The sequence below is a fragment of the Pinus tabuliformis genome, chromosome 4_2, assembly GCF_031772625.1.
Source record: "Pinus tabuliformis cultivar Carrire ecotype Pingquan chromosome 4_2, CPIR1, whole genome shotgun sequence".
In the NCBI taxonomy this organism is placed as follows: domain Eukaryota; kingdom Viridiplantae; phylum Streptophyta; class Pinopsida; order Pinales; family Pinaceae; genus Pinus; species Pinus tabuliformis.
In genome coordinates, this window is record NC_142304.1 from 202,591,326 (window position 1) to 202,663,414 (window position 72,089).

Genomic DNA, 72,089 nt, shown 5'->3' on the forward strand with positions numbered 1-72,089 from the left:
ATGTTGAAAGCACACTGTCAACTAGCGAAAGTGAAGCCCCAGGACAAAAAGGGAAAGCTAGATTTCCTTGTAAACTGTGCGAAGGCAGTCATGCCGTCCACCGTTGTCCCTTCTTAGACGAAGCTAAAAGAGTTTTGGATGATCGTCCAGTTTCACCGTTACGACTTCCTCCTGGATATAAAAAACTCTTACCGAGTCCGTCGCTAGTTGAGAATCCGGCTGGCCCGCTCAAGTGGTTGGCTGAAGCGCCTATCATTGAAGATAAACCATCTGGATCCATACCAGACGAAAGTCAAAAGGTCGAGGCAGCAGTTGACCCGGTCTTGCCTTCAGAGGTTTTATCTTCAGATGATACAATCACTGAAGAGAACAAGGATGACACCGTCCAAATTCTCTTCATAAACACAGACTCCGATGAACATGGGGGCAATTTACCCGTTCCTTTACCGCAGGAAGGAAGTTCGCCAGAGCCATACTCGGCCGTCTATTTGGTCCCACCTCCAAGCAACCTAGTTGTTTCCTTCGACTGGAACCAACTAGGCAGACCTTCTTTACCAGAAAGTGTACCATTCCGAATTATCGTTCAAATATATAGAATGGTTATGGCTGGTGCCATCATAGATGAGGGGGCTTCTGTGAGTATCCTTTCCTCGACTGCTTGGAAAGCGCTTGGTTCGCCATCGCTTTTGCCTGAAATGAGAAATCTGACAGGCTTTGATAAAGGAACCAGTCGACCTTTAGGGATCCTTCCCGATGTGCCCATAACATTGAGAAGGAAGACAGTTCGCATGAACGTAATGGTAGTTCAAGGACCCTTGGATTATAACCTACTCCTTGGACGAGACTATATTTATTGCATGGGAGCCATTGTCTCCTCACTCTTTAGAGTAATGTGTTTTCCGCACGAAGGAAGAGTGGTCAAGCTCGTGGACCAGCTTTCATTTCCCAGATCACGCATAGCAAATAGTCATATACCGTCCCTAAATGGTCTTTTCACGCAAGAAATGTCTCAATCTACAGTCCATCCTCCCGATGAGCGCGAGTAATTCGGAGGGATATGACTGAAACCAAGGGGGCATGCATCCTGGTCTGCTTCGGCAGGAAAACTTCGGGTATAGGGTAGGTTTCCGCGGGAGAATATGACTAGTCTGTACCCCGTCCGTGATTGGAAGAGGGGTTATTCTAGAACAAGATTCTCTTGTCAAAGTTATGTAAGTGGGCGAGCACCGCCACTCACCTTTGTTTATCTCGGTAGACATCGCCGAAGAAATGTTTTGTTTGCGCTGTGAATAGAACAATCTTTGGGTAGCCTGTAAGAGGTAGTACCCTTCCTGATAAAACGAATGTTTTGTCAGCTCGAATAGAGGGTGACCTTGAAACTCTGTTTTATACCTGGGGGCATGCAAACCTTTTGGAGTGCAAGCGATGGGCGACTATTTATTTTTAAAATTTTTAGGACTTCTAACCCTTTAAACTCGTAGGATTAGTCGTCACCTAACTTGCATAAAGAAAGGATGTGGGGCGAAAATCTAAAAATTGCCATTTTTATATGAGACATTCTTATCATATGACTGGATTAATCGAGCAGTGTTACTGCAAGGTTCAAGCTCGTTAAAAAATAAACCTGCACCGAGAAAACGTTTCCACCCGCATTTAAGCTCGTTAAAAAATGAACTATTCCCTGGTAAATAACCACCGTGAATGTAGCACTTCAGCCATTAAAGCCTTGGTCGTGTTTGCACCGTCACCTCCACTTTTCCATTGGCCGATCATTCACCTCCACTTGATTGTTTACCCATTTTGAGGAACAGCTGCGAAGAGTGATTTCACTAGCCATCCTTGTGACACTGCCGTGACTGGAAAATTCCAAACCGTACTTGGAATCAGCTGCTACCCATTTTATCACTCGTTCCTCAAAAGACGAGTCTTCCTTAAGCTCTTTTCAACTGACTCGTAAAATATGAAAAGATTGCCGAGTCCTTGGCCTTCCAGCTCGTTAAAGGGACAGGAAGTGCTATCCCTCCTCTAGATTTTAATCTTTTTGGACCTGAGGGATTATTGCACAAAAAGATCGAGCGCTTGTTTTGTTCGGCTCGTTAAAGCGATCGAAAGTTCATCCCTTCTGTATTGTTTTATACTTTTTTGGACTTAAGGGATTAGATGACGAAAAAGGAATTTTGGAGTTACCTTTACGTACCTTTTCAGACTCTCTAAAAATGAAAAGGACCGAGTTATCTTTGTCGTTAAACTCGTTAAAAAGATTAATAGCGACAAACTTGTCTTTAGACGAGAACGAGTTTCACTATCGCTAGGCTCGTTAAAACATAGCGATGGGTTTGCCCGAAGGGCAAATTATAGAACAAGCATATGTTATCCTCCTCAAGCTTGACAAAAATAAAGAGGTACTGGTCAGCAATGACTAGGGAAAAATTGGGAAGAAAACTCAAAGAATCTTTATTGGTAGCAAGTCGCTCTTGAACATGACACTTCCACTCCGTGTCCGAGTCGGGTTGGGTTGTTTCATTCACCGGTCACATCACCATGGTCACGTCATACCATCCACATTTGGGGTAAATGATACCAATCCATCACATAAGTGTCGCTCACATGTTCAAGAGAAGTCATCCAGAGAAGTCACCTGTGTCCCATCCACTACCATACATTATACTTCATTCTTTCATGACCGCCATCCTGAACCATATATCATCAGATTGTTTTCACCTCCATCAAAATCGTTTGCTCCGTTCCATTTCATTGATGTGGGATTCATTAAGGCCCTCCTTTGATGGATCACTTCTTGTCGACATCAGCTCATTATCCAAGAAGTTGATCTAGGAACACCCCATTCAGTACTTTGAAGCTTGCATGCCTTAATGGCAAGTTTCTCACTTCCGGCGACAGGTATACATCAATGACCTTCGACCGAAAGATTTTGCGTGGTGTTCGACGCCAAGTCCTTTATTCACACCACGTGAATTGTACTGCAGTACCTTGAGGGTCATCATCATTATCGGTGATTCCTCTCATGCTTTTTAACAGTTTACATCATTGACTGGTAATCAAGCGATGTCTTTCCATGTTCGACTTCAAAACATTTCTCACATGGATCGACTTGTACTTCGAGTGAAGATCGGACGAGATTGAAGACCTCGGATCTAGTTTCATCCATCTGGGCTGCGATATATATTCAGGAAAATAAATACATTGAAATGTACAGCATTGCAGCACAGATAATCATCCTACCAAAAGGATGATGGTTGTATCAGAATTGTCAGTCTACCATCAGACGATTGTCTGTCCTATGTACATGAAAATGAATTTATAAAGTTGAGCATGGGAATGCCCGCCTCAGCTAGATCATGAAAACAACATGAAGATAATGTATTGTATTGTATCTTATTACAGGTCTCCTCCCAGCGTTGAAAGGACTTCGGATCCTCCTAATAAAGCATTTCACCCGATAAACGGCCTCATACTTTAGGGGGCAACTGTTATAGACATTTTTGTGCCTTACAGCTCTAAGCATGAAATGTCCATAAACCAAGGGCTCCTAAGTCCCTAAAAGTGTTGTTCTAACTCCTAAAGGAACAAGGTCAACAAATTACAGCTTCTCCCAGAAGTTCTCCACCAGAAAATGCTCAGAATCAGTCAAATCAGGATCATTTCAGCTGCTCCACTGGCTAGCTGCGTTGCATAGCACCCAAATACACTAGCTAGGTGCGTTGCAACACACCTAAATGCACTATCAGGGTGCGTTGAGTGGGAAATGACAAATGGCAGTGCCATTCCGCGAGGTGGAAAGACAATGGAAGCTTCCAGAATCTTCCCCAATGACACTTGCCTCACTGAATTCGACCAAGGATGAGTAAGAGGCTCTCAGTCTCCAAGTGGAAGCAAGAACTGACAGAGAGAAGACACTAGTCAAATCATAAGCTGACTCATCCTCCTTGCATACATCTATATATGGATCCCTCATCCCAGAGATCCAGAGGCTGGAATTTTGTACATTGCAAAGAATTACTGTTGGTTTTGAGATAGATATCAGAGTATTGGGTGATTTATGCTTTGTTGGAGGTGAAGAGGGGCTTCTTTGCTAGGAGGTTGATGCTGGATCAGGAATCATCGGTTGTAACTCCTCCTGGATCTTCTTGTTATATCAATAAAACTATTTGAGTTTCTCCTACATGCTTGTGTATCATTGATGCTTGTTACATTTGTATGTTTAGCTTAAATCTGATCCTAAGCTTTTTATGAATATAGATCCATGTCTTTGTGCAGTTTTCTTCTTCTGTGATCTTACAGGAACTTGGTGAAGCTGGGCAAGTAAGGAAGCAGGTAGCTGGAAGCTGTCAAAGAAGAGAGGGGTTGGATCAAAGGATTAGCGCAAGACACAGGTCGGTTCTTTCTATCCCCCTCTATCTTAATTCATAAAGGAAATACAAAAGTAGTTTTCTCTGTTTGTTTCTATGGTAACTGTCACACCTTAGTGGGATAGGGTCGTTCTGAATAGACACTTTTCCCATTAACAGATGGGGTGATTCTTGGGAGGATATTCTTAGCCAGGAGCTTAACACAGTTGGAGCCATGGGGCATGGGTGATGATGATTGGACATGGTGGCATTGGGATCTAGTTGTGTCTATTGGCGGTAAGTTGAGCCTAAGGTTTGTTTGGGATCGGGGTATTGAAGGTTCCAATTACGATTGGATAACACAGTGGAATGACGTAGCACAATGGTTTGTATGGGATCCCTGTATCGGTGTATAGATGCCTCTATAGTTAATAGATGCAGAGTTATTGAGGGAAAGAAATCTTGAGGTGGGAGGATTTATATTTTCCCATTTTTCAATTTCCCTTATGATGCGGTTAGGATGGACTTCCAAGGTTGGTGGCAACCAATTTACAAGAGCAAGATTATGCCATCAAAGCACTTGGAAGGTTTTGGAGGAATTGTATTAGGTCCAATGGAGTTTTCTTTATATACTTGACCATCAATGGTAGTTCCACATAGTTCATTCTTGTTTCCATTGCATTCTAATGAATCCTATAAAACAGGGTTATTATTAGCATAATTTAATTGAAAATGATAAAGGTGTTGTTTGGAGGGGACTATTTGGAGAAACACCTTAGTATAATAGCTCATTGGAACCAGAATGAGGAGATCTATAGGATGGGATGGTGAAAGGAGACTTCCAATGGCCATAGAAAGTATGGTGGTTGAATAATCATTTCACAAGGTTAAAAAGTGATTTTAATTAGTCACTTTATTAAATTAAAAGGGGAAGAGTGCTTAATTGAGAAAAAGGCCAAAAAGGGGAAAAGTGGCTTAAAAATAAAATAAAATAAAGTCATTTAAATAAAGTAAAATGGGAGAAGCCTCTAGAAGGGAAATAAAATAATAAAATAAAGTGCTTCTAGAAGGTTGGAGATCCATCCATCAATTCTTTAAAAGGAGGGGAGCAAATCATTTGAGACATCTTGGTTTGGTGATATTCTTTGATTGGTGAGGTTTGGATAACCTATTTCTTAGCTTTATTAATCCCAAGACAAAAATCCTTGGATGATTTGATGAGAGTGGATGAAAACCCATCTCATCCCTTGGTGAATTCTTTCAAAATTCATAGGTGCATTTATCAGCTGCAATTCCAAATTAACAACTAGATCCAATGTTGTAGCAGATATATTTAGAGGTCGGATCCAATTTCCAACAATTCAGGGTTCTATCTCAATTATTCTCCAGCTATTGATATAGCCATGTAATATCACTTTTCTATATTAATATAATAAAGTTGGGATTTGTTGTATTTGTTTCATGTTGAATTTGTTGTATATTTTATCTTTGTTGTATTATGGGTTTTATTTGTTGGCAATCTTTGTGGTGTCTGGATAAAAATTAACGACATAAAATTTTATGAAGAAAAATCCCTAATAATTCCACGAAATACCCAAATGGGATACTACAAAATTCCTTGTATATATGGCTTATGGGCCATTGGATATACCCTTGGTGTTATATTGGTAGTCGCTAGGTTTGACCTTGGGCTTCACCTATATTAATCCAACAAGTTATCATTTCACCATGGTAAAATAATAACAATAATAATAAAATAATTTGGTCTCCTCATGGGACGACCAAGTGGTTGGCATAATGGGTTGTTATCCCCTCCATCAGGAGATCCCCCACCCTTGTGGAGCCTCCACTTTTTGTAAGTCACAAATTCATAGTATAGATATATTACGAGTTGTTGGATATACTCTTAGTGTTATAGTGTCACCCACTAGGTTTGATCTTGGGCCTTGCCCAGATTATTCCAAGGAATTATGATTCACCATGGTAATAAATAAATAGAAATATAAAATAATTTGTCTCCTCGTGGGATGACTGAGTGGTTGGCACAATGGGATGTTATTCCCTCCACTTGGTTTCAATCCCATGAGGGGACATCTTTGTCTTATTGTGATAGGGCTCAAGGAGTAAGGTCCCCCACTCTCACCCTCCAAGGAGTAGGATCCTCCACCCTCACCCACGTGGAGTCTTTTCTCTTGCTAAGTCATAAATTACTGGTTCTAGTTCTAGTTCTTAGCTCTTATACCCATTAAGATTATAGTTCTAGTTCTTAGCTCCCTAAAAGTCATGTAGTGGAAATAAAAAATCAAGGTGTTATATCGTAAATCAAGTTGTCAAAATAAAATCAGAACTAAAACTATTTCTTGAGGTGAACTAGTTTTTTCTTTAGTAATGATTCTAATGTAGCCTTCTAACTAGTCTAGATAAACTCAAAATAAGGAGCATGAGCAGCATACATACATCATGAGAAACTACTAAGTTTAATAAAAATCAATCAAACTTCGACATTAAATCCATAAACACACCAATATCTATATATTTACTGAGTTGGAAACGATATATACATATATAATATAGGAAAATTGTATGAAAATGATTCAAACCCTAGTTATCACAATGAGAGTTATATTGTTGTTCAAATAATTAATCATTCTTGATTGTATTCATAAACTATGAATCAAATTTCAAATCGATATGTGTAAGCACAGTCTGTGTGTTTATGCAAATTGAAATCTATATTTATATATTGATTGGCCAGTCTTTGGAATTATAAGCTAAGGATGTTGAATCAGTCCCCATAACTTGGATCAACCTTTTAAATACTAAGTATGAGAGATAATCATCATTTATAAACTCAAAAAATTCATATCAAGTTGAGGTTGCTTGTCACAGAGTGTGATAGAACATGCTTCCCCATATATCAATATCATATGAATGTTGAATGAACGAGGAAACAGTCAAGTTAAAATGGGAGAAAATGAGATTACCAATCTCGATACCTTGATGCAACTCTGTTATAGACATTTTTGTGCCTTGCAGCATTGAGCATGAAATGTCCATAATCTAAGGGATCCAAAGTCCCTAAACATGTTGTTCCTACCCCTAGAGGAACAAGGCTAACTAACCACAGCAATTCACAGAAGTTCTCCACCTGAAACCACTCAAAAACAAGTCAATCCAGGATCATGTCAACTGCTCCACTTAACATCTGCGCTGAATGTCAACTACTCCACTGTCTACCTGCGTTGAATGTCAACTCCAACAAAGGCTACCTGCGCTGAGCGAGATTGGACAAGTGGCAGGCTCATTCCTCAATGTGTCAATGCTCAGGAAGCTTCCAAAATGACACTTGCCTCAAGGAATTCGACTAGTGATGAGTAAGAGGTTCCAAATCTCCAAGTGGAAGCAAGAACCTCCAAGTGGACTCAAGAACTGAGAGAGGGAGAGGACACTAGTCAGATCTCAAGCTGACTCATCCTCTCTCCAAACATCTATATATGGATCTCACCTCCATGAGATCTAGAGGCTGGAATTTTGTTATTGCAAAGAATTGTTGTTGGTTTGAGACTGGAAACATTGGGTGCTTAATGCTTTGAAGGGAGTTGAAGAAGGAATTCCATTCTGCTGGGAAGGAGATGCTGGATTGGAGCCCTCTGGGTTGTATCTCTTCCTGAACCTTGTTATCAGTCAATAAAGCTATCTTGGTTTTCTCCTATATACTGGTGTATTTGTATGATTGCATTAGTGTATTTGATTTACTTCTAATCCTGAATCATTTATGAATATGTATATTTTCCTTTGTGTTGTGTTCTTCTCTTGTCGCAAGTAGCTGTTCTCTTGTCACAGGTAGCTGTTTTCTTGTGATCTCGTGGGAATCAAGTAGCTGTTCTCTTGAGCAAGCGAGGAGGCAAGTAGCTATGAACACCCAAAGAGAAGAGGATCTAGATCGAGGGACAAACGAAAGACAACGGTAAGTCTATCGATCTCCCCTCTTTCACATTTCATAAAGGAAGAAACCAGAATAGCTGTATCTGTTTGTTGCTAAGGCACTGTCACACCTTAGGTGGATAGGATCATCCTGCATAGGCATTTTTCCCCACAACAAATTGGCGACTCCGCTGGGGAGATTGCTTTAGTCATTTTATTTGTGTTTACATCATTGTTTGCTTCATAGACTCAACAACAACAATCGAACTGCTTCTGCAAAGTAGACTGTTGCTGCTTTGATCCTTCACTGGGTTTTTGTCTATGATCTGAACAATGGACTCACAAATGACTTGATGATCCTTTGTGATAGTCTTTAGTACCCTCTCAAAGCATCCCTCTGATTATACCTTGCTTGTGTTTCTGATTTGGCCTGAAACAGTTGATTTTTGAGCATTTTGTGACCCAGAACCCAGGAGAAACGAGAGTTTCTCCTTCAGCGCAACTGCTGTGAAGGCAGTCTGCATTTCAACGCAGGTCCCGTGAGGGCTACCTGCGCTGAATGTCAAGTCCTCAGTGTTGAGGTTGCGCTGAACCAGTTTGGCCTTGTGCAGCTGGGGTTCTCTGCTCTCTGTTGCCCTGTTTTGATCTCTGTTTTTTGCAGCCTTTAACCAGCATAGGTACCAGTCTGATAACTCCATTTCTTTGCTTAGATTCCGCCTCCTTTTGTACAAAAAGATTGTGAGTGTTTTTATGTGTTTGTGGCATCATTTATAGTTTTCCTTTGCATGAGTAAAGTAGTCATACTGTAGCCTTTGATTCAGATCTGATTGATTGTGATCTTAGAAGAGAGTTCATTGGCTGTTTGCAGATTGATTATCATTTGCTTTTGCTTATTGGTTTGAGTTTGTCTCTTTTAAGTGTCAAAACAAGTATTCATTTCGAAAGTCGCAAAGTGATTGTAATCTCTTCTACCCTTGTTGTTTTCGAAAAAGTAAACTTGTTTGTATCTGTCATTTAAAAGCAAATTCAAAGTTGTACAAAAAGCTTTCTTTGTAGGCATTAATACTAAGAAAGTGGAAAACAAACACCTGCATTGTGCATTTGCATTTTGATAAGTTTGCATGATTGATTTAGGAAAGAGTGCATTAGAGTGTGCTGATTTCTCTTTGAGAAAAGATAGTGTCTTTCTTTTCCCTTAGTAGCTAGGATTTTCAAAGTTGAAAAGATTATAAAGCTTGCTTATCATCTTTAGACTGCATTTAGGAATTTGTATCATACATCTCGTGGTGAACCTTGAAAGGCAAACTTTAAAAAGATCAACCTAAAATAAACTGAATGAACCTAACAACGCTTTGTAACATAACGCACAAAATAGAGGTCTAGGCTAGAGACGTGTTCCGGCGTCGTTAAGCCTAGTGACTGTCAATCTCGTGGAAGGTGGGTGATTCCTCCTAAGGGACGATAGCGCTAGTACGGATTGTGCTCCCACGTACCGTCGCGTATATATTGGGAGACCCCTATAGGCATAAATCCTTTATCCTTAGGAAGCCGTGTCGGCCGCCCTACTGATCGCAATGCAGTGAACACAGCATTCACGAAGATCGACCGCCCGTACCTTAAAAAGTATTCTGCGGTTTTGCGAAAAGTTTGGCACACCCTCTGCCTAGAACTCCAGAGCAGTTCCTTTTGGCCTTTTTCAGACTCTATAACAGAAAAAGTCCATCCGAGCATTTGTCACTTCGGGCTCGTTAAAACATTGAAGGAGACTAGAGTCATCTTTAGCTTTTTCTCGACTCTTTAAAAGTGAAAAAGCAAGTTGTGTCTAAAGCGTCGTTAACAATTTATTTTAAACGGAGGAATCACCCTTTATTCCCGCGTTGATCTTTAGGTTGAAAAGATGGAGCACACCAACCAAGGAATTCCCCTTGGTGGAAATCCTAGTCCCTTCTCCTCTTGGGGAGATGTTGGTGCGCCCCATATGGCCACATTGTCGCTTCCAGGACTGACAATTGGCCTACCAGGCTGGCTCTTTTCAACCAATGTCATTCAGAACACCACCATTCCTGAACAGTCGAGTCAACAGTTAGATCAGACAAGAGTTGCCTCCCAACCTTCTACTTCATCTCCCTCTCCTCCTTCCTCTTCGCTTGACGGAACTGGTAAATCAAAAAACTGAGTTCCTAAGGAGAAGAAGGAGAAGAAGAAGAAAGAGAAGAAGAAGAAGGAGCCTAAGGCGACTGGGGGCAAACAAGTGTCATCTGACAAAAATCCACACACAGCACTCGCAAGGCCTAAATCGCCATGCGTCATATGCAAGGGAGACCACTTCCATAGAGATTGTCCCTGTATCCCCCGGATACTAAGAGACTGGTCCCCCCGTTTGCACAATTCGGTAGCATCGACCTCTGATAGCCATGTCGACTGCTCACCGTCAACTAGTGGGAGTGAAGCCCCAGGACAGAGTGGGAAAGCTAAATTTCCCTGCAAACTGTGTGAAGGCGATCACGCCATCCACCGTTGTCCCTTCTTAGATGAGGCAAAAAGAGTTCTGGAAGATCGCCCGATTTTACGAGCGCATCTCCCTCCTGGATATCAAAGACTCCTGCCAAGTCCCTCACTAGTTGAGAACCTGGCTGACCCGCCCAGGTGGTCAGCCGAAGCACCTGTCATTGAAGATGAACCATCTGAATCCATACCTGACGAAAGTCTAAAGGTTGAAACGGCAGTTGACCCGGTTTTTCCTTCAGAGGATCTATCTTCGAATGACACCATCACAGAGGAGAATCAAGACAACACCGTCCAGATTCTCTTCATAAGCACTGACTCTGATGATCAAGGGGGCAATGCCACCATTCCTTTATCGCAGGAAGGAAGTTCATCAGAGTGCTATCCGGCCGTATACTCGGTCCCACCACCAAGCAACCTGGTTGTGTCCTTTGACTGGAACCAACTGGGCAGACCCCGTTTGCCAGCTAGCATACCATTCAGAATTATCGTTCAAATATACAGAATGGTAATGGCTGGCACTATCATTGTTGAGGGGGCATCTGTGAGTATCCTTTCCTCTATTGCTTGGAAAGCGCTTGGTTCGCCTGCTCTTTTGCCTGAAATGAGAAATCTATCAGGCTTTGATAAAGGAACCAGTCGACCTTTAGGGATCCTCCCCAATGTGCCTATAACATTGAAAGGGAAGACCGTTCAAATGAACGTGATGGTCATTCAAGGACCCTTGGATTATAACCTACTCCTTGGACGGGACTATATATATTGCATGGGAGCTATAGTCTCCTCACTCTTTAGAGTAATGTGTTTTCCGCATGAAGGAAGAGTGGTCAAGCTCGTAGACCAACTTTCGTTCCCCGGATCACGCATCGCAAATAGTCATATACCATCCCTAAATGGTCTATTCACGCAAGAAGTGTCTCAACCCACGGTCCGTCCTCCTGATGAGCGCGAGTAATCCGGGAGGATATGATTGGAACCCAGGGGGCATGCGTCCTGGTCTGCTTCGGCAGGAAAACTTTGGGTATAGGGTAGGTTTCCGCGGGAGAATATGACTAGTCCGTACCCCGTCCGTGGTTGGAAGAGGGGTTGTTCTAGAATAGGATTCTTTTGTCAAAGTTATGTGAGAGGGCGGGGCTCGTCACTCACCTTTGTTTATTTCGGTAGACATTGCTGAGGAAGTGTTTTGTTTGAAAGATTAACGAGACAATCTTTGGGTAACCTGAAAGAGGTAAGCCTCTCTCTTTAAAACAATTGTTTTGAAGGAAAAGAAGTAGAAGTAACCTTGAAATCGTACTTTATACCTGGGGGCATGCAAACCTTTTGGAGTGCAAGCAAAGAGAGGTTATTTATCTGTTTTTTGGGTTAGCTGTTTCCTAACTTGCATAAAGAAAGGATGCGGAGCAAATCTTAGTGAGATGAAGCTCCATAAAAAATAGAATCTTGATGAGACACTCTTATCATATGACTGGGTAAACGAGCAGTTTTAGCATAAAGTTCATGCTCGTTAAAAAATAAACGCAAGATCCGAGCAGTTTTAGCACATAGTTCATGCTTGTTAAAAAATAAACATAAGATCGAGCAAATGTTTCCACCCGCGTTTAAGCTCGTTAAAAAATGAACTACCCAGTAAATAACCACTGTGAATGTAATATCATCAGCCATTAAAGCCTTGGTCGTGTTTGCACCTGTCACCTCCACTTTTCATTTGGCCGATCGTTCACCTCCATATGATTGTTTACCCATTTTGAGGAACAACTGCGAAGAGTGATTTCACCTAGCCATCCTTGTGACACTGCCGTGATTGGAAAATTCCAACCTGTACCTGGAATCAACTGCTATCCCTGTTTATCACTCGTTCCTCAAAAGACGAGTCTTCTTTAAGCTCTTTTCAACTGACTCGTAAAATATGAAAAGATTGCCGAGTTTTGGCCTTCCAGCTCGTTAAAGCGACCGGAAGAGCTATCCCTCCTCTAGATTTTTATCTTTTTGGACCTGAGGGATTATTGCACAAAAAGATCGAGCGCTTGTTTTGTTCGGCTCGTTAAAACTATCGAAAACTCATCCCTTCTATATTGTTTTATACTTTTTCGGACTTAAGGGATTAGATGACGAAAAAGGAATTTTGGAGTTGACTTTATGTACCTTTTCATACTCTCTAAAAATGAAAAGGACCGAGTTATCCTTGTCGTTAGACTCGTTAAAATCATTAAATAGCGACAAACTTGTCTTTAGACGAGAACGAGTTTCACTATCGCTAGGCTCGTTAAAACATAGCGATGGGCTTGCCCGAAGGGCAGGTTATAGAACAAGCATATGTTATCCTCCTCAAGCTTGACAAAAATAAAGAGGTACTGGTCAGCAATGACTGGGGAAAAATTGGGAGAAACTAAAGAAAACTTTGATGGTAGCAAGTCGCTCTTGAACATGACACTTTTCCTCCGTACCGCAATCGGGTTGGGTTGTTTCATTCACCGGTCACATCACCATGGTCTCGCCATACCATCCATATTTGGGGTAATGCTACTGATCCAACGCATCAGTGTCACCATATGTTCAAGAGAAGTCGTTCAGAAAGAGTCAACTGGGTCCCATCCACTGCCATACATTATCCTTCATCCATTCATGACCGCCACCCTGAATCATATGTCTCAGATCGTTTTCACCTCCACTAAAATCATTAGCTCCGTTCCGTGTCACTGATGTGGGATTCATCAAGGCCCTCCTTTGACGGATCGCTTCTTGTCGACATCAGCTAATTATCCAAGAAGTCGATCTAGGAACAACCCCTTCAGTACTTTGAAGCTTGCATGCCTCAATGGCAAGTTTCTCACTTCCGGCGACAGGTTTACATCAATGACCTTCGACTAGAAGATTTTGCGTGGTGTTTGACGCCAAGTCCTTTATTCACACCACGTGAATTGTACTGCATTACCTTGAGGGTCATTATCATTATCGGTGATTCCTCTCGCGCTTGTTAACGGTTTACATCATTGACCGGTAATCAAGCGATGTCTTTCCATGTTCGACTTCAGCGCAGTTCTCACATGGATCGACTTGTACTTAGAGTGAAGATCGAACGAGTTTGAAGACCCCGGATCTAGTTTCATCCATCCGGGCTGCGATATATATTCAGGAAAAATAAAAACATTTGACATGTACATCATTGCAGCAGATGATCATCCTACTCAAAGGATGATAATTTTGCCAAAATTATCAGTCTACCATCAGACGATCATCTGTTCTATGTACAAAAATGAATTTATAAAGCTGAGCATGGGAATGCCTGCCTCAGCTAGATCATGAAAGCAGAATGAATCATAATGTATTGTATTTTATCTTATTACAGGTCTCCTCCCAGCAAATGGATGAACTTCGGACCCTCCTGGATAAAGCATTTCACCCGATAAACGGCCTCATACTTTAGGGGGCAACTGTTATAGACATTTTTGTGCCTTACAGCATTGAGCATGAAATGTCCATAATCTAAGGGATCCAAAGTCCCTAAACATGTTGTTCCTACCGCTAGAGGAACAAGGCTAACTAACCACAGCAATTCACAGAAGTTCTCCACCTGAAACCACTCAAAAACAAGTCAATTCAGGATCATGTCAACTACTCCACTAAACATCTGCGTTGAATTTCAACTGCTCCACTGTCTACCTGCGTTGAATGTCAACTCCAACAAAGGCTACCTGCGCTGAGCGATATTGGACAAGTGGCAGGCTCATTCCTCAATGTGTCAATGCTCAGGAAGCTTCCAAAATGACACTTGCCTCAAGGAATTCGACTGGTGATGAGTAAGAGGTTCCAACTCTCCAAGTGGAAGCAAGAACCTCCAAGTGGACTCAAGAACTGAGAGAGGGAGAGGACACTAGTCAGATCTCAAGCTGACTCATCCTCTCTCCAAACATCTATATATGGATCTCACCTCCATGAGATCTAGAGGCTGGAATTTTGTTATTGCAAAGAATTGTTGTTGGTTTGAGACTGGAAACATTGGGTGCTTAATGCTTTGAAGGGAGCTAAAGAAGGAATTCCATTCTGCTGGGAAGGAGATGCTGGATTGGAGCCCTCTGGGTTGTATCTCTTCCTGAACCTTGTTATCAATCAATAAAGCTATCTTGGTTTTCTCCTATATACTGGTGTATTTGTATGATTGCATTAGTGTATTTGATTTACTTCTAATCCTGAATCATTTATGAATATGTATATTTGCCTTTGTGTTGTGTTCTTCTCTTGTCGCAAGTAGTTGTTCTCTTGTCACAGGTAGCTGTTCTCTTGTGATCTCGTGGGAATCAAGTAGCTATTCTCTTGAGCAAGCGAGGAGGCAAGTAGCTGTGAACACCCAAAGAGAAGAGGATCTAGATCGAGGGACAAACGAAAGACAACGGTAAGTCTATCGATCTCCCCTCTTTCACATTTCATAAAGGAAGAAACCAGAATAGCTGTATCTGTTTGTTGCTAAGGCACTGTCACACCTTAGGTGGATAGGATCGTCCTGCATAGGCATTTTTCCCCACAACAAACTCTCAACAATTTTCAAAGGAAAATTGACTTATTCAAAATTTTAAATATAAATAAAATATCAGATCAAACATAGAGGTATATGATACTACATATCACAATTATTAACACAAAGAAAGTTAAAACGATATCTAGGATGAGGTAGTTATCTTTGTTCACACATTGTTACTTTGTACACAATCTACATAGCAGTAGTCACAATAGTTATCAATGCATAAACCATTAAAACAATTTAAGAAAGAATACATGCCAGAAAGGAACTGTAGATTATATGTGCATAAATAAAAGAAATACATTACAAATCAGGTACACAACTATGAGGGTCCCTACCATAGATAGTGCCTAGCTAGATTACTATCAAGAAAGATGAGAAACCATAGTAAAATAATTGATCAAACTAGTCTTCTATTAATCACAATCAGATTACAATAAGTCTGCTAGTGCATGACTTATATACACGGATTCTAGAAAGTCTGAGAAAGAAGATCAAAATTTGAGTATTGACTAGCTAAATTAGCATTACAATGTTTGGTTCTATTTATAAGAATTACATCCAGATTTTTCCTACAAGAGGCCATAATATAAAAATATGATCTAATCCTTTGTTCTAGGAGTAGGGCTCCTCATCATAGCTGAAATACTCAATAATAGATCTTCTTCAACCCTTGTAATCTTCACCAAGATCATCACTAGTGAGGTGAGATCGACAAAATCCTAGATGTGCACTTATTAACAACAAAAATAGGGTTTCATTGTGGTTTCACTACTAGTCGTGCACTATGGAACCATTAGTGGTTCGATTTGACTTTAGGGTTGCTTAAACGCACGCTAGGAGGAAGGGTACCACATTTCCATGTACTCATCCAATATTTTGAGTCATATCCTTACGTGGATGCCCACAAATGTGATGGAAAATGGTCTCATGGTTCCCTTAGTACCGAAATCCTTGTGTTGGTACTGGAAGTGAAATGCATTTCCATCATTAGCAACATAACCTCAAAAATGCACTTAAATCTAGTCAAAAACATAGGATTTCAATAAGTTATGTAAGGAGAACCTTATCATATTGATTATAGGTGTTTGGGGTCAATATTATGGGATTTTAAAACAAAAGAGGCATAATAAGAAAAGGGATAGTATAGAAAAACAATGGTTGAAGATGGAAATGTTGAGGACCAACATCTCCCCTATGTCAATCCTCTCACATTCCTCATGCAAGACATACACAAAATTTGCAAAATCATACTGTGTCAAAATTTCTTATCAACTTGCAATCTACTTATGAGAGCCCTGTAACATTGTTTAGTATGTTGAGGCCTCCTTCATTCATAATCACTCTCTCTTTCTTCCTCCCTTGGGATGTGGATGGAATGGAATCCAAAAGCCTTTCTGTAATCTTTTTTTCTCAAGTTGTAACTCCTCAATATTTTCCTAAAATTTTTGACTCTGGGCTCTTAGTTGATCGTTTTATTTCTTCATGTATCGATCAAGCACCATGAGTTACATGATCTCCTATTTCAAATTCTTGACCTTTTTATTCCTTCTCTTTAGCTTCTCATTGATCTAGATCTTTTAACTTCAAGGATGCATACAAAATTGCATTTAAAAGAGCACATTAACCGAGTAACTTAACACATGAAAGAGAAGCAGAAATCATAAAACTACCATGAGATCAAAGGCACACAAATGATTTGATTACGAAGTTCACCTAATGTGGGCTATGTCTTTGAGCCCTGCTCAAAGTGGGGAGGCCTTCTTTCATTAAGTGGCATCAAAGAAATCAGTTACAAGCAACGTTAAAAAAATAACCCTTATACCTCCAATTCGGATGATGGCCTGAAAATGGAGACCTTGGCTGGAGAAACAGACTGCACGGATGGATTCCTAGCATGAAAATGTGAAAAATTTACTATAAACTTGTCAAATTCTGACATTGGCACCTTTGTTCCTCTAAAAGAATCTTTTCAGCATCTGGGAAATTCCCTCGCTCATGGTTCCACTGCCTCTGCTACTCCAGGTTTCGCACACGTCCTCTCTACATCGGTGGTCAAATGAGAAATTGAATAGTTTAAATATACATTGGTGGTGGACCTACCAATGTAGCTGCGTGGATCATTGGTAATGAGGCGCATTGGTTTGGTGGAGGTTCCAGTTCGAATCCCCCACATTCCATATAAATTTTTTAAAATACACGACTTTGGATTCCTTTAACAGTTGGCGGTTATATGCAGTTTGACTTTGGTATACATTTGGAACAACCCGGGTGGCGGGTCGGCCCACCGGGCCAAGCGAGTTTAAGCCCCACCAGTTCTACTACCTTGTACATATAACATATGGTAATCATTGTAATGATTTGGTAGCAACGGTTTGGATAACCGTTTAAACATATATATATATATATATATATATATATGTGTTGTTGTTGACCAGTGGTCGGGGGTGGCCCGCCCACCACACATTTTTTTAATATAACACAGTAATGTTGCTGGGGTGGTGGTGGGGTTGATGGCCCACCACCCCAATCTATATATATATATATATATATATATATATATATATATATATATAACGGTTCAAATTTATCCCACCAGTTTTTAAGGGATATTAGACAAATTAAGTAGGCAAAAAAATTCTTGTTCCAACCACTGTTTTTCGTGCACCGAGACTCTGCAAAAATTTTTCTTCATTAAAGATTGCCACTTGGCCCAGTTTGACCAGAACATTGACTAGCTACATCTTGAGCATACGAACTTGGATTTGGGTGTCGTTCGCATCGTTCGAATCATGGCAATGAGCACTATGACTTGGTCACGGATTCACTTCCATCTGAGGATTTTGGTTTTTGAGCTAGTTTCAAGGCCACTTCTATTTTTGTATCCACGTGGATCATTCCTCCTCACTGAGGAGATTTTGGTCCTCCAAAAGCATGACCATATCTTGCACACTACCTATGTCCTCGTCACGACATGCTTTCAACATTTGCATTGCATGCAAATCTGGTACATTCTTTGCAATCACATACAAAACCACACATGACTCAAACAACCCCATACTTGCCAAGAGTTTATAACACACACTCTTTGGTCAAGTTTTACATAATAGAAAGAAATAACCCATCTACCAAAAAAAGACTGAAAACATCATCCTTTCTTTAATAAGCAATGGAAAACACATCATCACTTTTACAATTATCCATAATGCATGATTTACAAACTGTGGCCATGATAAGCAACTATACCTAGTAAAACCATCTATTACTTATCAAAGTGAATGGGTAATCTACTTGTGGTAGATTTTTTTGTTGAATTCACCAACTAGTTTCTTCATAGGTTCTTTTTGGGCTTGGAGTGTCTCATATGCGGCTTTCTGGTGTCCATCCTCGTTGCAATAACTACAATGATTCTTTCTACTCCAAACTTTTCGGATTGTCTAGGAGCGTTTTTTCTTGGTGCGCCTTTGATAAGTGCCCATGTAATCCTCATTATCACTGGAATGCAATGAGGTTCTTTCATCATTTGTCATTGGTTGGTCACTGGTTGTCTTGGAGCATTCCCTAACTTCCTTTCTGACATATCCAAGTCCTACATAATGAGGAAATTCCTCCACTTTGATGGGATTCACAATGCCTTTGCCATTAATGTCAAGGTCCTTTCCTTGATACCCCATTTATTTCAATATTTTTTATCCAATTCTTGTACTATGTTTCTGAAAACCAGCGAAATCATCATCATAAAAAGTACATGAAATTTACAAATCACTTTTTACCTCAGGCTTGTCATGCTGCAAATTTTCCAAGGCTTCCTCCTTGGCTTGTAACTGATGCTGCAACCTTTGTTTCTCCTTCTCTACTTTGTGTAGTAGTTTCCTTAGTTCAACATTCTTTGCTTGAATGATTTGGTTGATTTCTTCAAGTTCTTGGATCCATGCCGCATTTGGTGCCCTTTTCATTTTTAGCACAACATCTGCTGAAATATTTGTCTCATCACCCAAATTAGAACCCAAGTCGATGGGTCCATCCACTGCAATCCCAAGAACTGAAATATTCATTTTGAAACCTGAGTTTGGTCCCGGATCACTTGGTCCACCGCCTGAAAATCCTGTATTTGTAATCTTCTCATCATCCTATGATTCAGATTCTTAGTCTTGTTACACAGTTGCAACTGTCTTCTGTTTCTCCTTTCTGTTGTTCCTCTGATTTAGATTCTTAGTCTTGTTACACAGTTGCAACTGTCTTCTATTTCTCTTTTCTGTTGTTCCTCTAAGGTCTCAATTCTGGATGAAGTTTCTAGCAATTCTCCTCATCATGCCCTTCTTTATGACAATGAGTATAAGAGGGCCTTTCTTATCTTCTCTTGGCTGTTGCTTCCCTCTTCGGGCGGTCATTTTTCTCATGCTTCTACCTACTTTCAAGATGTACAACCTTCACACTAGCTTCATCAAGAGATTTAGGTTCAAATAATAACATTGAATGATGCAAATGACTATGAAAATATCCATTATATTTCATCAACGTCTCAGAAGTGTCTAGTGGAACATTTAATGCTAATGCTTGTTTTCTATACTCCTTTGTAAAATTCTAAACAGTTTTACCTTTGATTTTTTTCAAATGTTTCCATTCCATCATGGCCTTCTATATTTAACCCAATGGGTAAAATTGTCTTCTTAAAGAAGGAATGAACTCAGACCAAGATGAAAGAATTTTAAGACTACTCTTACCACTTTGGTGCAACTTTCCTTCCCACCAGACGAGAGTGGTGCCACTCAATTGAAGGGATGCAAGATGGATCTTGGCTTCATCCTCTTTGATTCATAGTATGCGGCAATATACTTCAACCTGTCTTATCCAATTATCTAACTTTTTTGCATTAGATTCTCCACTAAATATAGGTAAATCGAACTTGATATCTAGCTTGAAAAAATGATTTTTAGATCCATTCCTTTGGTTCCTGTTAGAATGATGAGAAGAGGAAGAGGAAGAACTTTCACTGGAGGATGGAGAGGGAGGAGGTTCTTCTCCTCCACCTTCACGATTTACCGAGGTATGATCATCTCGTTCTTTCTTCTCATGCTTGATTGTCTTCTCATATTTTTCAAACAATTTGTCAATTTTCTTTTCCATGGTGAAGAATTTCTTGCGATAATTTTGCTCTTCCTCCAATCAAGCTTCCTCATCTTTCACGTTTCGTCTTCATGGTGCACGCCCCACTTTAATATCAAAGGATTTAATTTTTCCTTCACCTCTTTGGATCTTTTTCCTAGTTAGCATTCACTCATGCAACTCACATCAAGAAGACCTGCTCTGATACCAAACTTAATCCAGATCTTTTAACTTTAAGGATGCATACATAATTCCATATAAAAGAGTACATTAACCAAGTAAATTAACACATGAAAATGAAGCGGAAATCATAAAACAAACATGAGTCAAAGACACACAAATGATTTGATTAGGGAGTTCACCCAATATGGGTTACGTCTTCGAGTTCTGCTCAAAGTGGGGAGGCCTTCTTCCATTAAGTGGCATTGAAGAAATCAATTACAAGCAACATTACAAAAATGGCCCTTATACCTCCAATTCGGATGATGTCCTGAAAATGGAGACCTCATATGGAGAAACAGACCGCACGGTGAGATTCCTAACACAAAAACATGCAAAATCGACTATAAACTTGTCAAATTCTGACGTTGGCACCTCTGGCCCTCTAAAGGAATCTTTACAGTGTCTCAGAGATTCCTTCACTCATGGTTCCACTGCCTCTGCTGCTCAAGGTTATGCACCTGTTTACCCTCTATCGGTGGTCGAATGGTTTAAATGTACCTTGGTGGTGGAGCTACCAACGTAGGTCATGTGGGTCATTGGTAATGGGGCACATTGGTTTCGCGGAGGTTCCAATTCAAATCCCCCACATTCCATATAAAGTTTTTAAAATATGCGGCTTTGGATTCTTTTAGGAGTTGGCGGTTATATGTGGTTTGAATTTTGTATACATTTGGAACTTCCTAGGTGGTGATCCAGCCCATCGATCCAGGTGGGTTCAAGTCCTGTCGGTTCCAATACCCTCTATGTATAACATATGGTAATCGTTGTAACGGTTTGGTAGCGGTGGTTTGGATAACTGTTTAAACATATATATGTGTTGTTGTTGACCATTTGTCAGGCGGGTCTGCTGGGGGTGCCCGGCCCACCATGTATTTTTTTAATATAACACAGTAATGTTGTTGAGGGGGTGGCGGGGTTGGTCGCCCCCCACCCCAAAATAACTTTTTTATTTTTTAATATAACAATTCAAAATTTTCTACCAATTTTTAAGGTATATTAGACAAACTAAGTAAATGAAAAAATTTCCTATTCCGACCATCGTTTTCCATGCGTCGAGACCCTGTTGAATTGTTGCCTCATTAGTGACTACCACTTGGCCCAGTTTGACCAGAAATTTGACCAGCTATAACTTGAGCACACGAACTCGGATTTGAGTGTCGTTTGCACCGTTGGAATCAGGGTGATGAGCACTACGATATTTTCTTGGTTTCACTTCCATCTAAGGAATTTTATTTTTGAGCTATTTTCAAGGCTACTTCTATTTATGTATCCACTTTGATCACTCATCCAATGGGTCAATTAGAGTGTACTAAAATATGGAATTATCCAATAGAGGATCAAGCTCGATATGATAAACATATTCACTATGAAAATATTGAGAAGGGTAATCATGCTCAGATCCTCTCTTAGTAGACCCTTTAATAGGTGGTTCAAGAGAAATCCTCTTTGGTGAACTTGAGGGTTGATTTTCCTGCTTCTTCTTCGCTCTAAAGATCTTCCAAAGTGTGTCCATAGTTTTCAAAATTTATAAGAATCATTTTTTTCATAAGCTAGAGAGAGGCTTTTGTATTAACTGAAAAAATTAAAAAGTACATAGGCTATGCTACTAGTCTACCACTAGGGAAACTGAAATAGTACCAGAAAAAAGTCGTCAAGCCCATATTGTTTAAGTAACATTACTAGTCCAAAAAGTATAATTGGAAGTTTCAAATATGAGGATATTTACTTTGCAAAACGAAAGTTTTGATAGCCTATTCCTAGTTATAGGAGAAGAAATGCATCTCCCATAGAAAGAGAACCAAAAAATAGACTAAATATGGTGTGCATATCAAAGTATAAACTAGAGGAAAATTTTCATCATAGTCGGTGACATGGAAAAATGTAGGCTTGGATGTCTGAGGTCTAGTGTCCATCTCTGTTGGTACTTAAGTAGAGACCTTGTGATTTATTTCCTTGACTTGCAATTGGAGCTCATCTAGTTGAAGAAGAATGTTCTAGTATTCCTTGATTCTTTCAAATATGAGCTTACCAATTATAGTTTAAACATGCCAATGCAAGTGCAAAGTCTTGAAATACTTGATATCATAGGTTCTGAAGGTTTTAGTCTCTAGATCCCACTATGTAACTTGATTAGAAACTTCCTCATCACGGAGAAAACTTCATTCTAGTCAAGCTTCTTCCTCACTGGACTTAATGGATTATGTCATTGCAGGAAGGGTGTGCCTATTCAATATAATAGCCTTAGAGGATTTGACCTCATCTTGGGTATGGATGAGAGGTTGGCAGTGAGGACCTCATTGATTGTAGTTTTATTTCCCTCATGCCATTGAAACCACACAAAAAAATTTCCACCATGGAATTTATATATTAGAAACTCATAATTAAAATGCATCTGGAATCAAAGCAGAGAATCCAAGTAGAGATTCAATGATATAAAGAGTTATAAGGTCATTTTCACGCATGAAGGATGTCAACATATGATAAAATCCAAATTGGGAGCCCTCGAAATGCAGGAAACTATCAAGAAAAAGGCTCAACATGATCCCTAACATTCATGGAAAAGCATGGCCATCGAATTCTCAGGAAGATGGACAAAGTTAAACATGTAATGATGATGTAAAGTACCATAATGTTAAAAAATACCCAAATGTGAATGCTCATTTCCATGTGGAGTGCGAGTTATAGAGCTAAAGAACTTACATTGTGTGCCCCCTTGTAGAGTAGGGGATGAGAGAGTGGAAATTTCTCCTTGTCACTTGATATGGGGTAATTTATAACAATCATTTTATTAAGATGATTCTTATATGAATTTTCTATATTATGTTGAAAATTTTAGCAAGAAATTCTCAATTTGATTTTGCCTTGATTAAATTGAGAAAATTCGAATTTCCACATTAGCAGACAACTTGGATGATGTTAACTTGTGTGACATGTCTTTTGTCACCCAGTTTATTCAGTAAATTCAAGTTGGAGGAGTTAGAGTTCAGTTATGCATGTGTGATTGCTAATTTGTAGCAATCAAGGTCAGTTATCTCAGGTTGTTTTCAGTTAAACTAGTTCCAACTTTTGGAGGAACTAGTGGAAGGTCAATTAAGCAGTGGGACTTTAGTCAAACTTAGTGATCATCTAGTTAACTGATGAATTAGCCAAAAATAGCTAGTGCATGTATATAATTTGAGTTACCCAGTTGAAGTGGAGATTCCAAGGCAGTGTAACATCTGTTGTAGAGTAGTCTTGAGTGTACATGTGTTGCATGCAGTCATATGATCAGCCTAAGGAATTGCACAATTAAATTATAGGAATTTTCTAAATAATAAGGGCTAATTCCTCAAGGAAAAACGTAAGGAAATGGGAGCTCAAGCCGAGGCAAAATTGGACTAAGTCTGGGTCAAAGGCCTTCAGTGAGCAGAGACATAGGTTGTGCACTTGCAAGGTGAGCTAAATTGAGCAAAGAAATCGTAATACATCTCTATTCATTTGATTAATGCATGCAAGCATCAGGGTTTTCAACTAATTGTTTTCCCCAGATAAAAATACTTGTTGCATGTGTGTTATTTCTTCTTGTATGTCTGAGATTTTTGTTCTAAATTGTGAATTAATGTCCACAAAGCAGTAGAGTAGGTTTGTGTCTTGTGATTTTGATTAAAAATTCATGAGTAGTTGCAAATCTACAACCTAATTTCTACATATTAACCTTGGGAAACATAATATTAAGAATCTTGCTAATTATTGCTAGAACATAAGCATATTTAACTTTTTCCCATACATTCCACGCACTCTTTCTTGTTAACACCTCTTGATCACATGATAAAATGATTGGAGCCACACAATTCTATAGTGGTTATGATTCATTTTGTAGCATTATGCAAAATTCCATAATACCTTCATATAGTTCACAACAATTGGGTTGAGGAATATGGAGTAGTGCATTCTTTTCTACTAGTATTGTCCCCACAACAACTTGTAATGTCATGCAATTGGTTGGATTTTTTAAGAAAAAACTATAACACGTTCAACAGTAGGATATGTCATGTTGCAACAGGCTATAGCAGTCTACAACAAACTCAACAGTAGGATATGTCATGTTGCAACAGGCTATAGCAGTCTACAACAAACTATGTGCTCTATGGAAGGGTGTAGCATTCTATAGCAACACTCCTACAACCAACTTTAGTATTCAAAACTTTAAACAAAAAAAAACTCAAATAACATGTTATTTCTCATCTTATATGATTATAAATCCATGAAAGTAATAAATCGTAGTTGACTTGTAACATCACCTTTTAGTCTTGTTATGGAAGTAATTTATCATATAATCATCAAATAGTATTTTCAAGAAGGGTAACAAAAATGTTACACTATGAATAGAAATTGTTCAAAATGGAAGTCCAACAAAATCATTGGCACATTAACTATTTTGAAAAAACTACAACTAAAACACCAATTTCAAAGATATTTGGGAGTAGTTTTTATCATATCACTTCCAAAATCATAACTAAGGATGACTTTCATCTAACTACATTCCTTTAAAGTTGGAGTTTTAGATGGAATTTTTATAAAACTACCCCAAAAATCCCTAAACTTAAGTTTGTATAGCAATTTGTACAAAAATATCATGAAAGGAAAATTTGATTTTTCATTTATTATTGATGATGATTTGACAAACTATTATTAATGATATTTTAATAATAATTTTAATAATTTTCTCCTGGAAAATATTTAATAACAATATAAAAAAATTAACATTAAATATAACTATTACCGAAAAAGTAATTTGTTGTAATGAAACAAACACCTTATACTAAATATCTTTCATAAAATTTTATAAACAAAAAAGTAACCGAAAAAACAGACAAAGGAAAATTTGTTCCTTCTCATACTCATAACAAATTTCTCAAAGTCCTCTTATTTTAATAGAAACAATACACCTTCCAAACTTTGAATGTATCTATAAATTTAGTCACTTTCGAAAATATAGATGATAAAAGAGTTAAGCAAACCAATTAAATAATAATATACATTATGGTGTTCCCTTGACACAATTTCCTAACTATCTAGGAACAATGCCAAAACATCATCTTGACCCAAACTTTATACCTATGTTGGCCCTTAAGTTAGAGGGAGGTCCCTCAATGAATCAGTTGTCCCAAGTAGCCACAACAATTGATCATAGATTAAATTTAATGGCCAGATCCAACATTATTTAAGGTAAGGTAGGGGGTTAAGAATAGAAATGGAAAGAGACGAGAATAGGAACAATACTCTTTTTAATCGGAGGTCTAGTCTATTGGGCATGGAGTCTTAACAAATAGAGCACAATAGCTAAATAGATGAAAAAAAAAACCAACAAACAAACAGTGAATAAGGAAACCCCGTAGGGCTATCGAGTTTTAACCAAGGGTTGACCACGTACTAAAAACGATTTTTTATATTTTTATTTTTTTGCATCATATTAAAGATCATATTTATTTGACGTATATTACAGTGTTTTCTTATTCTGCCACATATATATCGGCACCATCCATATACCATTCTTTTAATTAAAATTAGGCTATCAACGATTCTTATTATTCCTTACACTCCCTTGGTACCATATGAATACAATCCTCTTAAGGAGAAACAAGTTATTGAATTATATAACAAATTATTTATTTTAATAAATTATAAATAAATATATATATAAATGAGTTTAAATTTCATAATTTTTTATATAAGTATGTCCATGTTTATCCACATAGATTTTTTAGTTGATTTGTTAATTTTTGTATGTGAAATAATTTCTCACAACAAATTTGATAAAATATATGAAATTTACATCATAAAGGTTAATTTTCATTTAAATTTTGTATTATTAAATTTTTATTAAATAAATATAAAAATAAATAAAATGTAAGAATTAGAAAATATAATGAAAAACACACATACACATCTGCTATAAACACAAGTTTTTCCATGGGAAATTTTTATGGGAGAAACACACCTAGGAAGTAAAGATGTTTTACTCTATTTTCTGTGATATGGAAAGTATGCACTAAGAAGTAATTTCTATGGAGTTAGTTAAGAGTTGTGGCATCTAAGGCCCCACAAAAACATAAATTCATGTGTTTTTCTCTCTAATTTCTCACTCCTAATTGTCTACTCAACGATGGAACAAAATACAATAACACAAAATGGAGCCTCTACTCCTCTTATAGGTCCAATATTAACATAGCCTAATAGCCAATTAAGTGTAAGATTGGACTCCCTCAACCTTCAAATGAGATTCCGGTTTTGGACCTTCTAAAGTCTTCTTAAAATCCCACACGTGACTAGCTTGCTATACATGAGTAACATATCTAACATAACATCCTTTCATACCATCCTTTCATACCATGATGATCAACATGATAAACCAACTTGTTAAATGCATAATTTTTTAATAAAAACTCCATATTTGATGCATTTCTTGCACCATTAGAAAAGCTTTTGAATATAAAACAATGCCTCAAGTTTAGAACCAACAAAAAAAATTTACCCAAAAAAATATATTATTTAATTCCACAAAATGACTCGATTTTTGGCAACTTTAATTACTCTACGAGCGAATTTTCTGGTGCACGACCTCTCTCCCCGTAGGAAAACTGGATCCAGGCAAGGTTTTCAGACGTCAAATCATGGTGGAACCCTTGACCTTCTGAGCCAGCCAGCACCTGTACATACTTTCCTCGGCTGCCACCAAATCAGGGGGCCAAGAAACCGTCTTCAGCATTTCTTTAGTGTGGCAAGCTTAGGCCAGGTGGAACTCTGTTGGTCTTGAATCAAATGAAATGGAAAAAAGATTCCAACTTACTTGGTCTCAAATCTGATTAATTGCATTTTGCACCATTTGTCACCGTGACAACATTTTCTTAAAAATACAAACTGAAATTAATAATATCACACTACAAATAAATTAATTAGCAATTTAAATTACAAACACTTAAAAGTACGATTAAATTTCATAATTTTGAAAAATATTAATATTATAATAGGAATGAAATATTATTATTAATTTTTTAAATAAAAAATAGTAAAATATAATCTAATATTAGATATTATTGTCGATATCACAATAAAATATAAATAACTAAAATTATTAAATATAATTATTATTTTTTAAAATAAAAACAAGTAAAATATAATCATACATATTAGGTATTATTATTAGTTTTTCTAAAGAGACGAATTTTTTTTAAAAAGCTAAACATTAAGATAGAGTGTAATTAATTTTTTTTTTAAGCTAAACATTATGAATGATTTGTATTTTGTTGTTTTTAAAAGCTAAGCATTAGGATAGAGTTTAGCTAAATTTTTTTTAAGCTCAGCATTATGAAGGAGTGAAATTTTTATTTGTTGGTTTATGTTTAAAGGAAGTCACGAATAATAATAAGGAAGTGATTTTTCTTAATTATGTAATTTTAATATTATTTTATATGTAAAATTTTATAATGTAAAATTATTTTTATATTATTTAGGTATAAAATTATTTTATAATATAAAATTTTAGAATTTTTTTTTTTTTAATAAATATAGATTTTTTTTAAATTTATTTTATAATTTTATATTTAAAATTATAAATATATTTAATAATTAGGTATATTTAATATTGTAATTTTTTATTTTTTTATATTATAAAATTTAAAATACATGTTTTTCAATTTAAAAATTATTTTATTGATCTCTTTGCAAACAATTGCTAATAATAAATTTATTTAAAGAAACAATTGCTAATAATAAATTTATTTAAAATTTATAATGACGTGGTATTTAAAATTGGTTGAATTTCATCCTTCGGGTGACGAAGGAAACGGAGTGACGGATACTAACGGAGATGGGTTGCCAACTTGCCGGATCGGCAATTATTTTCCGACGGGCAACAATTTCTGGGTGAGATCGTGATGTGGGTTTCCAAAATGACCTGAGAATATTAAACTCTTGTGCTTGTTGACACGTTACAGCAACCCACTTGGAGAACTAAACTCAAATTTATAAACATGCATTGAGCATTCCAAATGATCCTTTGACCTTTTGTGAAGTGGTGGAGCCCAGAGATATGACGATAAAGATATGGAGTTCATTTGACCATCGATAATATTTGTTTCTGGTCATCCCAAGCATTTGAAGATGTTCCTTGAAAAACGCCTTTTTCCAAACAAAGTCCAATGTTCTCGATTCTTCCGTATTTAGTTATACATTTTATTTTTATTTTTCTTAATTCCATGAGAAAAACACGATCGACATCGACTACATGGTTAGGGACATTTTTCAAGAGGCACTCTCTAGCCTTATATAGAAGACAGGTTATAATGGCATATTCAGTTACTTATATATAAGAGAGGTTATAATGGCATATTGAGTTACTTATATATAGTAAACATATATATATCTTGTTAGTGATGTGAATTATTTTGGGATCATAGAAATTTAAAAATAAAAGAAAGAAAATTAATTGAATGGAAAAAATATAAATAAAATTATTAATATAATATCGTAATAGTATATAAAAATATAGAAATAAAATAATAAATAGAGTAATAATTTTAAATAATAAATTATTGAAAATGATAGAAAGAAATATAATATTGTAATAGTATATAAAAATATAGAAAGAAAATAATAAATGGAATAATAATCTTAAATCGTAAACTATTGAAAATTACAATAAGAAATGTTGAAAATAGCATCAAGAAAGATTCTAATTTAATTTTGTTTTAATTAGGAAAAAAATTGTAATTCCATATTTCATGACAATTTGTATTCGTTAATTAAGTTAATTTGACTTAGTTGACTCAGTAATTGGAGTTGAGAGTCTCACTAGAGTCATGTAGAGTGTCTCCTACATTATAGGAGCCCTCGTTGAGTTTATTTTGAGTTGTAATTAATTAATTCAGTAAAGTCAGTAAAACTAGTTCCCACTGATAGAGGAATTAGTGGGAGATCCAGTAGTGGGGTGTAACTTGCAGTAGAGGGGTGTAACCAACGATGATCAAACAGTAAATTGAAGATTCACTCATAATTAACTCATGGATGTCAAATCAAAGAAAGACCCAGTTGATATTGGACTTCAGGGATAGTGTACTATGAGTTGTATAATCATCTGAATTGTATAGGTGGTGCATGCAATCAGAGGAAGACTTGTGAGGATTGCACAATTCATAATTGTGGAATTTCCCAATTAAATATGGGCTAATTCCCAAGGAAATAGGAGCTTGGAAGGAAGCATAATTGGCTAAGTATTGGCTTGAGTTTGTTTGGAAAGCACTGAGATAGATAGAGATTCTCATTAATGCAATATACAAATAACATGGGTTCTTAGTTGTGGCTTTCCCCATAAAATTATTGTGTTATGTGTGATTGAATTCTTTCTCTTTTATGCTTCATTGATCAATGGTTGTTTCTGCTAATGGATAGAGTATATTCAAATCAAATGTTTTAGCATATTACAATTTTCAGTTTGAATCTACAAGGAATTTCTATCTTAACATAGGATACATCGATATGTATAAGTAAAATTATTATAAGTAAAAGTCAAATAATAAATAATAATAAAAATAGGGAATTAAATATTTAAATAATAATTAATGTAAGAAAAAGGCCTAAAATAAGATTATAATATAAGTATAGATATGTATATATAAATAATATAACGATGAAAATATAATATTGTAATATTCAAGCTCTATATATATATATATATATATATATATATATATATATATATATATATATATATACATATTAAAGAACATAGATCTATCTTAACTTCATATCTATCAAGTGCCAAGAGGGATAAAATCTCTGAAGATGTAAACATTTTCTCACATTTTTCACTCAAAAAAGAGATTTGCACCTGGAGAGAATTGATCCCTCTTAGTGTTTGATAGATCCAAACTTAATATGGATCTACGCTAATGATTAGTATACTTGTCACAACCTGATTGAGTTATAAAATTATAGAAAGCTAGCAGCTTTTGTGCAAATAAAATAAGAAGACAAAAATTTTGACGAGGTCATGTAACAACTCTCTAGATGAAGACCAAAATTAACATGACAAAATTTGAAAACTATGTTGTAAGGAAACAATTTCTATAAATTTCTTTTAAGATAAAACTAAACCATTAATTAGATTATACATTTTCTTTCTTTAATCACATACATATATTCCAAATTTGCATGTCCTAATGGAAATTTCTTTTATTCTATGTTATGGTCTCTTGCTTAGCCTACATTTAGTTGGTTATTAACTTTTACTTTCTCTTCTCTATCGTTATCGTGTTGCATGTAAATGGTCCTTATCTAAGTAAGGTTCTAAGGGAATTACCCCTTTTGATAAACCAAGATATACTTAAGGAGGATAAGCGTAGATGATTATGCATAGCTATCTTTGCTTATGGCGCATACATGTATTATTTAAAAATGTTGGGAACTAGGTGTTTAATTTGGTTGCATGGGGACTGAGTATGACACGTATTGATACCATTTGAAATATTTATGTATACATAGGTTCCAGTGATATTGAGACCCTTCGATCTAAATATTTTTGATTAATTCTTTATTGCTGATATACATGTATGAAGGTGAAGTCTTTGTCATATGTTATATGATTTGTTGAATTACATTAATGCTAAAAAACCATAGTCACACTATGGTTCACCCTTGTGCAAATATAATGCTCAACTGTCAACTGTATCACCATCAATCCATGGGACAATAGTCTACGATCAAGATTTGAGGTGAGAGATGGACGATGGGATGAAGGATCCTTGTGCAAATATAATGCTCAACTGTCAACTGTATCACCATTAATCCATGGGACAATAGTCTACGATCAAGATTTGAGGTGAGAGATGGACGATGGGATGAATCCTTCAGTGGTTAAGGTAACCACCTACCCCCGTCCTGATAGCGCACCCTCATTCTCATCAATGATTCCAAATGAAATGGCTCTACCACCTAGTTATCCTGGATACCTTACGGTGTAGAAAAACCTATAGATTCACAAGCTCATGTAATATACTAAAACGAGAGACAAGAATCTACTTCTACTCTTTACAGCAGAAGCCCATAAAAATCGAGCAAACAATAATCAATAGAGGAAGAGAACCAAAGGCACATAACATAATAAATATCCAGGGAAAGCCACAGTCAAAACCCCACTATTTGTTTTGTATTAATCTAGAAAATCATGATGAAATTACAATGCTTGTTCTCTCTAGAACATCCCAACACTCAACAAATTCAATCTCCGACTCATAAGCAAGCTCAAGGCCAAAGCTTAGCCTCATCACAAGCTCTCCAAGTCTCTATTCCAATGCGTACTTCCTATGAAGGATAACTTGTATTTAAAGGGAAATAAATCCTCTAAAAATAGCGCAATCCCTCAAGGATTAGTTCCTGATTCCATGCACTGTCAGTGCAACTCAGAAAAATCTAAAACAAATAGTACACTATCCTTGCACTCTAGTCTCAACTCGGTCTTTCTCAGAATCAACATGCATGAGTTTCTGATGATGGAATCTCCAGTTAACTAGAGTAGCACTAATTAGGTTGCCAGTGTCCCGACTGACTATTTACTCACTATTAGTTCCTAGAACTGATTGGAACTAATTTAACTTGACTTAACTCAATAAACTGAGCTAACTAATTACAACTCATTCATAACTTATCCTTAACTCCTATAAGTTAGGGAGAACATATACATGTCTTCTAAAAGACTTCCAATTCGAATTTCCTAAATTAATTAAGTTAATTAAACTTAATTAATTATTTTCAAATTCCTTTGAGAAAAGATTTCTATTTTAATTCACAGTTTAATTCAAGGATAAATTAAACTGGAATTTCTTGTTTCCATTTCCCAACACCCCCTCTCAACAAGAAAGGGATTATCCACTACCCCGATCTTGTCTCTTTGAAACTCGAATTTATATCTTAGTAACGCCTTTGTCAAGATGTCAACATCTTGCTCCTCCGTGGGAATGTAATCTAACAACATGATTCGCCTCAATACACAATCTCTGAGATGATGATACTAGATATCTATATGCTTGGACCGATCATGAAAAACTGGATTTTTAGAGAGTTTGATACAACTCTGATTATCACAATAAATCACTATTGGATCCATCTGCTGACAAAACAAACCAACCAGGATCTTCCTCATCCAGATAGCCTCACATGCTACTTAACTTGCAGCCATGTACTCTACCTCTGCCAAATTGAGTGCAACTAATCTTTGTTTCCTGATGTACCAAAAATTGCAACCGACCCAATACTAAAGATCCCTCCTGATGTGCTCTTCCTGTTAGATGGACTCCTCGCCCAATCTACATCGGTGAGGCCTTGAAGCTTCACTCCCTCTATCTATATGTACCACAACCCAAACTAAGTAGTGCCTCTAAGTTATCTCAATACATGCTTTGTCGCCTTCCAATACAGCTTGGTAAGCCTAACCATCACTTGACTAAGCTGGTTAACTTCATAACACATATATGGTCATGTGTTCACCAAATACATGAGTGAACCCACAAGTTACATGTAATAGTAGCTTCCACTACTTCTCCTGAAGTAGCATCCTCCTTCCTCCAGTTACTAGCTAGAGGAGTCTCCATGGGTTTATTGCTCTCCACTCATAATCTCCTGAGTATCTCATTGGCATACATGCCTTGAGAATGCCTTGAGAAAAAAACAACTCCCCATCTCCCTGCCATACCTCCATGCCAAGAAAGTAATGCATGAGTCCCATGTCATTCATCTCAAACTCTCTTGAAAGGTCCTCCTTGCAAGGTTTGATGAGCTTCTCATCACCTGTCAGTATGAGATCATCTACATAAAGTACAATGATCAAAAGCTTACCTTCCACCACTATGTGATCTATCATGGTGTACCAAGAATGGGGTGCTTGCTTCAACCCATACAACGCTCTCTTGAGTCGGCACACATGTGACTCATGGTCCAAGGTTTAAAAAACTTCGGGCTTCTCTATGTACACCTCTTCCTCAATCATGCCATTGAGAAAGGCAGTCTTCACATCCATTTGATGGATACTCCAACCCATCTATGCAGATAGTGACAAAATAGATCTGATAGATGAGTACCTTGCAACAGGAGCAAAGGTTTCATCATAGTTAATCCCCTCTACTTGTGAAAAGTCAAGGGCCACAAATCTGGCCTTATGCTTCTCCACACTACCATCTGTAGCTTTCTTTACCTTGTAAATCCAACAACAACTTACAACTGACTTGTTCTCCAGTCTCGGGACCACATCCCAAACACTGTTTTGAACTATGGAGTCATACTCCTCCACCATCTCATCAACCCAAACTAGTCGCTACACTGCTTCCTGAAAGGAAGATGGATCTGTCACAACACATGCACCCATAAGTGCCATGTATCCAATGTATCTCTCTGGTGACCTCCTCTTTCTGCATTTACAAGAGGGTGCTCCCACATTCTCCCGTGCATCATCCACCAATCTGTCAGCCTCTCTAGTGCACTTTATTCCCTCTTTGGAAAACTCTATCTGAGTGGATATCTCCACTCCCGGAACTTATGCATGTGGCTGCTCCACATCAATCTGAGGCTCCTCAACCTTAGGAACTAAAAGTTCCTCCTTCGCTTGTAGCTCAAGCTCCCTCTCAAGGGATACTCGCATGGCCTTCTCCTCATCAAACTTGACATCCTTGCGAACCACTGTCATCCGACTGGTTTTCCTGTACACTCGATAGTTGTGGGAAGTATAAGCACACCCCACAAAGATCCCAAACTCTATTGTTGGCTCAAGCATCTTCCGTCCATCTTTGGTCACATGGTAATAAACCAATGATCCAAAAATCTTGAAGTGACCAACATATGTCCTCTTACCAAAATAAGCTTCCTCTAGTGTTTTACTCTCAAGTATTCGATTTGGGCTACAGTTCTGAACATAAACCACTGTGTTGCATGCCTTAGCCCATAAGTGTAGTGGTAGGCCCTGATCATGCAACATTGCCCTTGCTTCCCCTACTATTCTCTTGTTCTTCCTCTCAGAAACCCCATTATGATGAGGGTTATGAGCTGCTGTCAATTCTTGTTTAATCCCTTCCGCTGCACAGAAGTTCTTAAACTCATTGGAGACATATTCTCCAGCCTTATCACTCCATAGAGCTTTAACCTTCTTGCCTGACTCTTTCTCGACCAATGCTTTGAATTCACAAAACTTTGTGAATGTCTGATCCTTTCTCTGCATGAAAAATATCCAGCATTTACGAGAACAACCATCTACAAATATAACATAATACCTGTGTTTTGCGGTGGATTCTGTTGAGAATGGTCCACGTACATCTGAATGGACTCTCTCCAAAATAGACTCTTCTCGACTGTCTTTATCTCCAAAGGAAGACTTGGTGTATTTTCCCAAAGTACAACTCTTGCATGTATCAACTTGATTAAGCGTACCTTTGGTAAGACCGATAGAGATTTGTTGCAATATCTTTAAAGCCCCATAATGCAAGTGGCCCAATCGCCTGTGCCATAACTCACCGGTGTCTCGGCTCAACATCTTTGCTGGTTTTGAGCTCAAGCAACAAAATCCTCTACCTCTATCTTATAGAGATTCTGAACTCGAATCCATGTCTTCTTTACTTGACCCACGGCTATGTGTCAAAAGAACACCTTTCCTTTCGAAAATATCACATCACAGCCTCTATCCTCGCCATTTCTTCGTCAGTCTGGGTACATGCATAACATTCTTCAAGGTGAGTGGCACTGCATGCCACCTCTGGAAAAGTAATAGTGCCCACACTAGTAACACTATACTTACCACCATCACCCATCTTGATATAAATCTTGAGATCTTCCTCCTCTAGTTCACTGAATAACTCTTTGTCACCAGTCATGTGGAAAGAAGTTCCACTGTCTAAGTACCAGACACTTCTCATCATTGAAGACACCATGCATGTAATGAGGGAAAAGTCCAATTTGAATTGGGAGGCCAAAGCCTCACCCACCGCTCCTCCTAAGGACTTCTCCTTGGACTTCTTCAATGGACAATTTGTATCAAAGTGACCCATATTGTGACAATGAAAGCTTTTAACTTTCGTCATGTCCTTATTCTTACCCCCATGATAAGAATCTGATTTGGAATAAGAAATTTTACCTTTACCCTTCCTTGCTTAATCGCAAAGGCACAATTCTCTTCATCATCAGTCTTTGATGAAGACCCATCTCTGGTGTTCCTCCTGATCTCATCCCGCATCAAATGCAACCATAGTCGTTCCCAATATGGTAGCTTCTCTCGACCATTGACAAAGTCCTAATAACTATGCTGACTCTTTGGGAGTCTAAGAAGAGAAAGGCTCACCATATCCTCCTCAACAATTATGATTCCAACATTTCCAAGTTCATCCCGACATTGAGTGAACTTGGTCAAGTATTTTGGAATCGTCTCACCTTTCTCCATCTTGATTTTACAAAGTTTATCCTTCAGTGCCAACTTCCTTTGATCATTGCTATTCTGATACAGGTCCATCAATGTTTTCCACATAGCATGTGGAGTTTCCTTGCCATGGAGACTCGAGACAATGTGATCTCGAACTCCCTCAAGGATTATCTGCCTTGCCTTTGCCACACACTTCTTCCATTCGGCCAAGTTTTGTGCATCCGTAGCTGCTGGCTTGGGGACTTCTTGATCAATGAATTCCTTCAAGCCATTATCTTCTAGCACAACCTCCATCCTATCCCTCTAGGCTATAAAATTCAAGCTGACTTCCAAGGCATACTCAAGACTCAACCCATGGAATTCCATCTGCCGAACCTGAAGTATGTATGCAAATTCGACTTTTCACCTGTAACCCAGAAACTCAAAACTTCGAAATCTCCTCTAGAGAGCTGATTTTAAATCAACAATATCTCCCTCATCCAAACTCTGATTCGGCCAATTTTTTTTCGAATTTGGGTACCTTTTCCTAAGGAATCCAAATTTGTAATTTGTTTCTAAAAATTATGCACACAATTTCTCATAAATTCTCTACAAAATATCGGCCTAAAAAACAATCTTACTCTGATACCATGAAGAAAAACCTGTAGATTCACAAGCTCATATAATATACTAAAACAAGAGACAAGAATCTACTTCTACTCTTTACAGTAGAAGCCCATAAACATCTAGAAAACAATAATCAATAGAGGAAGAGAATCAAAGGCACATAACACAATAAATATCCGGGGAAATCCACAACTCAAAACCCCACTATATGTTTTGTATTAATCTGGAAAATCAAGATGAAATTACAATGCTTGTTCTCTATAGAGCAATCCCAAAACTCAACAAATTCAATCTCCAACTCATAAGCAAGCTCAAGGCTAAATATTAGCCTCTTCACAATCTCTCCAGGTCTCTATTCCAATGTGTAATTCCTATCAAGCATAGCTTGTATTTAAAGGGAAATAAAACATTTAAAAATAGTGCAATCCCTCAAGGATCAGTTCCTGATTTCATGCACTGTCATTGCAACTCAGAAAAATATAAAACAAATAGTGCACTGTCCCTGCACTCTAGTCTCAATAGGATCTTTCTCATAATCAACATGCATGACTTTCTGATGGTGGAATCTTCAGTTAACTAGAGTAGCACTAATTAGGTCACTAGTGTCTCAACTGACTGTTTACTCACTATTAATTCCTGAAACTGATTGGAACTAACTTAACTGGACTTAAATCAATAAATTGAGTTAACTAATTACAACTCATTCATAACTCATCGTTAACTCCATAAGTAAGGGAGAACATATACATGTCTTCTAAAAGACTTCCAATTCGAAATTCCTAAATTAATTAAGTTAATTAAACTTAATTAATTATTTTCAAATTGCTATGAGAAAAAAATTATATTTTATTTCACAACTTAATTCAAGGACAAATTAAACTGGAATATCGTGTTGCCATTTCTCAACATAGGGTTTCTTCCTTTCCCCAAATACTTTGTAACATGTTTAACACCCAATCTCATGAATCTCTGTCTTTTTCTAACGACATGGATTTTCACTTTTGACCAGCTCACAAACTAGATTGTACATGTAAACAATTGCATTCTTCTCAACGTTTACAAATTTTAATTAAATTTAATTCTGAGAGATAAGTTTTACTCATACTGTGACATGGTCTAACATATTTTCTACATTTTCCCGTCAAGGTAATGAGATTTTATGCCAAGAAAGGTCGCAGATTCACTTTGGAGTGTGGGGTTCCTTGTTCGAGTTAACTCTTATTCTGAAGAATACTCACGCCTTGATTCATAGGTTTGGACCCTTAACACTTGGGGTTTTATAATAGTTAACCTTTCATTCAAGGAAGGTTACAATTTCCTTCCATTCTTCTTTAATGACACTTTACTATTCTCAATTTATGTTTTCTAGCACACATTCATCTCTTGACCATGGAGAGCAGTCGTTGCATACCATTTCTAGTTAAGGGTTTTCTTTTCATTAGTGCTTCTTTTTTATTCATCTTATATTTAAAACTATTACTCAATTTGTTCCTTGTTTTTCAATTGTCAACAGGTATCGTGAGGTTGTCTCAACTTTCGGTGAATTTTGGGTTCTAGCCCAACCAAATCTTGCTTTAGTTCTTCTAACTTATGGCCTCACTGATTTTCCAGTTTGTCCCATGTACTCATAAAGTAAAATTGGTTGTCTATTAGAGACAAACCCTAGCCTTAGGCTTGGCCTTTCGAATTTCGGTCATGACTGTGAAGCTAAAATCGGGTTCTTGTTATTTTTATCAAGATGTGTCACACATATATATTTCAGTATGGTTGTGACTCAATTCGATTGTTTGGCGGGAGACTCTTTCAGCTCTAAGTTTTTTCTTTTCATGGCTTAGGGTCTCTATATTTTATATATTCCAATGTCATTTGAAGACATTTACCATTTCTTTACTTTCTTTAAAAATATAAAATATGTATTAGGTTGCTTTTTGGTTTACTTCATTACCCTTTTAATAAAGAACAGAAATGGACTTATAATTACATATAGTTTTATCAAGCCTTGAAAGGGATGGCATATGTCTTCAAGTTATTCTTCTTGCAATTTAAATTATAACTATCATCAGTTTTCTATGTACTTCGACTTTTCAGTTAGCATTATGTTGCCTCTACTTTACTGTTCATTATAGCCTGCGTTTACTTCATTTTTCTTTCCATTACGCGTACCCGTTTTGAAACATTTTGAAATTCTTATAGTAATACTTTCCCTAACTAGATCTTTGTCTATGCCTAAACTTCAGAAAGAAAACTTTAAATATAAACTTCTTTCTGTTTTTTCACACAATCATACAAAAGAAACAATTTAACTCAACATATGCACTTATCTGAGTAATAAAGGTTGATTCTTCCACGAAAAACAACAATGGAGGAAAGGCACTCCTCCCAACCAATGAAACTAATTTTTCCCTCAATCAAATCCCCCTCCCACCCCAAGCCAATTTCACATCCCAAGAAGCTATCATGAAAGTCACCAACTTGGCCCAACAGAGGATTTCCTTTATGGAAGTGTGTTGCATTTCCTCTGACAATGTCTGATAGAGGAGAACTTAGCTTCACAACTAGTTCTTTTGGGGCCTCCTCCAACAAGCTCTCATTCCAACAAGGTTTCTTCATGCTTTTCCCCTCTCACCTTTTTCCAACCTTTTTTTCCCTTTCTGAGATAAACTATCTCCCAAGAGAGAAAATTCGGGTAGGCAACTGCCTCTACCCATAGCCCTTCTTAGGCCTTTACTAAATTCCCATAGTTGTTTGGGATGTGAAATCCTCTTTAGTATCTTGTCCATTATAATTTCACATGGCTAACCTCATGCAAATATTTTTTTAATATTAAAAATAAAGCAAAAGATCATTTATGCACATCAAATATTTTTATTCTACCCTCAACATGGGTCTCGCGGTTTGTAAAAATAATTCTAGAAACACAGTAAGATAAATATTTACAAATTATTGGGGGTGTTACATCTTTCTTCCCTCGAAACAAACACCATCCTTGGTGTTTCCTAGCCCTGGGAATAGTTCGGGATATGCCTTGCGCATAAATTTTTCATATTCCCAGGTGGCCTCTTATGGGCTAAAGTGCTTCCACTACACTTTAAGCTGGGTGATTGCTCTCTTTCATAACATATGTAGAAATTTATGTGTAGATTATAAACTGCTCATGAAATTTTCTAAATCACAAGACTAGAAGTTACTCTACTGATATGTGGAAGTAAATTCACAATTGAAAACACAAATCATTAACACGCATCAATATTTAACACACATACACATATATTTATATCAGGGAAAGAAACTGCTCAAAGCCCCTTACTATCTATATTGCATTAATCAAATAATCTGGACGAATACAATATGCTCTGCTCAAGCTTGACCTCAACCTGCACCTGTATCTTCTATCCTCTATCAAACTGATCTTGGCCAATACTTAGCCAAAATTTCGAGCCTCCAAGCCCCTATTTCCTTGTGTTTTTCCTCAAGGAATTAGGCCCCTATTAATTAGGAAATTCCCTCATTTGGATTGTAGAATTCCTTTAGTTCAATTCTATGACTGCATGCTTGACCTGTACAAATTGGAATAGTTTACAACTGATATTACACTGCCCTTGAATTCCAATCTCAATTGGGTGACTCGAATTATTTGCATGCAACAATTATTTTGGTTTGATTGATTAGTTAACTATATGATCACTCACTCTGAAAAAAGTTACACACCCTTAACTTGGCCTCCACTAGTTCTACTGACAGCGAGAACTAGTTACATTGGCAATAAATCAACTTAATTAAAATAGATTGCTACAAATTAGAAACCAATCATGTACAACTAAACTCAAGTATCTCAAAATTGAATTTATTGAGTTAACTGAGTGACAAGAGCCATGTCACTTCAATTAACTACCTCCAAGTATTCTACAGAAATTGAAATTTCAAATTTCCTTAATTTCATTAAGGAAAAAATCAAAATTGATACTTTCTTGTTGCATTTTAAACACTCCCTCTCAGCAAGAAAGGGATTATCAACCACCCGTATCATGCACCTTTGGAATGTAATACATGCAAAACCTCTCACTATTATTGTTATTACAACATCTGCAACTTAGAAGCATCCAAAAAAAATTGAATCAACTATGTCTGCAACTGTCTACTGGGAAAAATGTGTTGCTGATAACTCTGCTACTGAGCCTCCCGCTCTGCTATCAACACTAATTTTCAATCCTCAATATTTGACTGAAACTGATCCTCCTACTAATGTATATTTCAGGCCCCCGCAGCGAGGTGATGATCCATGAGGAGAATGACTTCATGGACCCTTCCCAAATTTCTGCAACTCTTGGACCAAGGATCTACATCGCTCCACCTCACTCTTAGAGGTATACATGCATGTGATCCCTATACCCACTTGGCTCAAACTCCCCCCCATTGGAGGTCTCTAGTTGAGTATATGTCTCCACTATACCTTTGTCTACTTCCCCATTTGTGGCTGCTCCACAACTTCCTAAGGTTGCTTCTGAGGTTGCATGTTGAGAGGTCTAACATGCTCCCTCTCGGCCACCAAATCTGCCTTGCTCCTCAAGGATTTAGATGAATATTTTACTTCAAGTGAATATAATTTCTTGACTCAAACCCTGATCTACTTCACCTGTCCCATGGTTATGTGTCTCGGGAATGCCTTTCCTTTACTCAATATCACATCGTATCCACAGTCTCCCTAACTAAAAATTATAAAAATAGAAAATAAATAATGGCAAGAGCATAAAACATAAAACATATATACACAGAGATTTTCCCCTGGATCCCAAAATCGGGACTACCAGATTGACTTTTCATTATATTCCTTTCAATGTTACAATGTACATCTATATACATGTCGAAGCATCCATTAACCTAGGATTAGAACATAATCGTAGTTCCCTTGACTGGATCTACAAAATACCGTGGGAAGAAAACCATCACGACCAAAACCATGTGTGAAAACCACGCACAAAACCATAGGTAGGTTCACCCACCTAATATAGGGTCTATGCGTGGGGTTATTCATGGAAAGAATATAACAAACACCCAACAACAAGTTTAATAATTGTTTTGGTGAGCACGAGTTTGTGAGACCAAGCAATAGGAAGCACAATTTTGTGCATGGAGGTTGTGAGTGGAACGAAGTAGGAGCTTGGAAGGCTAGGAATTTGACTAAGTATTGGCCAAAGGCAGTCAGTCAGGCAGAGGATAGAAAATACTTGTGTAGGTCGAGCTCAAGGTTGAGTAGAGAATATTGTATTCATCCAAATCTTGCCTAGGAAGTAATGAGATAGATAGAGATAGTGCATAGGTTGCTCAGGCTTGAGAAAAGCATTGTAATCTACTCATATTTTCTGATTAATGCAATACACATATAGTAGGGGTTTTTAGTTGTGGGTTTCCCCATAAAATTATTGTGTTATGTGTGATTTAATTCTTTCTCTTATATTCTTTGTGATTTCATCGATCGTTTATTGTTTCCGTTGATGAGTAGAGTAGATTCAAGTATTTCATTTTATAAAATTACATAAGCATTTTGAATCTACAAGGAATTTCTACACATCAAGAGATATTTATCCTCCAAGCCACTGAAAAATCCTTTGTTCCCCATCATGTGGAACAAGGAACCAATTTCCAGGTACCACATTATGCTTACCATGCATGCAATGAGAGTGAATTCAAGATCGAACTGTGAAGCCAAAGCTTCACCTGCTGCTACTGTAGACTCCTTCTTTCCTGCCTTTTTTGTCGACAGTTCATGGCATAGTGCCTGAATTCATGGCAGTGAAAGAAATTTATTTTGGACAAGTCTTTCTGATTTCCCTCTTGGCTGGAATGAGCCTCACCTTGGGACTTCTTCCCCTTGGCCTTATTTCCCTTGCTAACTAATGCAACGTCCTCTTCCTCTTCTTTCGATGAGGTCCCATCTCTGCTTCTTCGCCTTATTTCTTCCTACACTAGATCAAACCATAACCACTCCCATATTGGTAGTTTCTCTCTACCATTTACCAAATTTTGATAAATATGCCAGATCTTGGGAAGGCCCAAGAGGGATAGAGCTACCATATATTCTTTAGTGACATTAATATCGACCCCACCAAGTTCATCACGACACTGTGTAAACCTTCTCAAGTACTACGAAATTGTTTCATTATTTTGCACCCTAATACTTCAAAGCTTGACCTTGAGTGTCAGCTTCCTATGGTCACTATTGTTCTCAAACAAATTTTTTAGTGTTTTCCACATCGTGAACAATATCTCTTTCCTATGGATATTCGAGACAATATGATCCCAAACTCCCTCTAATATGATCCTCCTTGCTTTAGCCACATCCTTCTTCCATTGAGCAAGATCTCAGGTATCAAATGTTGGGGGTTTTGATACATTTGTCTTGATGTATTCGAGCAATGCATTATCATCCAATACTTCCTCCATGCGGATCTTCCATGCCACAAAAATTTGTGGTTCCTTCTAAAACATACTCGAGCTTGAGTCCATTGAAATCCATCTTCTCAGTCTCGAAGAAAACCTGTAGCATTGATCTTCAAATTTGAACCTCCTACAATGAAAACTTAAAAATCTCTTCTCTAGGTGAATCTATATCTGATACCATGTAGAAATTAATGTGTAGATTTTAAACCGCTCATGAAATTTTCTAAATCACAAGACTAGAAGCTACTCTACTGATTTACGGAAGTAAATTCTCGATCAAGAATACAAATCATTAACATGCATCAATATTTAACACACATACACATAAATTTATCAAGGGGAAAGGAACTACTCAAAACCCCTTACTATTTGTATTGCATTAATTAAAGAATTTGGATGAATACAATATGCTATGCTCAAGCTTGACCTCAACATGCACATGTATCTTCTATCCTCTGCCTGACTCACTGACCTTGGCCAATACTTTTCCAAAATTTTGAGCCTCCAAGCCCCTATTTCCTTGCATTATTCCTCAAAGAATTGGGCCCCTATTAATTAGGAAATTCCCTCATCTAGATTTCACAATCCGTTTATGTCAATTCTTTGATTGCATGCATGACCTGTACAACTTGCAATAGTTTACAACTGATAGTACATTGCCCTTGTACTCCAATCTCAATTGGGTAATTTGAATTCTCAGCATGCAACAATTATTTTGGGTTTATTGATCAATTAACTGGATGATCACTCAGTGCGAAAAAAGTTACACACCCTTGACTTGACCTCCACTAGTTCTACTGACAGTGAGAACCAGTTACACTAACAATAACTCAAATTAACTGAAATAGATTGCTACAAATTAACAATCAATCATGTGCAAATGAACTCCAGTGTCTGCAACTCAAATTTATTGAGTTAACTGAGTGACTCACCTTGGTTAACTACCTCCAAGTATTCTGCTGAAATTGAAATTTCGAATTTCCTCAATTTGATTAAGGCAAAAATCAAAATTGAGACTTTCTTGTTGCATTTTCAACAACATAGTTTCTCTCTGATCTAGTATGCGCAAAGACTCCACTAGGAATTATCTATTTGGTTTGACCTACATCCACAACCATCATGACAATTATTAGATTATATTAATTTCCACTTAAGAAAACATACATAATTATTTCAGGTTTCATTTTCTACTACACATTATGCCAATCAATACTATGCCTAGGATCATACATGTATTTCTTCAATAAAGAAACATGAAACACATTGTATATGTGTATATGACTTGGCAAGGGTAGTTGATAGAACACAGGTCCAATCCTTGCAATTATTTCTAATGGGCCATAGAATTTGGGAGCCAATTTCGCACAGGTTCCCCATCTTAAAGTGCTCTATTTCAGTTTAACGTTTACATGTGACATGATTGTCTACTTGAATATTTTTGTAGGTTTTTCTTTTATTGAGTTATCAGTATAAGCACATCATTATTAATAACAGACAACATTATATTACCTTGCACATTTATATAATGGAAATTCTAGTTATTGTATTTATTACACAATCCCAACATGGGAATAATTAATTCCCTTATTATACCATTCACACAATAATCATATTTGTTATCATTTTTTTTTTAATTCTCTTCAAGGAGTACTTCCTTACCTTCTCCCCTTGATAGCTCACAACCAATGATCTGTCCTTTAGGCAACATCATAATTTCATAATATCAAATATGCCACAACAAAAAATTACCAATTTTTTAGGGTAATTGTTTAAACTTCCCACTTCCATGGAAGATATTATAATTTTCCTTTGTTCAAGTGTATTATGTTTGTTGTTTTATGCGTAAGTGCTGATTAAGGTATTATACCATGTTTGGTTTCCCTTATTTTATTATTTTCCTTCTGCTATTTTCCCCCGGTAGACTATCGACACTCAAAGCACAAGGAAATATCGAAATAAACCACCGTGACAATTCAAGGACACAATAAGTATTAGTACTATCATTCTTAAAATCAACAAAAGATACAAGAAAATTACATCACTAAATCCTGCAACCATACTTCTCTAACGTGCCTCACTTACAAGTTTCCTTACAACTCTCTTTTTGGGGCCTGCATCCCTCTCTACACTGTATATTATTGGTTAAGCTGTCTCGGGGTTATATTTGCTTTCTTTGTGCAACAATTCTAGGGTCCTTCCCCCTTACATCTTCGTGTATATATGCTGCCCCAACACATCATGTTTTTTTTGTAAGCTTGGTAGATCCTTCCATTTTCATTAATATAAGAAAGTTACAACCACATTAAACTGGTTAGGTGGCCTCAACTTTCCCAACAGGAAACCAAGTTTGTTGGCCACCTAATTGCATGATAAGCCATCCAGTAACAAAAAGTGATAAGTCTTTCTACCCAAGCTATATAAGTTTGTATATCATGTCCTTTTCCATACTCTATTTTCCTATAAACATAAACAACTTCACACTAAAAATTAAAATCTATCCACATATGAACTAGTCAAAAATTAAAAACCAGCTATCATCCTATTCATCTTACTTAGCATAAGCGGAATTGACTGGAGTCGAGCCCTAAGCATTGGAACCAGGATCATTGTCTGTGAGAGAAGACATGGGAAGTGAATAATGATGCAACCAAAACTATGGAATAACTACGTCAATATTTTAGCGTTAGGGATGCAAGGACCCGCTAGTGACAGGGCTCATCCCGGCCCTTACCCAATGCATCCATCCGGTTTTTGCATTTGGAATTGCAGATTCTGGAAGTCCTGTTTGTAATGGGGGAAGTCCTGCACTATTGTCACCATGCTCACTAAAATTTTCTCTAGGGCCTTGCCCAGGAGGATTTTCATGATCCAATATAGGTACAATGTTTGTTTGAATTGGGTCACCCACCTGCGAGTATGCCCAGGGTGTGGAACCATCACTCGCCAGGTCTCCATCTCTGTAAATATCATGTTCGCCTGGCGGTTGAGGTCAGATTCCCATTCCTCAATCAGTCTCCTAATTTCTTCATTAGTCCCTGCGTAGTATGCATTGACCACTTCATTAATGAGGTTGGAGACTGACTTACGACCTCTTCTTCTTCCTGAGGAACTGGGTTGTTCATCCTGCTCAGTCACCTGAGGCCTCCTACCATGACCCCTTGTCTTCGCTACCCTTTCCATCAAAATTCGGTCTCGGTACTTGGTGATTAAATGGGTCTTTCCAGATCCCTGTGCGGGTGGGGGTTCGAGCCCAAAATCCCTTCTCTTCCAGGTGATCTTACCTCCCTATGCACCTGCCATGGGAGAAAGAAACCTTAATTTCCATAATATTAAAATTTGGCTCTCCACCACCCACATTCCTTGCCTCCCATCGAGGTCCTCCAACCCACCAAGGAATTCAATTTATTTAACCCCAGGATCATATGCGTAACAACCAGACATAGAAATTAAGAGCCCATCATAGCCATCTCCAAACACATTATGATAATTTTGTCACCCAAGGTGGTGCAACACCATAAAAGCGACCCCACGAAATCTTTTACACAGGCCATGGGTGTGAAGCCAAGAAATCTAGCCAGTCAAGTCATTACCATAATGGTTCCACCAATTATGCAAGGATTCAAGTTTCCTTTCAACCCCATAAAAACCAGTAAAGTAGACCCAACCCTAGACCCCAAAGTCTTCAAACTAGACTAGAAAACAACATTCCCCGGGGCTGACACCACTGTCCCATATCCCAAATAACCCCATTTGGGAGAGGATAATTTCATAGAAAATCGACACAAAGGCTATACCTATTAGGATAACATACTGCTGCCAGGCTACCAGCTCCAGAGGCTTCCACCATCCCAATTTACTCCCACCCGTAGACAATTCATCCCCATGCAAAACCCAATCCCAAAACTAGACACTCAGATGCATGGAGGAGGGGGAGAAGAAACAATTTACATACCAGGTTACCCTTTCCTGTAGCTGAAGAGTCCACTACCTCTTCTGGAGCCATTGTGCTTCTCTATCTGCAAAGTCCCTTGTCCACACTACAAACTCTTGGGTGCTGAAACAACCTACACACCTCGCGGAAGACTTGCCACCAAACCCAAACCTTAACATATTATCTATGCCACATTCCACTACAGTATTAACCTTATGCATGCAGGGAGCCACCGCACCCATTGCCTTGAGCGTGTGGGGGGTGGTGGGTGTGTACCCCAATGTACTTTTCATTAATTCAGACTTGATGGGGTTTCCCTCCAGCTCACACCCTGATCGGGGGTCTGGTCAGGTGTTTGGAGGCACTAAGAGTTGTGTCTCCTATCTTGCTCTAGGATCACTTTCAAGGGCTTGAACCTCCCATCTGTGGGTTGAGGCGGCCAAGTTATCTCAAGAGGGTCATTTTGGTGAGCACACCCCCAATTTACAAGGAAGTTCACAGCTCGATTTCCTTCTCCCTTTACATGGTTGGTGATAATATAGTCATAATTATGTTGATATCTCCTATCTCTTGGACTAATATTGTAATTCTCCAACTATGGCTGAGCTTGTCCCATTTAGCTCCCTGGCTCAATTTTTTAACCATGTTGATTACTAACCTAGAGTCTCCTTCCACTACAATATTCCTGTATCCCAATTTGATAGCTTTGTGAAGGCCTTGTCAAACAACAACAAATTCAGCTTCATTATTACTTGCATATTCACAGTGGTCGACGTAGATTAGGCGGGTATGTGTCCTGGAGTCTCGAAAGAGGCCTCCCAATCCTACGAGACTCGAGTTACCCTTCAATGCTCTGTCAAAATCAACTTGATGAATCCCTCTGGGGGGGCGGTGAAGTAGTAGAGTTAGTCCACTCCTCTCGTGATGATCTTCCATGAGGTTGGGGAAATCATCGCTGGTGATAGGTTTAGAATATGAATAATTCTAACCTCGTGGGGAGCCACTTGCCAGTCATCAGGGTGCCATTTCTCTACCAAGATTGTTTCTCATATGTTTTGGATGATCCCTTCCCAAAAAACTTCCTAGGGAAGAGGGTGGTCCTTAAAGATTCTGTGGTTTCGTTCTTTCCATATAGCCCATAGAGTTAACCCCAAGGTGAGCCCCCAAGCTCTGTTGAGGATTGGGCTAGAGAAGAGGCATGTTCACCATAGGAGGATAGTTTCTCGAATGCTTTGGTTATCTCGATCCATTCTTCCAAAGAGATCCTCCACCTGTCGCCATTTTTTCTCTGCAAAGGGGTAGGAGTTTAGCATGTGTTCTAGATCTTCATTTTTTTGTTTACAAAGGATGCAATATGAAGGTCCATAGATACCCCTTCGTTGAAGTTGGTCCCAGGTAAGAATTCGACCCCTACAAACTAACCATAAGAAGTAGGCCACCTTCGACCACCAACCTCCTTTCCAAATATTTTTCCAAATGAGATTATGATGCCCCCATTCGCGACATGTCCTAAGATCATAGGCCTCCTGAATAGTAAACATGCCTTTTGTAGTATATCCCCATCTTAGGATATCTAGTCCATTTAAGATAGAAAGCTTCCTGGATTCTACTCCTCTGTCAAGCTAGTTCCATTGTTCCGACTCAGGGGCCTGGGGCCAATCTGTGTGTTCCTTCCATTTCCTCCATCCTTCACTAGATGATTCTTCTTTCCAATACTGATCTACCGTATGGAAGTTCCTGCCATTTGTGTACAAAAAGAGGTCACTTAAGTCCTATCTCCTGAGAAGTTTTTCTCGCTACTACCATGAGTCTTACAAGAACAAGGCTTTTTCCCCATTTTTGATCCCCTAGATAACATGTTTTTGAATGAGATGTCTGTTTTGGACTGTCGTGCTCCAAATTGCTGAGCCTCTAAGTGGGTCACGATATCTGAGGATATCTTCTATTTGAGTTGGCATGTTGTATTTACGTGTCCAGATTTGTTTCCATAGGTCAGGGTCGCCTCCTATCCAGTGCCACCATAGTTTGGCTCCCATTACTTGATTCAGAGTATAGGGGTCTCAGAGACCCAGACCTCCTTCCATATTGGTCTTAGTTAGGTTGGGTCATGATACCAAATCCCACTTCTTTACTTGTTGGGCTCCTCCCCACAAGGACTTTTTAAAAGATTCCACCATATTTGCACAAGAGCTTTTTCGTGTTGACATCCTTGAGAACTGGTAGATCAGAATAGATTGGAGAATGGATTTGAGGAGGACCAATTGACCATCCATATTTAGGAATCTGAAGGCCCAATTACTGAGTTTCCCATTGATTTTTGGAGCAGATATTTCCAACAAGAGGTTTTTAGGGAATTCACGGATAAGAGCATTCCAAGATATTTGGAGGGGAGAGAGCCAATGCCAAAACCAAGAACCTGAGAAAGATATGATTGGATGGTCCTGGGGTATTGAAAATAATATGTATGATTTGTCATTATTTATCATAGTCCCTGAAGCATCCATAAAGGCTAGGAGGACCTCTTTTATTTGACGAGCTTCTCACAGTGATACATGACAGAAAAGCATGATATCATCCACAAATTGTTGGTGGGTGATAGGGAGGTCATTTCCCCACTGTTTCGGGCCCCTGAGATAATATTTTTGGGCTTCTACCTTTAGATAATGACCCAATCCTTCCACAGTAATGGTGAAGAGGAATGAAGATATGGGATCGCCTTGGTGGAGGCCACGCGAGGGGTTAACGGTGCAGGTGGGGGAGCCATTAAGGAGAATGGAGTAAATAGTTGAGGACATCATATTATAGATCCAATTAATACATCTTTGATCAATCTTGAATGACTTGAGAACACTGCTAAGATAATCCCAATTTAATTTGTCGTAGGCTTTAGAGAGGTCCAATTTTATCATCATTCCAGGGAGTTTGCAATGCTTCAACGAGTGCACAATCTCTTGAGAGGTGATAAATCCATCTAGGATCTATCACCCTTCCACAAAACCAGTTTTTTCTGGGGATATAAGGTTAGGAAGAAGAGGCTTGAGGCGTTTGACTATAACCATGGCTATGATCTTGTAGATGACATTGTAGAGTGCAATGGGTCTAAAACCCTGGGGATCTTTGGATTTGGAAGATTTAGGAATTAAAGCAATGAAAGTGGCATTTAGGCTTGGACATACCTTTTGGTTGCAATGTGATTCTTCAACCACCTCCAAGATATCGTGCCCTATAAAGCTCCATGCGGCCTGGAAAAGTTTCGTTATAAATCCATCTGGTCCCGGGCCTTGTTTCTCGCCATTCCTTTGAAAACCTCCTCAACTTATTCCAATGTTACTTCTCTCATGAGGGCGAGGTTCTAGTCCCTTGAGATAAGATGAGGAATTTTCCTCAGAATCTTTTGGATGGCCTCAGATTGGTCACGGGACGGTTCAGAAAGGAGATATTTGAAATGATTCATTACTAGGTCCTCCATTTCCTCATGGTAGACCACTCGATTCCCTGCTTTGTCCTTTAAAGAGTAGATCTGGTTATGTTGTCGATGTTGAATCATTATGGAAGAAAAAATAGTTTCTTTCTCCTTCACGTATCCATTTGACCCTTGATTCCCGCTTCCATAATATCTCTTCTTGCTTTCTTTGTTCTTCTAGCTGGTTGATTAGTCGCCCCTCCTCTTCCACAATATTGTTGGATATTCCCTTATAGATGATATGTTGTTCGATTTCTTGCATTTTATTGCATAGCTGGTGTTGGTCTTTCATGATGTGGAAAAGCTCTTCTTGGTTCCATTTCTTGATCTTTTATTTGAGCTCCTTTAACTTCAGCTGAAAGGTATGCATGTGGTTCCTTCCTTTCTCTTCACTATTGTTCCACCATCCTTTTATTTTCTTCATGAAGTTGGGGTTCCTTAGCCAGAAGGCTTCAAATCTGAAGGGGCGATTCTTTGGACCTATTTTAAAATTGATCTATAGGCGAATTGGCCAATGATCAGATCCCATGCAAGGGAGGATTAAGGCCTCAAAGAAGATATCCCTCCTGATTACTTACTCCAAAGTTAAGAACTAGTCCAAGCATGATGCGATTTGGTGGGCTCCTCCCCTTCTATTGTTCCAGGTGTAGTCTCCATTATTCGTTGACAAATCTACAATGTGCAGATTTGCAATGAGATCCCCGGATGCTTCCATGTCTGCCTCTGTTTGATATATTCCTCCCTTCTTCTCTTCAAGTGATGATATCATGTTGAAGTCACCCCCTACTATCCATAGATTGTCTGGATACACTTGTCATAGTTTTGTAAGGTTTTGGAGGAAAACCCCTTTTTCTCCTAAAATGTGAGGCCCATAAACTCTTTTTAAGAGGACCCAATCTCTAGATCCAATATGGTGAAATTTTCCTGTGAGTATTCTTGGGAGTCTGGCCTAGTCCTCAAATATTATTTCAGCAAGGTTCCATAGGATAGCCAAGCCTCCAACACTACCTCTGGTATCCTGAGCCACTACTTCATAATGGGGTTTGTAAGTCTTCAGAATTTCCTTTAGCTTTGTTTCTGCAATATTGGTTTCTTGAATCACCATAATACTCAGCGTGTCCCTTTTCAACATGTCCTTAAAATACCTTTGTTTTCCCCTACTATTGAGGCCTCTTACATTCCAAGATGTAATTATCATTTCGGGGGCTTGTTAAGTTGGTGGAAGATCGTCAACAGAAGCACCTACCTTCCAGAGTTTATGGATTCATTCAGATTTTCCTTCTTTGCTTTTTCCCTCCTTTCCCTTGAGGTCCTTGATCCAGAGCTTGGCTTGCTTGGGATCCCAAATGCTCTAGTTGGTCTATAGTTTTCGTTCCCTACTTGACTTTGTATTGTTGAAAGGTATCTTTGTAGAGTTATTTTTGGACCTCTAGGATGAATCACTCATCTAGATGCCACCATTCATTCAATAATCTTCTCGTTACTTGTTCTTTTGTGATGAGATCCTCATTTTGGTTGTTGATCTCCATGTTTTCCTGATCAACTGTTTGCATGGTGGCTTCTTTGTCTTGGGGTTCCTCTTTCACTTTTCTCTTTGTAGTGTTCCTACCATTCTGTGGGGTTGGTTGGTTTTCTAGGCTCGCATTTTCATTTAGGACTTCCAACCCCTCCTCTTCCTCCTGTAGGATGTCATATCGATTTTTATTTCTCATGCCTTTACCACTTGGAGGCTAGTTGGGATTTTGTTGATTCCTCTGATTTCGTTTCTTCTTTTGAGCTTGCTAGAAATCCTTTGCGTCTTCTTTTGTTTTGGCCTAGCTATTTTCGTTGGATGCTTCTTGAGTTTCAAACTAGTTCAGAGGGAATTCAAAAATATGTGCCTATACTCGTGTCATTTACGACATCTAAAGTGTATATGCTCGTAGTCCAAGGGTTTTTGCGAAAGCTCATCATGGTATTCAAGCTCAACGAATTCAGTTAGAGGCTCCGTTATATTCATGTAGACCCAGACCCAGGCATAAGAGGTGTACCTTCCTCGTCACATGGAATCTGCGACCATGACAAAGTTTCCAATCCCTTCAAAGATATCTGGATCTCAAAATTCTATCGGTAAGGAAAATAATCTAACCCAGACTGGTGCTGCTAAGAGCTTCTCCTGATCAGGGTTATAGCATTCTTCCCAATGCCTCATAAAGAGACCTCCATTGTTAAAAAAGTATGGTCCATTTTCGAAAACCCTTTCCTTGTCCTCGAGATTGGTGAAAATCACTATAAAAAAGCCTTTAGCCTCCATCTTCAACTCAATATGGCCTTTTGGCTCCCATTTTTCTTGGATCCATTTGACTAGGTCCCTTTATGTTGGCCAAACCCCAATAAATTTACATATTAGGGCATGGTATTTCATGTACTTCCTATATGTCTCCATCTTTTTGTTGGGTATGACAAATCACGGTTTTTTGGTCGCCCGTGGAAGACACTGCCCAAGAAAGTGCTCTTTCCACTAAGAACCAAGGATTGGAGGGCCTTTGTCATTGCCGCCATGATTGCCTATCATCATTTCTCCTTGAATGATTGTTTTGCTAGCCACTATGTTTCAGTAGGAGGGGATCTCTCCCCCCGACAGGTGTACTCATGCCTCTGTCAGAAGGCCAGAATGAGGTAGTTACAGGTGAGGGGATCACCATAATTGTATTTTTGTTGTAGGGGAGTCAGGGATTTTGTACTAAAATCCTAGCTGAAATCACATGTTGCAGGACAAGAGCATCCTTCTGCATGGCGCCCCAACACATCATGTTAGTATGGTTATCTTAACATAATAATTTTGTAAGCATATATTCATTTTAATCACCTATTGGATGAAACTTCGTATATGTATACAAAAGTCATATTTAAGTTCATTATGGTACTTATCTAGGGTACCATTGACTGGTGGCATGTTGCGCTTTCCATATTGTAATATCACACGATAATAGACATAGGTAACACTTCTGCCAATATCCTACCCGCATTTTCTTTAGCAAAAAATTACTATTTTTTTTTAATATTATATGCCACATTTTCCTTGGTTCCCTTTCTTAGTTATCCACCTGTTTCTGTTAATATTTTTACCTATATCCACTATCAATCATTCAATTCATATTAGGATAACAGACTCCCTGGAATATCCAACATACATGTTCATTGTTGTATTCACCTAACATACATATTCCTATGGTGTCATTTTCAACTTATGATACTTTCCAAAAATCTAAAAGAAAAAGCATCAAACTAGCAAGGACTAAGTTAAGAGTTTCCCTCTCTCATAGTTTATGGTTGTATCGTTTGGCCTTAATATTTTTGCAGTTTTGCTAGACTGCTCCAAGGAATATAGCCTACACCATTCCTCTTACCAATTGATTCCACCTATAACATTCGTGTTCATCCTGTTGTATCAACTCATATCAAATATTTAGATATCAAAGTTACAATTAACAATCATTTCAATAAATCAAAATCCTCTTGTCATCTTAATTTCAATTCAACTTAACTTTTTACAGTTGTGAAGTGGTTGTAAAATAAACCAATTAGTGAACCATTCCATGATTCAGTGTTATAAGTCTCTAACTCACAACAATCTTATGCCCTCTATGTCTATCAAGTACAAAAAATTCAAAAGCTATCTGGACTTATTTTCTTTATTTTAGGGTTTATTGCACTCCCTTTCTAGTAAATTTTCATATTCTTGAAATTGAATCTAATCTTACTTTATTTATACTTGCTAAATTTATTATCCGCTGCACTGCTCTGAAGTGCTTCCGTGCTTATTTGGTGTCTTGGAGTAACTAAGATATTATTATCATGTCACTTTCAACTTAGAAATCTCAAATTTGCTACTCACTTCAAAATTTTCGAGACTAATCCCTTTCCATCATATGTTATTATGATAGTTATCACAACTTACCTACATTTTTATCTTTTTTTAACAAAAGAAAATATTATCCAACAATTCTACTGTAATGTTCAATTACTTGACTTTTCACGTTTTTCATTTTTTTTTTAAATCCCATCAGCTATGCTCTGTGCCCCAATTCTTGACTCATTCTAGTGTAACATGTTTAAGAATAATCCCCATCATTCAATTTGTATACATTAAAGTTCAACTTATTGGAATATTGATCCTTGCGATTTCTTTTGCTCAGAGAAGTCAAAAATATTTCTCTTTGAAAATATAGTAGTTGTAAAAGGTAAAAATGTTTCACCACACAAAATAAATATTACAATTTTGAAACATTTTCAAATGACATTAACTTTTATAAAATCCTCCATGTTGATTGTTTGTTCCATTTATTCTACTGTTGTAACCAAATTTTTTATGTCTCCCTTCATGAAAAGACTTTCAGCGAGGAAAGTTCATTATTGCCTTTACAAGTTTTCATCAGTCATGAAATCCAAACTTACTCATACTAGCTAGATATTACTGCATTGGACTTATTTATACTTGAGTTATATTATTAATGTATAGGTTTTTAACTTTTATTATTATCTTACAAGTACTCCATACAATGTATATTGTTAACATTGTCAATATCTATCACATCACCTACTAGTGCTTAATTGGTGAATAGGATCCCAACCATTTTTACCAATCACTCAAGATAACCCCACTGACTCATATTTATACATATATTTTGTAATCATAAGCATTTTGTATCTCCATTCAAATCTAACAAAAGTTATCACTAAGTATGCCCAGATGACCTCCTCGAGTATACCAATACACCATATATTTTTCTTTATGTAATACAAGGTTTTCAATCCCTTTTAATCCTTTTTCTCACTCCTATATACATTTTATTCCGTATTTATACTATGTTTTCTTCAATCCAATCATAATTCTCGGATCAAATTTTTATTTGATTATATATATATATATATATATATATATATATATATATATATATATATATATAGAGAGAGAGAGAGAGAGAGAGAGAGAGAGAGAGAGAGAGGGCGATGGGTTTCCAAATATTTTTAAAACATACAATACACTTGTTATTTTGACTGTTTCACAATATTGTTGTAGCCTTCGTCCCTTTTTCAGCTTGCTTCCCATACATGGACAAGATTACTCTTTCATTAGGATTCAAATTTTTTTTTTTTTGACTATCAAGTATTTCCTTCATTCATTCTATTTGCAAAGTTATGTGAAAATTCAAGAATCCCACCCGAATCAACTACTACAACAACTGATTAAACTTCTCATATCTATTAATTTCTGAAACAAATTATCTACTGCTTCCTATAGAAAATATTGAAGCTAATACAACTGAAGCCATCACTTAATTAATTAATTTTCCCAAAACAAGAACTAAACAATAGAGAAAAATCCACACAAGTGACACAGAATTTTTTGGATAAATTTCCCTGTAAAAACCCAATGCGGGAAAACCAATGCAACAACTCTAAGGGTTCTATATTATTAAGCAGTAGTTTCTAAAAAAAACTCTGGATGCCCTTCCGACAAACCAATTACAAAGAAAATAAACTGGCAGAAAACTTAGTGAGATTACTTCACTCTACCTGGAAATTCTCGGTTGTTCTGAAAGTTGAACCAACTGTCCCTGGCTATCTCTACGTTGGCCCTGTGTAGGCCCTGCACCAGCCTCAAAATGATTTACCTCATATCAATTGGGAAACAACTTGCTGTCTGGAGCAGTTTCCAACCCTCCTGGCTCTGAAATGTCATCTCCTCTCCAAAACTCGTACTTTTGCTCAGGATGACTGCGTTGTCTCTGTGTGAGCCCTACTGGCCCAAAATCAACCCTTCTGGTGTCTCTTTACCTCTCTCTACTACATATCCTAGGTCCTAGAGAAGATATTCTAACCCAACTATCTTTGCCCCTCACTGCAACAACTCACTATCGAAATTCTCCCGGCAACTCCTCTACTCTACTTCAGAAAATCGATTCTCTGAACTCTCTGTGTGTCTTTCCAAGTGACCCTCAAGCCTCCTTAAATAATCTCCTCATTGACATTAAAATGCCCAGATTAGAAGCCAATCAATGGCTAAGATCATTTTTTCTTGATCCTCATCTTCTTCTAGAAGTTACACCCACGGTTTATATTAATACCCTTTAATTATTTTATTTTCCTAAGTTTAGACTTAGGATCCCTTTAAAAATAATTAATTATTTTAATATAATTGTTTCTTGGTGGAATCTCCTAAAATTATTTTTGGGTTATTTGGAATATATGTACCCAAGCCTCCCTAAAAAATTTGAGACTTAGAGCACATCTGATGCTACCACAAATCGACACTCCCTCATAGCGAGGAATGTGCTCTATGAATTCATAACATCCTTCTCTGCACTACTGATGTCTGACATGTTGTCCACCAACCACTGTGAAAATGTTACATTTGTACTGTTGTTGACCCTGCCACTATCAACACTACATCCATAATGCAACTCCCTCTGAATTTCTACATCTGTGCTGCTGCTGGCATTACCACAGCCAATTGCCTACAATGAAAACTTTTGTTTCTACTCCAACAAAAATGAAAAAACATCCCAAATTACTTAACTAATTGTGTTTGGTATGATACCACTTGAATTTTGAAGCCTAACTGCTGCTAGTCTCTACGCTGACCCTCTAAATCTACTACGATGCTCATAACTACTACTCTCTGCCATCTCTATTTCTGCCAACTCTGGTCTGAATTGTTCAGTCTCTGGCACTCCTAGCCACTGCATCTATCTCTCTGACACTCTTTAGCACCATCCACCACTAGTCCATCTTGCCACCACAAAATTGGGCTCCCGTAGAAAGATAATGATCCAAGAGGTGGGCTCCTCTAGGATCCTTCCCATTTGTAGCTCCTTCGAACTACAACTCCAAATCAGCCCACCTCCCTCCTAGAGGTATCTTGGCTGTCATGGAAAAATCCTCCTCCTCAATCTTCGCAGGCACAACCTTCAGATCATGCTATCATCTTTTTCCTTCTTCCTAAGAGGACACAGAGTTGCATAGTGACCCATCTCACCACACCTTAAGCACTTTATATTTGAGACGTCCTTCTTATGTCTCTGCTTCTCCTGTTGTCCCTTTGATGCAAGGGATACATTATCTTCTTCCTCCTTGGGATTTGACCCACTACTATTGCTTCCTTCAAGATTACACTTGACCAGATCTCTCCTCAGCTCCTCTTGTTTGAGAGCTTCCCACATCTCATCCCAATTCGGCTAAGTGCCCTCCCCATGATACTTTGGACAAAGACTTGTCACTCATTTGAGATAGAATTGAGGGCCAGTCTAACCAACTCTGAGTCTTGATGTGTAGACCTCGCAACAGATAACTCATCATGGGTCTCCTCAAGCTTCGTGAGGAATGGATCCACACACTCCCCCTTCTGCATCTAAGTAGATATTAGCTTCTACTCCAAGTACATCTTTCACTGCTCAAAAGATCCCTGATATAGCGTAGACAATGCATCCCACATCTCCTTAGCAGTCCCTTTGCTAGCGATGTGACATACCACATGATCCTTCACTCCATCGAGGATCATTCTTTTCGCCTTCGCCGTATCAGCTTGGTACTTCTTCAATGGATCTTCATCTATAGGCATAGCCACCACGTTGTCAACATATGTATTGAGGGCATGCTCATTTAGGAGGAATGACATTATATCCTTATAGATGACATAGTTGGATGCTCTGTCTAGCCTATCATGATCCCTCAATCCACTGGTTTCCATCTCTGCCACTTCAAAATGTTGAAAATCTCCTCTCTGGTTCTTACTGCTACTGCGCAACCAATAATTAAATGGAATTATTGGCGGGAAGTTTTACTGATGAAAAATACCCTCACTGTGCTTCTCTTCTCCCTTTTGACGTCTTTCATCCCAACAATCTACCTGCTAGAAATCTGCACCCCACTAACTTCTCACACTGAGGTTTCAATGTTTCTCCCTCTACCCTAGAAAACTTTCTAACTGTGATTCCTTCTTCTCTATCAACTCACTCAAAGAGAGACTGCATCGAAATCATCCCTCTAGCTAGGACTGCGCAAACCCTCTGGGGTTTCAAACTACTACTTGTTGCAGCTATTTTGTTATGAAACCAGCTCAAGAAAAGATAGAAAAGAAAGATCAACGCCTTAGAATTCAGCCTCTTCGAGGGGGCAACCTCCTTTACATTACATAAATGAACAATTCTTGGATGATACAAATGAAAATACCTCCTCTCTATATATAGGAGTCTAAGTGGTCCCAATACAATCAGAGCCTACATAACAATAATATTGTAGGGCACAACAATAACAATAGTGGGCTTCTATGTGGCACAATAGTAACAATATGGGCACTACATGGGTACATCAATATAAATAAGGGGTATAACTACAATAGTAATGGGGTAATCACTAGTATTATAGGGACCCAACATGCCCCTCTCCTTCAAAAAAGTGTTGTCCTCAACGCTTGAGTAGTTCAGGATACTTCTGCATAAAATTCTCGTCCTCCCATGTGGAATCTTCAGCGGATAAGTTCTTCCACTTGATAAGGTACTCTGAAATTGATCGATTTCGTAGCTGTCGAGTTCTTGTTTCTATAACTGCTTCCGGTTCCAATATAATTTTTCCTTCTTCGTCAAGTTCTGGCAATATTGTTTGAACTGGGAGCTTGTCGCCTATAACCTTCTTTAAGCATGAAACATGGAAAACTGGGTGCAATCGAGAAGCTGCAGGAAGCTCCAATTTGTATGCCATAGTACCAATCTTTTGCAACACCTTGTACGGACCATAATACTTTGGTGATAATTTATTATCCTTCTTAGCTTGCTTTAGGGACATTTGCTTATATGGTTGTAGCCGTAGGAATACCCAATCACCTACATCAAAACTTCTTTCACTGCGATGCTGATCTGCCTGTTGTTTCATTCTATTCTGTGCCAACACAAGGTTATCCTTTAAGAGTTGGAGGACTTGTTGTTGATGTTCGATGTGATGTTCCACTGCCTGAACCTTAGAATTTTCTCTTAAATATGATGTGATGGATGGTGGTTGATACCCATAAAGTGCCATAAATGGGGTCATTTTTGTTGCTGTATGAAAGGAAGTGTTATACCACCATTCAGCCAGAGGCAACCATTTGACCCATTGTGTCTGTTTATCAGATACAAAGCAACGAAGGTATCCTTCCAAACATTTGTTTACTATCTCAGTTTGCCCATCAGATTGAGGATGATAAGATGAGCTATGAGCTAACTGAGTACCAAGACAAGAAAATAATTATGTCCAAAAATTTCCAGTGAAAATGGGATCTCTGTCACTTACAATAATCTTTGGGTTTCCATGTAGCTTTTGAACTGTTTCCATAAATGCAGTAGAAACTGTACTGGCTTTAAATGGATGTGATAATGCACAAAAGTGTGCATACTTGGTAAGTCTGTCAACTACCACCATGATGACACTCTTTCCCTCAGACTTGGGTAAACCTGTGATAAAATCCATTGAAACCTCCTCCCAACGTTGGCTTGGAATGGATAAAGGTTGTAATAGACCCGGTGTCTTAATTGTTTCAACTTTATTTTGCTGGCAAACCAAACATTCCGCCACAAACTTTTGAATATCTGATTTAAGGCCATCCCAAAAAAATTCCTTCTTAACCCTGTGGTAAGTTTTTAAAAATCCTGAGTGCCCTCCTAAGGGAGAAGTGTGCAATTCCATAAGAATCTTTTGTTTTAGCTGGGAATTCTTACAGAGGTATAAGCGATCTTTGTACCATAACGAATCATTTTTCCAGCTAAATGTATCAGAAGTACTGGAATCTTGTTGTAGCTTTTGAATAAGTGCCCACACTTCTTCGTCATTCTTCCATTCCTCCCTTGCTTCGTTTATCCAATCTGGTTGGATAATAGAAATGGCACACAACAATGCTTCCACATCCTCATCCTTTCTTGAGAGTGCATCTGCCACCACATTTTGCTTCCCTTTTTTGTAGATGATTTCAAAGTCATAACCCAACATCTTTGTGACCCACTTTTGTTGCTCTTCAGAGGATAATCTTTGTTCTAAAAAGTATTTAAGGCTATCATGATCCGTTTTTACCTTGAAGTGTCTTCCCATTAGGTAGGGTCGCCATTTCTTAAGTGCATGGAGTATTGCCAACATTTCCTTCTCATAAATAGCTTTTCTTAAAAACTTTCCCTTGATTGGACGACTTTCAAAAGCAATGGGTCTTTCATCTTGCATTAGAACAGCACCAATTCCATTTCCTGAAGCATCACATTCCACAATAAAGGTTTTTGTGAAGTCCGGTGTAGCTAAGACCGGTGCTTGGCACATTGCCTCTTTAAGATGTTCAAAGGCCTTTGTTGCTTCCGAAGTCCATGAAAATGAATCTTTCTTCAATAATGTTGTTAGAGGTGCTGCTATTCTCCCATAATTCTTAACAAACTTGCGATAATACCCTGTCAACCCAAGAAATCCTCGCAGATGCTTTATGGATGTGGGGATTTTCCATTCCTTAATGGCTTTAATTTTGCTAGGGTCTACCTTAACTCCTTCATGAGATACAATATGACCCAAATATTCCACCTCCTGGACTCCAAAGAAACATTTGGATCTTTTTGCATATAATTGTTTCTCCTCCAATAGTTGTAACACCATGTCAACATGTTCAACATGATCCTTCCAAGACTTGCTGTAGATTAGTATATCATCAAAAAATACTAACACAAATTTTCTAAGGAATGGTTTGAAAATTGAATTCATCAAACCTTGAAATGTTGAAGGTGCATTGGTAAGGCCAAAAGGCATGACCAAAAATTCATAATGACCCTCATGAGTTCTAAATGCTGTTTTCGGAATGTCTTCAATCTTCATTCTAATTTGATGATATCCCGAACGAAGATCCAACTTGGTGAAGTAAATTGATCCATGCAATTCATCCAGTAATTCATCAATAACAGGAATGGGGAACTTATCTTTAATAGTGAGCTTGTTGAGCTCCCTATAATCTGGACACATGCGCCATGATCCATCCTTCTTGTGCACCAATACTACTGGAGCTGAGAAAGAACTTTGACTCGGTTGAATTATACCAGCCTCTAGCATTTCTGCAACCATACGTTCAATTTCACTTTTTTGGACATATGGATATCTGTACGGCCTGATGTTTGGAGGAACACTTCCTGGAATCAGATGAATAGCATGATCATGATCACGCATAGGTGGGAGACCTTTGGGAGTCTCAAATACCTTGGAATGATTGTCCAGGACTTTTTGGAGATCTGGAGAAATAGATGATTCCAATGTGGAAACATCTAGCGAACATAATTGTGCAATTACACCTCTTTGCTCCTTTTTTAGAAGCTTTGTCATTCCATTAGAGCTGATTATCTTTCCTGGTTTCCCTGCAATACCCCTTAATTCAACTTCCTTTCCTTCCACAGAAAATTTCATGAAAAGTTCTTGAAAATTAAAAGCTATTGTACCCAAGGATTGTAGCCATTGGACTCCTAGTACAACATCAGCACCTCCCATTGGAATGGAAAGCATTGGGCTAGTCAATACATATTCTCCCATGGATAGCTTGATATTATGGCACTTTCCAGAACAATTTATTGTTCCTCCATTTGCAATCATCACTTGACACTCTGGTGCTGGATATAGGAAGCAATTCAATTCTTTTGCTACCCTACAATGAATAAAATTGTGGGTGCTTCCTGAATCAATCAACACTATTACCTTTTTCTTCTTGATTTGTCCTTCTATCTTGATGGTTTGAGGAGTGGTAATTCCCGCCAATGCATTACAAGATATGGTTGGATTTATTTGTTCTTCATCTAGGCTTTGTTCCTGGAATATATCCTCTTCTTTTGACCTTTCTTGCTCCTTTTCTTCTTCCTCTTCACAATCTATGTAGAATAATTTCTTCTCAGCACACTTATGACCTTTTGTGTATTTGCTATCACAATTGTAACAAAGCCCTTTTGCTCTTTTTTCTTCCAATTGTTGTGGTGTCAACCTTGTAGGTTGTGGAAGACTATGGGCAACAACACTTCCTTCTTTATAGTTGTGAATGGTATGCTTCCTAGTTGCCATAATTTTGCTTTCCATTTTTCTTGCTAACCTGAATGCCTTCTCTAATGAATCAGGTTCCCAAAGGCGCACATCATGTTGGATATTATCCTTTAAAGACCCTATGAACACATCAATCCTATGCTCCTCTGGAATATCTTTTACCCTTATGTTCAATTTTTGGAACTCCTCAATGTGCTCCATTATTGAACCCTTTTGTTTGAGACTTATCAATTGGCTAAAAAAAGTGTTGCTTTTTGTATCCTCATAATGTGCTATCAATTCTTCCGTAAAAATTGCCCAAGTGATAAATTGTTTACGAGAACAAAGCCATTGATACCATACAAACTGATTTGGTTCCAAATATAAAGTTGCCATACGTACCTTTTGTGTGTTTTGCACATTATTGAGATCGAAAAATTGCTCCATCTGTAATATCCATGTGGCGGGATCCTTGCCATCAAACTTCCTCATATCGATTTTTGGAACATGGTGAGTCTTTGATCCAACATTAGAGTCTATGGAATCATGATTAACATTTCTTTTGTTCTCATCATGAGTTTCCTTTACTACCTTTTCACCATTAGTGACCCTTTCTTGTAGCAACTTCTTCAATTCTTCCATGTTTGTATTCAAATCTATCTTCAAATTTGCCATCGAATCCTCCATCTTAGCTTCCATGCCCTTTATCTTAGATTCCATGCCATTTACCTTAGATTCCACGCCACTTATCTTAGCTTCTGTTAGCTTTTGTGAGCGTGACATTTGTTGCACTTGTTCTTGTAATTTTGATATATCATGTAGCATTTCTTCCTCTTCTTCATGAGTCATGCTAGAGCTTTCAGGTTCCTTACTAGGTGTTTGCATTTTCTTTCCTCGGGGCATCAATTACCGATAATAATGCTTTACTATGCCCTTTGAATTCCGTTAAACCAAGCTTACACAAAAATTAAAAAAAAAAAACTACACACCTTTTTTCACTTTATAGAAGCCTGATATTGAATCTGATGTATCTCTGTAATTTCGGATCATCCAATTCTGAAATTGCTACCTGTAGTAGCCTTCTGCGTCCTCTTTCCAATGCCACAAGTCTGAGCCAAATTGGATTCTCCAAGGAAGAGTTATGTGAAATCTCCCACGGTGACTTGCTTTTAGACTGGTTCAGTAGAGCGAAGTTGTACAACGTGCCACGAGTCACTGTTTCGACCTTTGGATCTGAAAAACACCCACAAGAAACTACAGTCCGTCCTCTTTCTGTACCTTCTTACGAAACTTCAATCCGATGCTCAGAAAGAAAGTTATGACGATTTTCCCCAGGTCACCTGTTTTGAGTGTAATTCAGGAGTCATAAAAAAGACCAACTTCCTGAGATCATATCTCCGAAAATATCGCGCGAAAAGCTCTGAAATTCGGACCCAAGGTTCATCGCGATGTCTTCTCAAATGGGTTTTTTTGCGACTTCTGAAACGTCGTAGAAAAAAAGTTATAGCGAAAATGCCACGATGACCTGTTTGGAGCAGCGAAACCCTAGAATCCAAAGCTCTGATACCAAATGTTATGAAACCAGCTCAAGAAAAGATAGAAAAGAAAGATCAACGCCTTAGAATTCAGCCTCTTCGAGGGGGAAACCTCCTTTACATTACATAAATGAACAATTCTTGGATGATACAAATGAAAATACCTCCTCTCTATATATAGGAGTCTAAGTGGTCCCAATACAATCAGAGCCTACATAACAATAATATTGTAGGGCACAACAATAATAATAGTGGGCTTCTATGTGGCACAATAGTAACAATATGGGCACTACATGGGTACATCAATATAAATAAGGGGTATAACTACAATAGTAATGGGGTAATCACTAGTATTATAGGGACCCAACATATTTCTATCTCCCTCTTCTACTCAGTGTTGGGTTCTCTAGAACTGCTCTTCTTGTTCCACTTGTAGCTTTGATACCATGTGAAAATTCGAGAATCCCACCCGAACAACTACTGCGGCAACTGATTAAACTTCTCCTGTTTTTTAATTGCCGAAACAAATTATCTACTGCTTCCTATAGAAAACATTGAAGCTACTACAACTAAAGCCTTCACTTAATTAATTAATTTTCCCAAAACAAGAACAAAACAATAGAGAAAAATCCACACAAGTGACACAATATCTTTTGGATAAATGTCCTCGGAAAAACCCAATGCATGAAAATGGGTGCAACAGCTGTAAGGGTTTTATATTATGAAGCAGCAGTTTTTGAATACAACTCTGGATGCCCTTCCGACAATCCAGTTACAGAGAAAATAAACTGGCAGAAAAAATTAGTAATATTACTATACTCTACCCGGTAATTCCCGGCTGTTCTGGTAGTTGAACCAACTTTCCTTGGCTATCTCTGTATTGGCCCTCTGCCAGCCTCAAAAGGCTTTGCATCAACTCAACTGGGAAACATCTTTCCTTATGGAGCAGTTTCCAGCCCTCCCATCATAGAAATGTCATCTTCTTTCCAAAAATTGTACTTCTGCTTAGGATGACTACGTTGTCTCTACGTGAGCCCTTCTGGTTAGTGTCAATATCTGTGTGGGCCTTTCTATCCCAATGTCAACCCTTCCAGTGTCTCTTTTCCTCTCTCTACTACATATCCTAGGCCCTAGAGAAGACACTCCAACAGCTCACTATCGAAATTCTCCCAACATCTCCTCTACTCTACTTCAAAAAATCGATTCTCTGAACTCTCTGCGTGTCTTTCCAGGTGACCCTCAAGCCTCATTAAATAATCTCCTCGTTGACATTCAAGTGCCCAGATTAGAAGCTAATCAATGGCTAAGATCATTTTTGCTTTATCCTTGTCTTCTTCTAAAAGTTACACCCACAATTTATATTAATACCCTTTAATTATTTTATTTTCCTAAGTTTAGACTTAGGGTCCCTTTAAAAATACTTAATTATTTTAATATAATTGTTTCTTGGTGGAATTTCCCAAAATTATTTTTGCCTTCTTAGGAATACATGTACCCAAGCATCCCTAAAAGATTTGAGACTTAGAGCACATCCGATGCTACCATAAATCAACACTCCCTCTTAGCGAGGAATGTGCTCTAACAATGCTTCCCAGTGAAGCATCACTATGACTTCATAACATTGTTATCTGCATTGTTGATGTTTGACATGATGTCCACCAACCACTGCGCAAATGTTGTATCTATACTGATGTTGACCCTTCCACTATCAACACTACATCCATAATGCAACTCCCTGTGAATTTATGCATCTATGTTGATTCTAGCACTACCATTGCCAACTTCCATTGCAACGAAAACTATTGTTTCTACTCCATGAGCAGTGAAAAAACATCCCAAATTACTAAACTAACTGTGTTCAGTATGATACCACATGAATGTTGAAACCTGACTGATGCTAGTCTTTATGCTGGCCCTCTAAATCTTCTATGCTACTGCTGACTACTGATCTATGCCATCTGCACTACTACAAGCTCTGCTATGCATTGTTTAGTCTCTGGCACTCCTATCCACTGCAACTATCTCTCTGACACTCCTCAACACCATTCGACACTAGTCCATCCCGCTACCACAAAATTCGGCTCCTGTAACAAGGTAATGATCCAAGAGGTGGGTTCCTCGAGGGTCCTGCCCATCTGTAGCTCCTTCTAAATACAGATTCAGATCAACCAACTTCCCTCCTAGAGTTATCTCGATTGTCATGGAAAACTCCTCCTCCTCGATCTTCATGGGAGCAACCTTCAGATCATGCTTCTCATCTTTGTCCTTCTTCCTGAGAGGACACTGAGTTTTGTAGTGACCCATCTCACCACACCTTAAGCACTTTATCTCCAAAACGTCCTTATTACATATCCGTTGCTCCTATTGTCCCTTCGATGCAAGGGATGCATTATCCTCTTCCTCCTTGGGCATTGACCCACTAATGTTGCTTCCATCAAGATTGCACTTGACCAGATCTCTCCTCGGCTCCTCTTGTTTAGGAGCTGCCCACATCTCATCACAGTTCAACAAAGCCGCCTTTCCTAGGATACTCTGGACAAAGACTTGTCACTCATTTGAGACAGAATTTAGGGCCAGTTTAACCAAATTTGAGCCTTAAGGTGTAGATCCCACAACAGATAACTCATCACGGGTCTCCTGAAGCTTTGTGAGGAATGGATCCACATAGTCCCCCTTCTGCATGTAAGTAGATCTCATATTCTGCTCCAAGTACATCTTCCGCTGCTCAGAAGATCCCTGATATAGCGTAGACAATGCATCCCACATCTCCTTAGCAGTCCCTCTGTTAGCAATGTGACATACCACATTATCCTTCACTCTGTCGAGGATCATTCTTTTCGCCTTCGCCATCGCAACTCAATACTTCTTCAATGGATCTTCATCTACAGGCACAACCACCACCTTGTCGACATATGTCTTGAGGGCATGCTCATTTAGGAGGAACGAAATTCTAGCATTCCATATGACATATTTGGATGCTTTGTCCAACCTATCCTAACCCCTTAATCCATTGGTTTACATCTCTGCCACTAAAAAATGTTGAAAATCTCCTCTCTGGTTCTTACTGCTACTGCTCAGCCAATAAGAAAATGGACTTCATTGTGGGAAGTCTTACTGATGAAAAATTCTCTCAATGTGCTTCTCTTATCCCTTCTGATGTCTTTCAGCCCAACAATCTACCTGCTGAAAATCTACATCCCACTAGCTTCTCCTCACACTGAGGTTTCAGTGTTGCTCCCTTTTCCCCGACAAACTTTTGAACTGAGTCCTTCTTCTCTGTCAACTCACTCGGAGAGAGACTGCGTCAAAAACCATCCCTCCAGCTAGGACTGTGAAACCCTCTAGGGTTTCAAATTGTTGCCTCCTACAGCTATTTTGATCTCCCTCTTCTGCTCAGAGTTGGGTTCTCTAGCACTGCTCTTATTGTTCCACATGTAGCTCTGATACCATGTGAAAATTCGAAAATCCCACCCAAATTAACTAGTGCAGCAACTAATTAAACTTCTCCTATTTGTTAATTGCTAAAACAAATTATCTATTGCTTCCTACATCAAATATCGAAGCTAATACAACTACAACCTTCATTTAATTAATTAATTTTCCCAAAACAAGAATAGAACAATAGAGGAAAATCCACTAAGTGACACAGTATTTTTTGGACAAATGTCCCTGGAAAAACTCAATGTGGGAAAACCGGTGCAACAACTCACTATCACTCCCAGCTTAGAAATGTCAGCTCCTCTGCAAAACTCAGACTTTTTCTTAGGATGACTGCGTTGTCTCTATGTGAGCCGTTCTGGCTTAGCGTGAAGCTCTACATGTGCCCTTTTGGCCCAGCTTCAACCCTTATGGTGTCTCTCTTCCTCTCTACTATGTATCCTGGGTCCTGGAGAAGATACTCTAACCCAACTATCCCTACCCCTCACTACAACAAATCACTATTGAAATTCTCCCAATATCTCCTATGATCTGCTTCAGAAAATCGATTCTCTGCACTCTTTGTGTGTCTTTCCAAGTGACCCTCAAGCCTCCTTAAATAATCTCATCTGTGAAATTCAACAGCCCAAGTTAGAAGCTAATCAATGGCTAATATCATTTCTGCTTGACCATCGTCTTCTTCTAGAAGTTACACCCACATTTTATATTAATACCCTTTAGTTATTTTATTTTCCTATGTTTAGACTTAGGGTCTCTTTAAAAATAATTATTTATTTTAATATAATTGTTTTGGGTGGAATTTCCTGAAACACTTTCTGGGTCCTTTAGAATACATGTGCCCAAGCCTCTTGCAAAATTTGAGACTTAGATAACATCTGATGCTACAAGAAATCAACATATTATTAGTAAAAATACAGTACTTGAGGCATTTCTAAGTATGGTATGTGAAAGGAGGTTGTTTGTACCAATCAAGTAATTACTTCTCAAGTGTATCTAGGGTGACAATTAAATGTTAATTGCTTTGGTATCAATAATACCTTTAACCCCCATTTTCATACTTGTCTCCTTCCTTGACAAGCTTATATACTAGATACCTATTATAAGACATCTTTAATCGATATTGTAAATTATGCATCGAAATAATTTTTGTGCAAATTTAAAAAATGGTCTCGCAAATATTAACAGGAAACCATCATGCAGATGATCCCAAACTTTTGAGGGTAATTTCATATGCAACACCCCCAGCGTCCCTCTTAAACATATCTATCTCATTTTTTATAATTGTTTAATAGTATAGGAAATGTTACTTTACTTCATTTACACCTATATGCATCTCCTTATTTGTCTATGCATATATTTCCTCATCATTACAGATCATGAAATTTTCTCTCTACTTAGTATCCAACAGTCAAGGGATATGATTTACTAACTAACATGTATTATTAAATAACTGTTCCAAATAGTTGTTTGCTCTCCTAGGAGTCCAACATACCATTTATTGTAGGTAAGGGTACCCTAACAACAATTCAATTAGTATTTTTTTTTTTTTAATTTAACTTACATATTGAAATTTATTTCAATTTACTCATGGCAGGATTCTTTTACTTCTCTGTGCCTTGGCTCTCTAACACAGAAATGTATTCGGTGTCTCATCTGGTAAGCTTGATTTAATATGTTATTTTAGTTGTAGTCAGGCTCATAGGCCATAATATTGTAACCCCGGGCTCTGTTACCACCTGTAATGACTCTCTAGATGAAGACCAAAATTACAACGACAAAATTTGAAAACTATGTCGTAAGGAAAAAATTTCTATAAATTTATTTTCTAAACCACTAATTAGATTACAAGTCTTCATTCTTGAATTACATACATATAGTCCAAATCTGTGTGTCCTAATTGAAATTTTTTTTTTATTCGATGTTATAGTCTCTTTCTTGGCCTGCATTTATCTGGTTATTTATTTTTATTTTCTCTTCTCCTGTTGTTACCGTGTTGCATGTAAATGATCCTTATCTAAGTAAGGTTCTAAGGGTATTACCCGTTTCGTTAAATCAAGATATACTTAAGGAGAATAAGCATAGATTATTATACATATCTCTCTTTTCTTAGCACATACATGTATTATTTTAAAAATGTTGGGAATCAGGTGTTTAACTTGGTCGCATGGGGACTGAGCGTGACATGAATTGATACCCTTTGAAATATTTATGTATGCATAAGTTCCAGTGATATTAATACCCATTAGTCTAAATATTTTTTATTAATTCTTTATCATCAATATAGATGTATGAAGGTGAAGTATTTGGCATATGTTCTATGATTTATTGAATTAAATTAATGTTACGAAACCATAGTCATGCTATGGTTCACCCTTGTGCGAAGATAATGCTCTACCGCCAGTTATCTTACCATCAATCCATGGGATGATAGTCTGCATTGAGGATTTGAGGTGTGAGGTGGATGATGGGGATGGATCCTTCGGTGGTTAGGGTAACCACCTAACCCCATCCTGATAGAGCGCTCTCATTCTCACTGATGCTCCTAGAGGAAATGGCTCTATCTCCTGGTTATCCAAAATTCCTTAGGGTTTCTTCCTTTCCCCAAATACTCTGTGGAATGTTTAGTTCCTAATCTTATGAATATTTTGAATTTTCTAACAACGTGGCTTTTCAAGTTTGACTAGCTCGCAAACTAGACTATACACATAAACAATTATGTTCTTCTCTACATTTAAAATTTTTAATTAACTTTAATTTTGAGTGATAATTTTTTACTCATATTGTGACACAATCTAACCTCTTTTTTACATTTTCCTATTAAGGTAACGATGTTTTATGCTAAGAAAGTTCTTGGATTCACTTCGGAGTGTGGGGTTCCCTATTCGAGCTAACTCTTTATCTGAAGAATACTCACCATGTAACAACCTTGGTGAAAATTCCATGTAATAAAAGTTAATAAAGGAAAAATAAGACCACGGTTAAGGGACACTTATTCCAAGTTGAATGTTGAGTAAAGATATCCTAGTGGGCATCATTGGATGTGTGTTTTGGCTAAGGAAAATTGGCAAAGGCTAAGGCAAAGGCCTTAAAAGGAAAAAAGGAATTTTTTGCACATTTATTTATGAAAATAAAAGAAATTAGGAGAAAAGTAAGGTCAAAGGTCATAGGTTGCATGTGAGGAGGAAATTAGAGGAAAATAATGGAAAATGAAGAAAATAGAGGCCTCATTAATAAAAAAGATTTTGAGGATCAGTTGGCAAGATTTTGCTAATCTTTTGTCAATTCAAATTTTGATTTCTCTCATTATTCTCTCCCTCTCTCTCACTCTTGGTCACTAAGAGTTTTATTAGAGCACTCTAGATTTGGATCAAGACAAGAAAGCAAGGATCAAGGAAGGAAAAGTAGGATCAAGTAGCTTCAAAGGGAATATTTACATGTAATTGTTGACAGTGTTGGACCCGCTAGCATGTCAAGGGGATCTCCCCGATAAGAAGTCCCAATTAGACCTCAGACCGTTTGGTGTAGGAGTCCCATTAGTGGGTTGTAAAGTAATGCCTTGACCGCAGTGTCGCACAGAGGCAAGTAGAATAACTCTGTCAGCAGCAAGGGTGTGACTAATGCAGTGAGTCAAGGAAGGTGTATGAGAGGTTCCAATGCTTCGAAAGGGGAAGGAGGTGAAGGTGAGTTCCAGGTTGAAAGGGATTAGTCCCAACTTGGCTAGGAACACACAACACAAAGTACATGCACAGCTTTAGTCGGAGCAGTCCACTCGGATATGATAGTCACATCATATAAGGTAAGATAACACATAAAACACTCATGGATCAGTCCGAGATGAGTGTGATGGTTGTTATAGCAAGGTTCAAGTGAAAGGTATGTCTGATGTCTGACAAAATAGTCAACATGGACGATGACAACATTAATAACATATGCAACACATTAAAAACAAGATTCATATAATTGCATGTGAATCATTTCATACACAAGTATGTAAGTTAAACAACACATATCATTAAAGCAACTAGAGCAGTCCAACTACAATAACAACATATGCATGAAAATGTGTTGGATCTTATTATATAAAGAAGCATAAGTCACAATCATACAATACATCCATGTAAACCTGCTAGCCCCAACAGTGGAACGTTATAGCCACATCCGCTTGCTCCTCCAAAGAGATGTACTAGCTCTGTGCAGTGGAGAAGCCAAGGCGTGTTACAATATTGTCCAAGCCTTCTTCAAAATAGTCTTAGTAGAAGCTTGGCTTACCAAAATCCCATACAATGAGTTATGAGGGACTATTTATAGCAAAGGGTGGGGTGACCCTTGACATTCCCCTTTGTGACCATTCAACTACTCTCATGACTTTTCACCTACTCTATGAATGTTACATCCACTCTTGACACTTGACTTACACTTGACATGACTCAACATTACAATGCACATGTACCCATGTGAAAAATGGCTTGGACAAGCCAAACTAAACATCATTGGGACTTAGATAGCCATAGAAGTCTAATTTCTTGACATCCTCATGCTGATCAATAGTGACATATTGATGCCAAGATTGGTAGTCCTTGAGAG